General features: G+C 36.9%; 1 protein-coding gene across 1 annotated transcript; it reads right to left on the bottom strand.

Annotated features, from left to right (window-relative positions):
* Positions 1-28,446: 28,446 nt before the first annotated feature.
* LOC118491564 (protein FAR1-RELATED SEQUENCE 2-like) lies at positions 28,447-63,424 on the bottom strand. The gene is made up of 6 exons (XM_035989433.1): positions 63,152-63,424; positions 52,148-52,383; positions 32,304-32,562; positions 31,895-32,155; positions 31,409-31,495; positions 28,447-28,530 (listed from the first exon to the last, which is right to left on the bottom strand). The coding sequence occupies exons 1-6, from the start codon at positions 63,422-63,424 to the stop codon at positions 28,447-28,449; spliced, it is 1,200 nt and encodes a 399-aa protein (XP_035845326.1).
* Positions 63,425-72,089: the final 8,665 nt, after the last annotated feature.

Raw genomic sequence — 72,089 nt, 5'->3', positions numbered from 1 at the left:
CACATAAGTTTCACCCAAGTTTAAAGTATCAAGCAATCACGTATACAAGCATGTTATAGGAATGTTCATGTGTTTAAGCAAAATGTTCATGTGTAAGTTTGTTGATAGGTAAACATGTTACACCCCAAAAGTGGTAAAAGTAAAAAGGGGAAATACGAGTATACTCACGGTGTTTGCAAGCTTTCCTACTTGAATCCCGCGAGTGAGTTGGTGGATGGATTAGTTTGGAGCACCTAGTCCTTCTAGACGAGGAAACATAGGTGTGTGAGCTTGGCGTTTAACGGAAGATTATGAAATTGGAGTTTTAACATAACATAAAGTAGAATAAAGTATGCTACGAAAAGTAATCATCTTTAACTTAGTAACCCTTGTATGACACTATGTAACCAATATGGTTAGAATGTTTTCATGGGTAATATGCCCATTAGAATCATACTTGGTGTTTTAGGTCTTAGATGATATTCTACTACTTTAACATATAAACACAAGTTCAACATTAAAGGTTCGAATGAATGTATACATATATTTAGGTTAAGTATTATATGTTATTTAGTCTAATAATTCAAATAGGAGGTAGAGGATTAGAATCCTCATTTAGGCACCTCGAGTTATCATGGAAGTCACGTATGGGGTAGGAAGAACTAGCTTCCGATTAGGAACCCCTTGAATGTTCACCACTTCTCTTGAGGTTGTAAGCGTTGGGACATAGGTATGAGATGTGTTAGACACAAGTTGGATAAGTTTAAACAAGTTTTTGAAGAACATAAAACAAAACAGAAAGTTTTTGGATCATTTCAGGGCATTTCCAGGTCTGATTTCTCCAAAGAGAAGTCAAGGAATCGAAGCCCATGATTATCCAAGCAAGTAGGAAGAAGAATCGAGTGATTTCGTTAAGAAATGAGCAAGATATACTCACTTTAGTGCAAGAGTATGAATCTACCCGAATTCTGAGTTTGCAGGTGATTTTGAAAGTGAATTTGTGAGATGATTTGAGTTGTGAAAGTGTAAAATGGTGAGGAGAAGGGTTGTATTTATAGTGGAAGAGTTTGGAGGTGATTGGAGGTGATTAGAGGTGGCTAAATGGTGATTGGGGAGGGTTAGAAGATGGGATTTCGTGCCAAATTCGCGTACATAATCAGCTGTTGTGTTTTTCTGATCTAGGCATCCCCATGCGGCCCGCCTGAGATATCAGGAAAGTTGAAGCGGGCCGCCCAGGCCTTCTAATCCAGACATAAGTTTCAAAAAGTTACAATTTGGCCCCTAGAGTTGTGTATTTGATGATTTTTAGGGTTTTTACGGACCATTCTTGCCACAAATGCATATTTTAAGATAAACCCAAGTACGAGGAGTATAAACCAAGTATAATTATGTGTATAAGCGTCAAAGTCAAGTGTCGTTTCACGTTCAAACACGTTTTATGCATGAGTTTCATGTATTTACAAGTTTAGCACATAGTTTTCAAGAATCACGAATAAGTATCAATTGTTCCACGAAATTGAATGTATGAGCATATATAAAGTGTGTATAACATATTTGTAACAGAATACGAGTTTCATTAATGACCCAAGTCTCGGTTTTCGCAACGATTACAAAGAAAGAACGATTACAAGAATACAAAGTTTCCAAAAGTAGATATACGAACAAAACTTTCTATAAATGGAAAGTACAAAAGAGCCGGGCGTTACAGTCTCCCCTCCTTTAGGAAATTTCGTCACGAAATTTAGGAAGATTTAGGGAAAAGATAAGGATACTTCTCCTTCATATCGCTCTCGAGTTCCCAAGTAAATTCAGCGCCACGTTTTCCTTCCCATCGAACCTTGATGATAGGAATTCAACTGCGCCTCAATTGCTTGGCTCCTCGGTCCATGATTTCGACTGCTTTTTCCACAAAGTGAAGTGTTTCGTTGACTTGTAAGTCTTCGAGAGGGACGTGTAGTCCTTCGTCAGCTAGACACCTCTTCAAATTGGATACGTGGAAGACAGGGTGCACATTGTTGAGTTCTTCAGGCAGGTCCAGTTTATACGCAACCTTGCCAATCCTTTCGAGAATTTTGAAGGACCAACGTAGTGAGGTGCGAGTTTTCCTTTCTTGCCGAATCGAACTACACCCTTCCAAGGGGATACCTTGAGAAGCACGAGGTCACCTGTCTCGAATTCCAAAGGCTTGCGATGTTTGTCAGTGTAACTCTTTTGTCGGCTCCTGGCTTTCAATAAGTTGTCTCGAACCTGTAAAATCGTGTCCGTCGTCTCTTGTATAAGCTCGGGACCGGAGATTTGAGTTTCACCAATCTCGTGCCAACAAATAGGCGAACGGCACTTGCGACCATACAATGCTTCGAAAGGTGCCATTTGAATACTCGCGTGATAACTGTTATTGTACCAGAATTCGACCAAAGGCAAGTGTGTATCCCAGTTGCCACCAAAATCTATTACGCATGAACGAAGCATATCCTCTAAGGTTTGGATAGTGCGCTCGGTTTGACCGTCTGTCTGAGGATGGAAGGCAGTGCTAAGGTTAAGTTCAGTACCCATAGCAGATTGAAAGGTTTGCCAAAGGCGAGACGTAAAACGAGCATCACGATCGGAAATGATGTCGATGGGAATACCATGACGACAGATTATCTCCTTGGTATAGACTCTAGCCAATTTCTCGACTTTGAAATCTTCACGAATGGGGAGGAAGTGAGCTGACTTGGTCAATCGATCAACGATCACCCAAATACTGTCATATCCGGTAGAAGTGCATGGAAGCTTGGTGATGAAATCCATGACAATGCTCTCCCATTTCCAAATAGGAATTCTTGGTTGTTCGAGTAAGCCAGAGGGACGTTGATGTTCAGCTTTCACCTTTAAACACGTGAGACATTTCGAGACAAAAGTGGCTATATCCTTCTTCATTCCTGGCCACCAATAGGATGTACGCATATCATGATACATCCTTGTCGGCACCAGGGTGAATAGAATATTTCGTGTGATGTGCCTCCTTCATCAGGAACTTTCGAAGATTATCACGATTAGGAATCCAGACACGATTGAGATAGTATAAAATACCATCGGATTTGGACACGAGGCTTCCTTCCGCACCACATTGCATCTCGTTGTAGAGGTTACCCTCATTAACAGATGTGTATTGAGCCTTGCGTATGCGGTTCTGAAGATCGTGGACGAGCTGGAAACAACGGATGCTTTGGACATGAGTTTTACGACTAAGAGCGTCGGCTACTACGTTCGCTTTACCTGGATGGTATTTGATTTCGCAGTCGTAGTCATTTAGTAGTTCCACCCAACGACGTTGACGCATGTTCAGTTCTTTTTGGTCAAAGATATGTTGAAGGCTCTTATGGTGGGTGAAGACTACACACTTAGTACCATATAGGTAGTGTCGCCAAATCTTCAACGCAAAAACAACTGCGCCAAGTTCAAGGTCGTGAGTAGTATAGTTTTTCTCATGTATTTTGAGTTGTCTTGACGCATACGCGATGACCTTGTCCCGTTGCATAAGCACGCAACCAAGACCAAGTCGGGAAGCATCGCAATATACGACGAAATCGTTGTTTCCATCAGGAAGGGTGAGGATAGGAGCATTGCATAGCATGTCCTTGAGCGTTTGAAAAGACTCCTCTTGTTCGGGACCCCAAACAAAAGGTTTCTCTTTTTGAGTCAAGGAGGTCAACGGGACGGCGATTTTCGAGAAGTTGGAGATAAAACGACGATAATAACTAGCAAGACCAAGAAACGAACGAATTTCGGACGGAGATTTAGGTGCAATCCAATTCTTTACAGCTTCGATTTTACTGGGGTCAACGTGAATACCAAGTTCGTTGACAGTATGACCAAGGAATTGAACTTCTTTTAACCAAAATTCACACTTGGAGAATTTGGCGTACAGACGTTCAGCACGAAGAAGTTCGAGGATAAGACGCAAGTGTTGTTTATGGTCTTCTTGTGTCTTGGAGTAGATGAGAATATCGTCAATGAAAACGATCACGAAACGATCCAAATATGCTTTGCACACGCGGTTCATCAAGTCCATGAATACCGCAGGTGCGTTGGTCAACCCAAAGGGCATGACCACGAATTCGTAGTGACCATAACGTGTACGGAAGGCGGTTTTAGGCACATCTTCTTCGAGAACTCGAAGTTGATGATACCCAGAACGAAGATCGATTTTTGAAAAGCAGGTCGCGCCTTGCAACTGGTCGAAGAGATCATCGTTGCGCGGAAGAGGGTATCGGTTTTTTATGGTAAGTTTGTTGAGCTCACGATAGTCAATGCACATGCAGAATGACCCATCTTTCTTTTTGACAAATAGAACGGGAGCGCCCCAAGGAGAAGTACTAGGGCGTATAAAGCCTTTATCAAGAAGCTCTTGGCTTGAGAGCTCTTGCATCTCAGAGGGTGCTAAACGGTAAGGAGATTTAGCGACATGCGTTGCGCCAGGCACTAAATCGATTCGAAAGTCGACGGAACGAGCAGGAGGCGGACCAGGAAGATCGTCGGGAAATACATCCGGAAAGTCACGTACAACAGGAACGTCGCTTATGCTTGGGCCTTTGTCCCTCTTTTCCACAATGTGGGCGAGAAAGGCGAAGGTACCCTTGCGTAAGCATTTGTTTGCTTTGATACACGACATAAGCTTAAGGCCTTGAGAAGGCTTTTCACCATAGACATGTAGGGAGTCACCGTTTGGAAGAGGTAAGCGAATAAACTTCTCAGAACAGACAACTTCAGCACGAACTCGCCTAAGCCAGTCCATACCTACTATGACGTCGAAACTACCCATTTGCATAGGTATGAGATCAATTGAAAACGTATGATCGTTAAGGATTAAAGAACATTGGAGAGAACGGAATCAACAGCGACAGTTTTACCATTAGCGACTTCGACGGCGAAAGATTTTGGCAACTTAGAGCGTTTACGCTTGAGCAAGGACTCGAATTCTAACGATACAAAACTTTTATCGGCGCCAGTATTAAATAGGCATGAAGCATAAACATGGTTAACAAGAAACGTACCAGTAATGACGTCGTTCGCGTTTTGAGCCTGAGCAGTAGTGAGAAGAAACGCTCGACCTCGAGCGGGTTGTAGAGCCTATTGTTGCTGCTGTTGCTGGGGTTGTGGCTGTGGTTGTTGCTGTCGAGGCTGTTGCGGTTGGTATCGTTGAGGGCACAAGTTGGCCATATGGTTGGTATCACCACACGTGTAACATGCTCGCACAGGGGCGACTTGATTTGGAGCTAAAAGTCCTTGGTTTTGGTAGGCCTGTGGTGGGATGCGGCAGTATGGAGAAGTATGCCCATTTCGGCCACACTTGTTGCACTTTCGACAATGAGCGTTTGGAGGGTGATGATACTGGCATTTACCACACTTAGGTTGCGTTCCAGTATAAACCTTGCGTGGAGTCTCATTGTTGGTAAAAGCAGGCACGGTTTGTAGGGGTTGTGGGTTTGGCGGAGTGACGACCACACAATTTTGGCTTGAAGCCTTCCGCTTCTTGCCTTGGTTTTTCTTGGACGTTTGGGAGGGTACGGGCTCATCAGTAGTAGTGTCAATTGTAGCTTGGCGTGCACTCTTTGTTGAAACCTTGTCAAAGGTTCCATGAAGAACGCAGTTGTTGTTAAGTTCGGTGGCTATACGAAAAGCATCTTCAATGGTTTGGGGATTGGCAGAGGCAAGGTGGTTTGTCAGGGAAGGTGCAACATAACGAACGAATTTGGCTATGGTTTTGGGGACGGTTTCAACTTGTCCAGGACAGAGGACACTGAGCTGTTTAAAGCGCGTAATCAGGCCATACATGTCACTCCCCTTCTGAGTAAGGTTCCAAAATTCGTTCTCCAATTTTTGGAGTTCGTGAGGAGGACAGAAGTGGTCTTTCATAAGCTGTTTGAAATCATCCCAAGGCATAGCATGTGCAACCTCGTTTCCCCTCTTGTTGCGTTCAGTCGTCCACCATTCGAGTGCCTTTTCACGAAACACCCCAGTTGCATTCAAGGTTCTTAGTTCATCAGGGCAGCCACTTTGCAAGAAGGTAAGCTCGATGGCATCAAACCAGTTCATCATGGCGGTAGCGCCATTCTTGCCAGTAAACTCTAAGGGTTTACAAGCCATGAATTGCTTAAACTGGAGGGTCGGTTTGGGTTTGTCTGCCTTTGAGTCGACAGAGCCATGCGGTGAATCGGTGTGAATCTTGCTAAAGATGTCGGGTAGGACTTTAGCAAATTGCTTGGCCATGAATTTCATGCAATCTTTTTGAGACATGGCGGTGGAAGTCGAACCCTTCTTTGACTTGAGTTTCTTGGAAGCGCTAGTCGACATCTAGAAGATTAAAAGAGAAGGAAAGGATGAGACTTGATCATAAATTGAAAATAAGGTTTTCGCATGTAAAAGCAAGTAAGTGTTCATGTATCATGTAAAGTTCACATAAAGCATAAGTTTCCAACATGTATTCAACAAGTATAACACATATGATTGCGTAAAGGGTATAAATTTAGTTTGTTCACGAGAATTATCATTGTTTTTGATTGCGAAGACGTGCGAAATGAGGTTAAAAGTTTGAAATGAAGAACGTTCAAGTATAAAATCACATATAAATTGAGATACATAAAAGAGAGGCTCAATAAAACATAGGATTGTTTCGGGTAGAGAAACGTCGACAATTCCAAAGTGGGTCGAAAGTCCTTTCGAATTAGAGAAAACGTGCTTTGGCCTATAGGTAAGATACTCTCGTCGAGAAGCGATTAACGGTATCTTACCCTTCCAGTTACTACACGTCTCTAATCGATTGAAACAATCGGGACTTTGGCGAGATCGAAAATCGAGGAGTGGGACTTAATCGACAAGGTGCGGGTTTCACCCCTAACTTGAAGATTTCGTACCCTAATGTGGTTAGTACTTGTCGGGTCAAAATAAATTTCGACACTTTGACGAGGGTCCACTAGAGTTGAATTGGAAATTACCATTAAGTTGTAGATTTCACTCCTAGCTTAATGGTGAAATTTCGTGCAAAAATAGTTTAAGGTAGAATGAGAGTCGTTTACCAAATTGTGGGTTTCACACCTACTTTGGTAAGGTCGTCTCGTTTGTGTTGTAAGAATCTTCAAATAAACAAAAGTGTGTTTGTGTTAGCCTTAGGAAAGGCATGTAAATTTAACAACAAGAAGTGTAGCTAGGAAGCATGTAAGGTAGAGTACAAATGTTTTAAACAACAAATAAGAGACAAAGTTCCTAAAACTATAGACTAGGGCAAAAGCATAGCAATTTTCCTAATTCCCTATAGTTATGGCTCTGATACCAATCTGTCACACCCCAACCAATGACGGAAACATCGGGATGAGACGAAGTGTGAAGATTGCTCGAGACATCATAACACTATTTGTGACGATAATTAAATAATTCCCATTTCATTTCATAACTTCAAATTGTCAACATTACATAAACTCAAGTAACAACAAGTTCAAAAGAAATACATAATAACATAAGCAAAATTGATACGACATACTAAACCTAACGTCTATATGTGTATCTAGGCATCAACGCTACTTCTTTTCATAGCATCGTCATCATCAACCTGTAACATGTTTAAAATACAATTCAGTGCAAAAGCAAAGGCGAGTATACAAGTTTGGTACGTACATAACAAAAGATAAGTTTAAACAATTCCTCATAGCAAGCATGTGATTCAAGATAAACGATAAATATGGCATGTGTCTAACATATCAAACCAAGGAAACGCAACATGCTCATGACATTACCTCAAGTTTACGGGCGGGTTGTTAATCCTATAGCACTACATATGTCACGGTTTGGCTCGTACGAAGTTAATGATAAGTTCAACACATAATTTTCACCCAAGTTTAAAGTATCAAGCAATCACGTATACAAGCATGTTATAGGAATGTTCATGTGTTTAAGCAAAATGTTCATGTGTAAGTTTGTTGATAGGTAAACATGTTACACCCCAAAAGTGGTCAAAGTAAAAAGGGGAAATACGAGTATACTCACGGTGTTTGCAAGCTTTCCTACTTGAATCCCGCGAGTGAGTTGGTGGATGGATTAGTTTGGAGCACCTAGTCCTTCTACACGAGGAAACATAGGTGTGTGAGTTTGGCGTTTAACGGAAGATTAAAGTAGAATAAAGTATGCTACGAAAAGTAATCATCTTTAACTTAGTAACCCTTGTATGACACTATGTAACCAATATGGTTAGAATGTTTTCATGGGTAATATGCCCATTAGAATCATACTTGGTGTTTTAGGTCTTAGATGATATTCTACTACTTTAACATATAAACACAAGTTCAACATTAAAGGTTCGAATGAATGTATACATATATTTAGGTTAAGTATTATATGTTATTTAGTCCAATAATTCAAATAGGAGGTAGAGGATTAGAATCCTCATTTAGGCACCTCGAGTTATCATGGAAGTCATGTATGGGGTAGGAAGAACTAGCTTCCGTTTAGGAACCCCTTGAATGTTCACCACTTCTCTTTCTCTTGATGTAAAAACAACCAAGGAGGGTCACGAACTAGGATTAGTACAATAATATAAATAATCTAATCTATGAGAAATCATCAAATCATGGGAGGATTGCATGTAGGACAACCCAAGTTGTTCCATAATCACTCATTCATCAAGATCTAAGCTTGAAATGACTTGTGGGTTAAATACCCTATTAAAACAGAAAGTATTTGAGGTTTAATCTTCTGATTTCAAGTGTCTCAACCTTGTTTTTAAGCCTAACCAACCATAAGAGAGGTTGTAAGCGTTGGGACATAGGTATGAGATGTGTTAGACACAAGTTGGATAAGTTTAAACAAGTTTTTGAAGAACATAAAACAAAACAGAAAGTTTTTGGATCATTTCAGGGCATTTCCAGGTCTGATTTCTCCAAAGAGAAGTCAAGGAATCGAAGCCCATGATTATCCAAGCAAGTAGGAAGAAGAATCGAGTGATTTCGTTAAGAAATGAGCAAGATATACTCACTTTAGTGCAAGAGTATGAATCTACCCGAATTCTGAGTTTGCAAGTTATTTTGAAAGTGAATTTGTGAGATGATTTGAGTTGTGAAAGTGTAAAATGGTGAGGAGAAGGGTTGTATTTATAGTGGAAGAATTTGGAGGTGATTAGAGGTGGCTAAATGGTGATTGGGGAGGGTTAGAAGATGGGATTTCGTGCCAAATTCGCGTACATAATCAGCTGCTGTGTTTTTCTGATCTGGGCATCCCCATGCGGCCCGCCTGAGATATCAGGCAAGTTGAAGCGGGCCGCCCGGGCCTTCTAATCCAGACATAAGTTTCAAAAAGTTACAATTTGGCCCCTAGAGTTGTGTATTTGATGATTTTTGGGGTTTTTACGGACCATTCTTGCCACAAAAGCATATTTTAAGATAAACCCAAGTACGAGGAGTATAAACCAAGTATAATTATGTGTATAAGCGTCAAAGTCAAGTGTCGTTTCACGTTCAAACACGTTTTATGCATGAGTTTCATGTATTTACAAGTTTAGCACATAGTTTTCAAGAATCACGAATAAATATCAATTGTTCCACGAAATTGAATGTATGAGCATATATAAAGTGTGTATAGCATATTTGTAACAGAATACGAGTTTCATTAATGATCCAAGTCTCGGTTTTCGCAACGATTACAAAGAAAGAACGATTACAAGAATATAAAGTTTCCAAAAGTAGATATACGAACAAAACTTTCTATAAATGGAAAGTACAAAAGAGCCGGGCGTTACAGATAGAGTTGGAATGTGTAATATGTCTATACCAAATGAACCATCCAGGTACTAATTTTGTTTCAACTAGTATTTATGACCCGTGCTTTGCAGCGTGACCGTTAAGCTGACCAAAAAGTAAACGTAAAAATGATGAATAATATACGTTACGACGTGTTAAGTTGCAAAAACTTTACCAAAAAACTAAACCATTGAAAAAAAATAACTAAATTAGCTTTGGACCAACGAGTTTCGAGGGAGCAAACCATAAAAAATTGACGCAAAAAACGTTAAACCACACGCGTGCATTGCCGCATGTTAACTCGAAAAATTTAAAACTAATCGTAAAACGATGAATTTGTAAAAAAAATGTAAAGTACAAGGGAACAGTTGAAAGCGGAAAAGTGTTGGGGTTAAAAATAGAAAATATTTGTGACAAATATGTAAAAGCTAAAAACTATAGAGTTAAAAATGTAATAGTTGAAAACCATTGAGCTAAATGTGTAAAAGATAAAAAGTAAAAAGGTAAAAGAAAAAGAAGTAGTGTTTTTGTGAGGGGAGAAAATTGTGTAAATTTAAATTTGAGGTAAATATATTAAATTAAACACAAATTTATCCTATTTATCCTATTATCTATCTCTATTAATTCACATTCACAACATGTGAATGAATAGTGAAATTTGTCTTTTCCTTTTCTTTTTTTTTTCAAGTTAGATGTTAAATTTTCATGATATATTCAAGAAATACGTGTCAATCCTTCATACGACCATTACAATCTAAAGATTTTGCTTTACTCCTTACCGTTACAATCTAGAGATTTTGTTTAGAATCCTGATCTTGACCATATTGTATAACTTATTAATTCATAAAAGTCGGTGGAACAGTATACTTTTCGGTCGATTGGATTTAACCACAGTTTGATAACAGCTTAGTTTCACACACATCCACACCTCAGAAAAAGAGAGAGAGAGCGTTGGGAGAAATAGAGAAAGCCGACGAGGGGACGAAGGGAATCCAGTGAGTACTCCGGTGTGTGAGTGGAACCAATCCAAGCCTTAGAGTATTGCGCTCATCAATTGTCTGATCGTGCATCGGTGACGGGTGATCGTGGTGATATTCGAGGAAGCGTCGGGCTGATGCATCGGCAACTAGAGGGCCACCCAGCTAAAACCAATTATCCGGCGACTAGGGTTCTGGCACAACCCTGACTGTGCCGGAGATAGAAGTCGTTATGGTGAAAGAGTTTGATGTTGAGCCTGGCAGAAGCAGATTCCGGTGAAGCTCCGTTGAAACTGATCTTCATCCGCATGGCTCTTTTTCAGTTAGATCTGCCACACCAAAGGCCGCGAACATGATGTTCCAGTGACGATGTCTCGAGTTTAAACGGAATCCCGACCTCAGAAGTTGTTTCGGTGACAAAGGGTGTTCACTGGTGTCGTTAACCACATTAGTTTTTTGCTTTTGCTTTTGGGACACTTGATAACAACTCAAGTCCCACACACACAACCACACCTCAGTAATAACGAGAGCACTGGGAGAGAGAGATTAGACGAGAGGACGAAGGGCATCCGGTGAGGATCCAGTGAGTGTTGATTATATCATTAAACATGGGTCAAATATAAAAAACCTTATCATGTTTATTCAATCATGAATATGATATTAGACATCAAATCAGTAAAACTTACTTGTTGGAACAGAGATATGAGATAAGAATGTTGAATCCACGATTCCCGTAATGGTACCTTGTGTTGATGGATCACATTAGAGAGAATTGATCATGGTGTTCTTAAGGAGTTTTTCATATCTTTTTATCAATACCAATGATCAATATATAATGATCATAACTGATGGTAGGTTATGAAAACTCTATACATTCTCCTATTAAAAGGTACCTAAAGGGAAATCTTAATTGTCCCCTTAAAGTATTTAATATTTACAATTATTACCATCAAGTAATTGTAGGAGACTAGTTATGTCATATTGGTAACATTATTCAAATGATCCGTTAGGCCACATTAATGCGTAATTTCTAACATTCTCCCACTTGGCCAAGTGATCATTTGTGATAATCATAAGTAAGTTTGGCCAAATTAAAACATTAATTAATGTTTCAAATTGAAGTTGTAACAGAAAAATACAGTCATTGAGTTACTGTCAACTCAAGACCCCCATTAATCATATTACAACCCCAAATCAAAACATACGTAAGTTTAAGACCAAAATGAAAGAGGTAAGCCCTTTAAAAATTAATTTGTATAATTTTTGTCTATATGTCATTAGGTGCACATACGTATTTATACACAAACAAATTGTATAGTTGAGGAAAAATAATAACTAATCATTCATATGTACGATATGCTATTATCTAAGGCTTTTAGTAAAACCCGTCTTTATTATGAGCTCTTAAAAAGACTTTGGGTGTAGACCTTAGTTATCGGATCGACAAGCATATCATGAATGTAAATGTATTCGATACGAATATTTAGTTTCCTCTTCTTGTTCATAAACGAACAATAATTTTGTATCGAAGTTTAATGCAGCACCTCTCGAACTGTTACTGGTCGAGGAAATAAGGTAGCTGACTTTTCACAGTAAGTCTTCAATATAGTATTTATATGGAGTTAATAAGTTTATGAGTCAAGTGATAAAATTTCAACAACATTTAGTGACAATTGCGTTGTTAATTAACAACATATTATGTCATTATAATTTAGGTTGTTGTTAACAGTTTCGTATGACTCCTCCATGAGATAGATTTGTCCGCAGACATAAGGATTACCCCAAATTGACTTTTAGTTTCTTTTGAACATTATAAAATCAAGGTAAGGATAATCAACCTCTTCTTATAGTCTTTCTCGTTTCTTAAAGATATTGTAAGATGCTTCACAATAATCTAGAGTGGTCTAATGTTCATCACTGTGAGCAATATCTAATCGAGTATAGACTCCAACCTTCGTAAGGCTTCTAATTAATGAAGCATAAGGAAGTAATCTCATTTATCATTTTATCCTCTTAAGGAGAGCAATATTATTTGTTACACATGTAAGAGCCCGCTTTAGAGAAAAGCTTATGGGACGAAACTAATATCCCGTTGGGTCTATCTTGGTATATTTTGATATCTCTCACATAAGTGGTATCTCCGAGATTCATTATATCAATGTATGTAACATATACTTATCAAAAGAATATCATTTATATAAGGACAAGTTAACATTAATTGCTCCCACTCAACTTGAGGTAGTTACATAAATCCACTTAACTCTTGATGAAAAGAATTGCATTAATATTTCACCATATTTTGATGTTTGCTTCAACCCATATATGGAAGTTATTGACATACAAGGTAAGTGTTCTTGACCTTCAGTTTAGAACTTTCAGGTTGTTTTATGAACATGTACGTCGTTGTTTAAGGAAAGTTTGTTTTAATGTTCATATAATGTAGCTCTAAATGATTATAAGCCACTAAAACAACAATGATCCTCAAAGAAACATTTTGTAAGAAAGATGAGATTATTCTTGGATAAATAATTCTCTTCTGAGCTTAGCCTTTAACAATCAATCATACTTTTAGCGTCTTAACGTTTGCATTCAGATTTTGTTTAGTGATGAACACCCTTAGGTAATTCAACCAAATTCCAAACGTTAAAATCAAATTTGCTAATAACAATTCTTATTCTATTTAGAAAATTGATTGATGCTAATGGCTTAATTAGAGGAGGTAGTGTCACGACCCCCGTGCCCGGTTTTACCCGGTCCAGGAGCCCCTAATCATGTTTATTCAATCATGAATATGATATTAGACATCAAATCAGTAAAACTTACTTGTTGGAACAGAGATATGAGATAAGAATGTTGAATCCACAATTCCCGTAATGGTACATTGTGTTGATGGATCACATTAGAGAGAATTGATCATGGTGTTCTTAAGGAGTTTTTCATACATTTTTATCAATACCAATGATCAATATATAATGATCATAAGTGATGGTAGGTTATGAAAACTCTATACATTCTCCTATTAAAAGGTACCTAAAGGGAAATCTTAATTGTCCCCTTAATGCGTAATTTCTAACAGTGAGTGAGTGGTACCAATCTAAGACTTAGATTATGGCGGTGATCTTGATTTTCCGATCGTGCATCGGTGATGGTTCTGTCAGGACGATAGACGACGGCGAGCTTATTGGCCGGAAAAGGGAACTATGTCGGTACGTTTGACCATTTAGGACTTCCTCGTAAAAGCTCCCAACATCTCAAATATGTGGAACCGCCTCTCGTTTGATTGTATTCATCCAACTCTCTTGTTAAAATATTTCCATCGTTTTGTCCGCTTCCCCAATTGTCCCGGGTGCGTTGGAAGAACTCTTGAAAGTGATGACATTTAAAGTTGATATCAGTCCATTTGCTCGAAATAAAATCTTTGTCCTGATATTCGTCTTTGCCTATCGCTTTAAAGAAAGTTTCATGATTTTTTTGCCAAACAAATTGGTGATGTTTGATAATTTGCTAAAAAAATACAAAAAATATAATGTTATATTATTAAAAAATACAGAAAAAAAATAAAAACAAAAAAGATGGACCGAATTATGTAAAAAAAACTAATATACTTTTTAAAACCCTTACCAACATCGGGGTCCTCCGATATATCGAGCCACATCCGTGCTAACGCGTATTCCTCGTCTTTCATCCAAGCTAGGTAGGATCCTTTTCGACGAGGAGCGGTTGGATCATTCTTTTTGTGAGACCGTTTTTCACGTTTAGATCCCTCGACAACGGGCTCGAGTTGTGTCCCTGGTACCGTTTCTATCTCGGGATCGGTTTCTTAGGTAGACGGTTGCGAACCGCCCATGGTTCGAAAGGTTTGCGGAACTTGAAAGAACAGTTGCGAACCGCCCATGCCTAGTAGTTGCGCATATGCAAATACATTTGGATCCATGTCTTGAAGGTTGAAGTTCGGTTGCGGTTGCGTGGTGTTCATCCGATATGTATTGGGGTTACCGGGTCTTGACGGCACACCGAATGGGGGTCGGAAGGGATTCATGATTTAATAAAGAAAAGAGTAGACAAAGTTTTATAAAAAAGAGGTGAAAAGTAAAGAAAATGGGTGAATAGTGGAGAAATTTTTATAAAAAAAGGTGAATAGTGGGTGTTAGTAGAGGTAAAAAAGGTGAACAAAAAATATTAAATGTCTTTGACTGTTTGGTAACGGTCATATTTGAAAAATGCCCCAAGTTCCAGCGTTCTTTAATCCACGCTCCACCCTATTTTTTTGAAAACAATAACCCGGGGGCGGTTAGTTGGCGTTAAGGGGCGTTTTTTTGGGAAAAACGTCCCAAAACCCCCCACTACGGGTGGTCTTATGACTTATTAATTAGTCAAATATAATAATAAATGAGATAAAAGAAAAACTGTTTAATGCTTTACAATTGTATCATTTGTTCTTTTTATTTTCAATTCAATTTTCTTCTCAAATAAACATCTCCATATAATACATATTATAAAATTATCAAATAACTAATTCCTTAATTACTACTATTTAATTGTAATGATTGAGTTACATACTAAAAAATTAAAATGATTAATTCTTTAATTACTTAGTAATTAATTGTAATGATGATTATTTAGGAAAATGTTTAACAGTTAACACAAAAAGGAAGAAACAAAAACTATTTAATAGTAACTAACAGAATCTAATTGATAAAAGAGCAAATACTTGCTTAACAATAATTAACAAGAAAAAACAAGCGTAAAACGTTGAACCCCACACGTATGTTGCTGCATGTTGACTTCAAAATTTAGAACGAAAAGTAAAACGAAAATTTGCTAAAGATGAAAAGTATGGGGAGACCAAAGTTGAAAATAAAAAAGTATTGGGGTTAAAACAAAAATTTGAAAAGCTTTGGGTTAAATTTAAAATGTCAAAGGTGTTAAAATATAAAAGATAAAAACAATTTGATTGAAAGTGAAAAATGCAAAAACTTTTTTGAAAAGCTCACAATGCACATGTTACAAGTAGGTAAAGCAAAAACATGTTTCTAAAGCAAAAACGTAAAACGTAAAACGTAGAAAAGAATAACTATGTCGATCTAGGATTCACGCGTTGCGAGGAACTTGTCAAACGGAGAAAAATAGATGCGTTGTGACTTGCCTATTAAACGGGAAAAAATAGACCGAAAAAACATTGAACCCCACACGCATGTTGCTGCGTGTTGACTCGCAAAATTTAGAACGAAAAGTGAAACGAAAACTTGCGAAAGATGAAAAGTATGGGAAGACCAAATTGAAAATAAAAAAGTATTGGGGCTAAATTGAAAAGTTGAAAAGCTTTGGGTTAAATTTAAAAAAGCCAAAGGGGTTAAAATATAAAAGATAAAAACAATGGGATTAAAAGTAAAAAATGCAAAAACTTTTTTGAAAAGCTCCCAATGCATATGTTAGAAGTATTTTAAACAAAATCATCTTTCTTATTTATGGTTTGGAAATTGTAATCTCACCACATGCTGACAATAATCAAGTGTGTTATAACTTAACATAATTAACATAATAAATTATATTATAAAATGCTTCTTTGACAGAAAAAGGGGTTCAGACCAGTAAGGTAGAAACCCATTACGTTTACCATTTCTACATGAAATCCATTTAACAACCTGATTTCGATTAACAAATGGAAATGTTCGCAATAATTTAAAAAAAAGTTTCTTTTGTTACCTGCTTTGGGACTTGAACAGGTGTGAGATTGCGGAATGATTGGTTAAACAAAACAACAGTTGCGTGGGCAACGACGATGGTTTTCTGGCTTTCGGAGGGGGTTGCAGTATGACTACACGGAGTCATGGCGTTGAGAGGAGAGACGGGGGCCCCTCCACGCCCCAATACCGCCCCACATAAGGCGTTGAGAGACATTGCCCCTTTTGAGGTGGAGATCTCCACCGACATTGCCCCTTTATTTCTTTAAAACTTGATTTTTTTTTTAAAACCCCTCCACACCCCAGACCACACCCATGTCTTTTTTTTATGTGGAGGGCAAACCCCATAGATGGTACCTACACGGCAGGGTGGGGCCTTTGCCCATACCCTCATCACTCCTTGTAGTCTAAGAAGTCAGCGAGTGGCTGTCGAAACTTAGATCAAAGATAGAGTTAATATTATTGCACATCATTGTAACGTATCGTTTCAATTTCTCACATGATTGTCAATTAAAGATAGATCGGTTAATAAATTAATTCAATCCATTTAGAGTTTAAATTGGATCTTGACTTTCTATAGTTCCACGTTCATGAAGAAGAAACAACTCATCACAATCACCAATAATTTACAAGTTCTGTAACTCTCCTCAAGGATATTAATACAGTGCATACTAAACCTTGTGGTTTGATTTGATTTGATTTGTATTTAACTAGATCCGATGGTCTGATAAACAATAAATATTATTATTTTGTATTAATGTTTCATATGACTTTTTTAATATCTTTAAAAGTCGATAGTCCAACATAATAACCCGTATTTATTATGGTATTTATTGTTTTAGGTTTGTGAAATTTCTGGTATTATGCGCAACCCCTATTCCTTCGTGTTTCAACAGCGACCAGCTTGTTTATGTCAAATCTCTAAAGCTGAGGACAAGGGAAGGAGGACAAACGCGGCTAAACTCCTAGGCATATCATATCCAATTGTAGAGCAAGTTGTTTCTTCATTATTATTTTGTTATTAATGTTTCCTACGAATTTTTTTACGAGATTTATTTTGGTATATATTGTTTTAAATTTATAAAATTTCTGATTTTTGGCGCAAGTCCTATTCCTTCTTTTTTCAACGGTGACGAGCTTGGTCATGTAAAATCTCTAAAGCTGAGGACAAAGGAAGCAGGTCTTACGAGGCTAAACTCCTAGGCAAAGTATATCTTATTGCAGAGCAAGTCGTTTTTTTGTATCAAATGAATGCAACAAACATTTTACCTCTCATGTTGTTTGTTAAACGAAGTAGTTGTTTAGAAATCGAGATAGCTTATAGCAAAACTTTTTCCTCTATTCAAATAGCCGAACTCTTGTGTTTGACGTGGTAGGATCATATACAAACTCTATTTTGTTTAAAAACAGTGGGAACAATTCACAACCCGCCATATGTCATCTCTCCAATTTATATATAAAGGGCATTTTTGTATTTTATTATAGATTTGGTTTTTAAAAATTTCTAAAATCATGGAAGCACTTTTAAACGCATGTGCTATTTATACAAATTCATATATTGCTCGTATATGTGCTGGTTATACAAACTCATGTGTTGTTTATATAAATTATATGATGTTTATAATCGTCACCGTATTTGCTAGTATATGTGCTGATTATAATTATATACCTATGTGCGGATTATACAAATTCATGTGTTGCTTTATGTGCCGGTTATAAAACACTATTTTGTAATAAGAAAAATATCAACTTTTGAATATATATATATATATATATATATATATATATATATATATATATATATATATATATATATATATATATATATATATATATATATAGAAATGGGATCAGGAGAAAACACTCAAAAGTGTGAGAACGGTGAGAACGCATCCTGGCTCAACACGTGTCACGTGGCATAGAGAAGGGCGGAGGGGCTTTTTTGTCCTTTCATCTTCTGCTTTTCCAGATCTGCTTTTCCGAATATTGTTTGAATTTTGGGGGTTTAAGATTTTTGGCGTTAACCAAATTCAACAATTAATGGCGTTTAATGGTTTCATCATATTAACATTTTGGCATTTATGGCGTTTATTCAAATCGTATGCTATTGTAACCCAGGGGTCAGGAAATCTATTTGAATGGCGTTTTTCAAGGCGTTTTAAACATGTTGGCCCATTGTTCTATTATTTTTATAAACATTTTGGCGTTTGGGTTATCTTGGCGTTTTACAATGGTTGGATTATATTTCAGCCACAGTAAAAAAAATACAAGCGAAGAAAGTAAATTAAAAATCCTAATCGGATCTCTCTTCACAATATTCACTGTCATCAGTCTCTCTGTTCTTTAATACTACAGGAACTGACACAAAAAATATGGCGTTTTATGTAAAACTTAACAAACTCATCGGTTTGATTATTTTGCCTGCTCGTCTGTTGAAATTGTTTTTTTGTGGATGTTTGGGGACATAAATCTGTGACGTGTGGGTGGGTTTTTGGCTTTTTCTTCATGTTGATCTTCATCTTTATAATTATCCCACTCTTCAGTGTCATTGATCTCTTCTCCTCATCCAAGCCTTCTTCAAGAACAAAAAATACAAAATGCCATATGACTGGCATCAGTATCTTTTTTTTGAATTTTTGTCCATCTCATGCAGTAAAATCTTACTGAGTTACTCGCCTCCGCTAACAATTCATTCAGTGAAACTTGACGAATAACAGTACTGAATATCCAAGAAAGCATATTAGCCATCTTTGAATTTTTTTTGGTGTTTTACAGTGAGTGGTAATTAGTAGTATTGGCGTTTGTTTTTTTTGGTTTGATCAAATAGAAGTTGCTGAGACGTATCATTTTATAGGATCTCTTTTTGGCGCCTAAGTTAGGCGGTGCGTTATTATAATAAAGTATTCGTCTTTTCAGTTACTGTTTGTAATTATTGTTTTTGACAAGCTTTATCTCTGAAGTCTGTAACACGCCCCATCTTTCAAGTTTAGCGTTTTAGATTCTAATATGATAAAATTTCCCTATCTTCAGTTTTTCCGATTTGAAGTTACTGTTTCTAGTTACATTTTCAAGTTTGTTTTTTATTTATTATTATTTTTTTGGGTTTTTTATAATACTTTTTCAAACTAATTTTATTATAGTTTGGGAGTTTTGGGGGGCGTTTAACGGGATGATATCGTTTAAACAAGCATTTTGGCTGTTTTGGCGTTTTTACTATATATGGCGTTTTTATTAAATAACAATCAACTGAAAAGGAAAATAAAAAAAAAGAATACATAAAATTTTTTTTTTATAATACTTGTCCAAAGTAATTTTATGATGGTTTGATAAACGCCAAAGGTGTAAGACAATTGCCTTTTTGGCGTTTTTATTAGATACGGCGTTGTTTATTAAATAACAATCAATTGAAAAAGAAAATTAAACAAAATAAATATTGATCTTCCAAATCTTCACTGTCACCAGTCTGTTTCGACTTTCGTATGAAATCAGCCTCTTTTTCTATAATTTTTGTCCATCTCATGCAGCAAAATGTTATTGAGTTTACACCCTTTCAGCCAAAATGTTATCTTTTTTGGCGTTTTACCGAGAAAAATAACGCCACAAAATAAACCATCTTAAAACTGTAAATTTGATCATGCTAAAATCAATAAAGTGTTGTTGTATGGTGTTGGATAACATTGTTAATCCTCAGTTAAGAAAGATAACTGATAATGTTGTCCACACCATACAGCTACACTTTATTGACAACAATATATTTGATGTTTGGGTTTTCTGGCGTTTATCAGTCGAATGGTATATATTAAATATGGCGTTTGGGGTTTTTGTGTGTTTTTTTAATTGAATGTCTGAGTTGTTGTATATATAGGATTTTTTTGGCGGTTTTTTTTAGGCGAGATTTTACTATAATTAAGTTTGGCGTTTTATATCTAATGGCGTTTTTAGCAGAATGCTGTGTGATTTTTGTTTTGGCGTTTTATTTTCATGAGATGGCGTTTTGTTTGCAGTAGTCAAAAGACGATTTTACCCTTAATGAAGCGCGTCCACTAAAAAAATTGATATTATTTACGAAAATGCCACCGCACTAATCTAGTCCATAGATTGTTTTGATCGGACGATCCATAAGCGTTGTTAGTGCATTACGTCTATTGACTTCTTCTTGTATCATGTAATAGGATATGTTAGGTTAATCAGTGCACGAGGTTCGAGAATCGAAGTTTAGGTGTTAAGGTGCTGATTTCGCTCATAATGGAAATTGGTCATTTGGAGCGAAATCAGAAGGTTCTGATTTCGCCCCAAACTCACCTAGACCCTTTGGAGCGAAATTAAACTACTATATATAGTGCATTGTTTGTTTCATTTGGCACGATATCAGAATTGTGTAACGAAGTGCTGCCAGATTGTTCTCAGGTTGTAATCAGTGTTAAATCAATATAAGAGGCATTATAATTACAATGAGTGTCCGTTTCATTGATTCCGCCTTTGATTCGGATAAACAACTCTTCTTATCGACTCATTCGGGTCCAACAACGATCTTACAAGTGGTATCAGAGCACAGGAAGAAGAGTTTAGCTCGATTGCAATTATATTCTGACTTCTACACCTTCTTTTTCGAATTGGACAAGATTTCACGGACAAAATAGAATGAATTTTTCACCGAACATGTGAAATAGTATAATAACAAAACCTTGAAAGCTACAGGACAAAATTCAGCCTAAAAATGGACAAAATTGACCTCCGAAGTGATTTCGCTCGATTGGACAAGTTCTGATTTCGCTCGAGCAGTCAGATTTCGCTCTAAACTTAGTATCTAATTTCGCTCCAGATTGTCAATTTGCTGATTTCGCTCAAAATTCTGTGTTGATTTCGCTCCAGTTGGCTGGATAGTTGTGATTTCGCTCCAAAAATCATAACTGATTTCGCTTCAAATAGCAAAGAGTGCTATTCCGCTCCAAAATTAAAGCCTGATTTCGCTCGAAATATTAATCAAGTGATTTCGCTCGAAGTTATAAAAGTTGTTTTCGCTTCAAAGTGTCAACTTGTGATTTCGCTTGAAAAGTGAAATTTTCGTGTCAAGATCATTTCATGACAATCGACTGTCGGTTTATTTCAGATTATTTGATATTGTTTAACCTAATTGTGTTTGTTTGATTGTGAGTTCTCAGGTATTTCAAGAATTTCAAGACATGGCTAAGGTTGATCCTGATAGATTGTGGAAAGCAGATTATGCAAGATGGGAAATCGGAAAACTCAGTGAACCATTCAAAGAAGCCCAGAGAGCCAAAAGATGGAATGATGATTTGGAATGTTTCATGGATCCATGGGATAATCCAGTTGTTGACCCATCAAAAGTGGATTTTGAAGCTGTAATAAATTTGCTTCCAAGTCAAGGTACTTTCAACACAAGAAGGCTATCTGAAAAAGAATATTTGCTGGATTTGGAGAAAAAGATAAGAGAAGTTTGTGTAGCAAGTCTACCAAAGGTGGTAGAAATGAAGAAGAGAACAGAAGAAAAGGTGAAAAAGATGGTTGCAGATTTGACAAGGAAAGCTTTAGAGGAAGTCAAAGCTGAAGCAGCAAAAACTGAAAAAGGAAAAGAAGCTGTTACTGAAAAACAGCAGGTTTTTGAAGAAGTAATTTCAAAGAAAGAAGAATCTGTAAAGCCTGTATCTGTGAAATCTGAAACAGTGATTAAGAAAGAGATTGAAAAAGACACACCAGTCTTTGAGATTATTCAGAAGGAGAAGAAACAGGCTGAATATTCAAACTTTGAAAGCTGAAAAGAAAACTGATGATGAACAGACTTTGGAGTTGCGCATGAACTGCGAAAAATTGAGATCTGAAAATGACAAACTTTTAAAGAGTGTTGAGAGTTTGTCATTAGAAAACAAAAATTTTTAAAAATCAGAAAACGATTTGAAAAATCAGATAAATTTTAGAAAAAGAAAAATCAATTTTTGAAAAATATAATTTGGAAAAGCAAATTTCAATAAATTCTCATCTTGAGAATATCATTCGACTTGAAAAAGAAGCCGAATGTAATAGAAATAAAATTGATGATTTAGAAAACAAGTTGAAAAGTTTTGTGACTTTTGCACCATATGTGTGTCCAAAACCGATCAATGTTGTTCCAATAAGTGACAAGGTCACAAATTTTGACAAAGTCAAAATTGAGGATTGCGATGACAAAGCTGATGATGAAATAGAAAAAGAAGAAAAGAAAAATATTTTTAGATTTACAAGAAAAATTTCAAAATACTGTTTTGCAATCTACTGAAATAGGTGAATGCTCAAAGCAAAAACATGTTAAGAAGAATGCAGAACAGAAACAAAAAGATAAAAATTTGAAGAATTCTAAAAATGAAAATAAAAGCTCATCAGATAAGTCATCCAATTATTATAAAAAATCACAAAAATCTAAAAATGAAAACTCACAAAAAGTTGGTAATAAGTGGTGCATGTGTGACCACAGTGCTCAAAAGCTAAATCCAGCATTAAAGAGGAGAAATGACTATCACCAAGCCCAACAATGTTATGATCTGAAGGTTTGGACTGAAAGAAGTGGATGGTACGATAACAGAGTGTGCTACACTTGTGGTGTTAGAGGACACATTGCTGTTAACTGCCAGAATTGGAATTATGAAACAAGAAGATGTTATAATTGTCATATCTGAGGACATATTGCCAGAGATTGCTCAAGGAGATCGATGGGAAAATCGAGGGTTGACTCTCAGAGAATGGTGAAGAAACCAGTCAATGTTAAGCCCGAAGAACAGAAGGTTCTAGAAAAGAAAGTGACACTTTCACAGGGGCAAAAAGACAGACTCAGGAAAAAGAGGAAGAAAGCTCGAGAGTATTTGGAAAGGATTTTGTCCTCGGGTTCACCAGTTGGTACAAATAAGAGTTCTGATGAATCGATTCACTCAACTGCAAAGCCAAGCAAATTGAATTCTTTAGATGCAAATTTGAGGACAAACAAGAAGAAAAAGAAAGTTATTGGTGATGAATCTGGGTTATCAAAACCAGACAAGCCAAGTTCGGGCAATGAATCTGATTCCACAAAATCAGATAAGCCACAAGTTGAGAAAAAAAAAAGAAGAGACAGTTCCTTTAATGAATGATGAGGATTTTCCGCCATTACAAGCCGCAAACCTAAAATCAAAAGGTGTTGATTCTGGAAAAATGTTTAATAGCAATGTTAAACATATTTTTAGTAAGATGGCTGATGGTAAGGAAAAAGGAGTGAAAGAATTTTATGAAGAAAAGAGAAAAGCTCAAAATGCACCTAAGGCTGGTCAGGCTTGGGTGTCAAAATTTGTTGGTTGAATTCCTGACTTGCCGGAGTTCCCAGGTTGGTAAGTGTGGAACAGGTATCGGCATATATATTTGAGAAATTCACAGGTTGGTAACTATGATATTTCGAATTACAAAAGACTAATCAAGGACAATAAGTTGTACTTGATTTATCTTTCCGGCAAGTGATTAAAGGAAAACAATGTGATGAAAGAACCCTGAATTTGTGAAAAGACAAACAAAACTTATTTTCCGGAAACACCATTTTGATTAAAACAAACTTAAGTGTTTTGAAATCATAATGGGAAAATAGTTTGTTGTCAGGGGGAGTTCTGATTGATTACGCCGAAACCCTCACGGCTGAACAAACATGATTACTTTCACAAGATTGAAAAACGGTTTTCAAACTGTAAAAGATCAATGGGTTGTAAATCATGGGGGTAATTACTTCTTTTTGCGCAAATGATTCATAGTCAGCAGAAAATGGATGCTGAGACAAAGCTATTAGTATCGTGTTGTCAAATTTTTAATGATTTTACATTTTAGGGGGAGAAAAATTTGTCAGAAAATACAAAAACATTAGAAAATTTGAAAAATACAAAAACATGATAAAATTCAAAAATTTGAGTTTTGCGTAAAAAGAGGAAATGATAGTACATCAGTAGACAGTTACAGTATGCTAAAGAATTGTAATGATTAAATAGCGTTAGACAGTCTCACTGATGTTGTGTCGAAAGGTTTTCGTACATTTAGTAAACTTTTTCGGGATATAAACCTAAATTCAAACACTTGCTTATTTAGTGGGGAACACTACTTGGATATATAGGTAACCCCTGAAATCTCGTTTGAAAGGTCCCTTCTGCTGAATGGAAGTTCTGACCTAGTCCCCGAATAATACTTTTCGCATTGCTTGAAATATAGCACCACCCTCAGCATAAAAAACGATGAAACATTGCAAAATGCTAATTGTGTGCTGTTGTAACTAAAAGATCCTCTAAAGGGAACACACCAAAAAGTCGAAGTCGTCATCTCTCTGCGTATACGGAAGTATCGACCTGAGCTCTCACGGCCCTCGCATTTAACCCCTTACAGATATCATCTGTGGTATACTCACCTGTAAGACTGAATAATTGGGATTCTGGATACGGGAGTATATTCAAGAAGTGGGACACATGAATGAGTTTAAGTTCTTAAAACATCTAATTCTTATCCTGAATCAGTTGAAATTTGTATGAAAATTTAAGTGGATCAGTATATCGACAATCTAAGTGAATTGTTTAATTCTTAAAGTGAAATTAAGCTCAACGGTACTAGTGACTTGTCAAAAACTGATATGATCCTTTAACGCATACTCAAACAAAAATATTGTCTGTAAATATGTTTGTACATATTTTTTTTTTGCTTTATATTTTCAGAAAATACAAAAAGATTTTGATTTCTGCTTTATTTTCAACAACTGATATCTGAGATGCTGAGTTTCAAAATCTGAGTAAACTGATTGTGTTTCTGAAAATAAAACAAGTTCATTAATTTGAAACTTGATATTAAAAATCAAAAATTTCAAAAACAGTTTGTGATATCTCCAAGGTCATTAAGTTGGACTTGGATGATTAACTGTGGGGGATTTGGATGCTTATATTGTTATAGAGCTAGTTTCCGATACGATTCGATGAAACTGCCAAATTCATGAGATGTGATTTAGAAAGTTTGAATTGCCAGATTATGATTTCTGGAAATTGAATGTTTAAAATGTTGTTACTTAAAACTGAATGAGTGATTGCAGATAGTCCAGACTACGATCCCGAGAGCTGAGTCTAAGAGGGAGTCTGAAGACAAGCTTGAAGTTAGGAGGAGCTTGTAGCTGGAAAGCTGGGTGTCGATCCCTAAAAGCACGGAAGCTTGACGAAAGGGGGAGCCTTATAATGAAGCTGTTGATGATAAAGCCAGTGATGAGATTTTGGTTTAAAAGTCAAAGAAAGAAGCTGATCAAAGATTAATATTGAAGGATGGTTATGTTGTTACAATCTGAGTGAGAATGCAGAATGATCAAGACCGAAGAGGTGTCATGACAGAGACTAGACACTGAAGACTTCGTCAATATCCGAGGGGGAGTCTGTTAGTGCTTTACGTCTATTGACTTCGTCTTGTATCATGTGATAGGATAGGTTAGGATAATCAGTGCACGAGCTTCGAGAATCGAAGTTTAGGTGTTAAGGTGCTGATTTCGCTCATAATGGATATTGGTCATTTGGAGCGAAATCAGAAGGTTCTGATTTCGCCCAAACTCACCTAGACCCTTTGGAGCGAAATTAAACTACTATATATAGTGCATTGTTTGTTTCATTTGGCACGGAATCAGAATTGTGTAACGAAGTGCTGCCAGATTGTTCTCAGGTTGCAATCATTGTTAAATCAATACAAGAGGCATTATAATTACATTGAGTGTCCGATTCATTGATTCTGCCTTTGATTCGGATAAACAACTCTTCTGATCGACTCATTCAGGTCCAACAACGATCTTACAAGCGTTCTCACCGTTCTCACACTTTCTACCGTTTTCTCTAAATCCCGACCCTATATATATATATATATATATATATATATATAGGGAGCCGCTAGAATGAGAACCACCTCGAGTTGTAAGAACCGCGAGAACTACACCCCACGGAGCGCCGTTCGCCATGATTTTTTTTACAAGTAGATGTGTATATTATAAACACAGCCGTAAAAAATCATGGCGAACAGCGCTCCGTGGGGTGTAGTTTTTTACACCACAAGTTTGGTGAAAAAAAAAGAAAAAAGAAAAAAAATTAAAAAACACCAAACTTGAGGTGTAAAAAAGTACACCCCACGGAGCGCCGTTCGCCGTGATTTTTTACGGCCGTGTTTATAATGCACACATCTACTTGTAAAAAAAAATCGCGGCGAACGGCGCTCCGTGGGGTGTAGTTCTCGCGGTTCTTACAACTCGGGGCGGTTCTCATTCTAGCAGCCCCCTATATATATATATATAGGGTCGGGATTTAGAGAAAACGGTAGAAAGTGTGAGAATATATATATATATATATATATATATATATATATATATATATATATATATATATATATAGGGTCGGGATTTAGAGAAAATGGTAGAAAGTGTGAGAACGGTGAGAACGCTTATGGATCGTCCGATCAAAACAATCTATGGATATATATATATATATATATATACATAGTGGAGGGTTCAAATGAGAAGAATTTTTTTGTAAGAAGAAAAAAGAAGAAGTTTCAACCAATAAGAATGTTTCATTTTACTTCATTTAATATTTGCATTTAATTTTAATATAAGGGTATATTGGTAAACTTACATAAATCATTAATTTGTTTTCTCCCTTTAATAACTAACTAAATTAAATTTGTAACTCCTTTTCAAAATATATACTTTTTCCAAATTAAAAAAAAACAACTTATTTTAAATTGTAGAATAAAGTATTAGTTGTGTAGGATAAATTACGAGTTGTGTAAGATATATTTCGAGGTGTGTAGGATAAATTTTGACTGTGTAGGATAAAATTGTATAATGTGTAGAGTATATGTAGGAAAATTTTGACATGTGTAGGTTTTGTAGAATATATGTAGGATAATTAATGATTAGTTGACTAATTAATTAAAGAGAAAAAATTAATGATATGAGTTATAAATGAAATAGTCTTTTACTAATATGCCCTTTCTTCTTTTTCTTCTCACATTAAATTTCTTCTCAAATGAACCTTCCCCTACATACATATACATATATATATATATATACATATATATATATATATAGGGGACCGCTAAAATGAAAACCACCTCCAGTTGTAAGAACCGCGAGAACCAGTTCCTAACCATTAGATCTTCAAGATCAATGGATGAGATTAAAAGTAGTTAATATTAATATTAAATAGTTTTTGTCTTATTATGTCTTTAATATTTTAATCCAAAAGGGTAATTTAGTAAACTTACTTTTTTTGTCTTTTAGTCTTTATTATTTTTTTTGTTACTTTTTTGTTTTATTATATTACTTTTTATTTCTTAAACATAATTTTTTTATTAAAAACCATTTTTAAATTCAGAATTTTAACAAGACAATTTATTTTGCGGACCGGTTTCGCACGCCGTTTTTACGCCCGGCTTTTTAACGCGCCGTTTTTTCACGCCGTTTTTTACGCTCGCTTTTTCAAGCGGCGTTATTAAAAGCGCCGGTTTTTACATCCCATTTTAACGCGGCGTTAAGATTTTTACGTTTTGCGCTAAACTTTTTAAATTTTACGTTTTACGTAAAAAAATTTACTTTTTACGAAAAACTTTTAATGTTTTACGAAAAAAGTTTACGAAAAACTTTTTACGTTTTACGAAAAACTATTTACGTTCTACGAAAAACTTTTTACGTTTTACGTAAAAAGTTTACGTTTTACGTTAAAAAGTTTACGGTTTTAAGTTTTTTTTACAAAACTCTTTTACACAAAAACGAATGCACCCAGAAACGTGTGAATTTTTTAGATCAAATTTTCCGAAATTTGTTAACCTACACCAAGTAAAAACTTTGTTGCTTACAAAGTCAACACTCCATGTACACCCCTAAAAAAGTCTTACCCCCTAAATTCCCAAAAACAATTGTCCAACTTTTACATCAAAACTACACCAAAACAAATACAAAAATAAAAGTATCAAGCTGCAAACTAAACCCTAATCTTATACAACATTCAGTAAGCAAGAATTACGTAAAACTTAAACCAAATGTTCTGACCCAACAGCCCCTTCAGATCCAGCATCATCAGCCTGAATGTCAAGATGATTCAACTTGTGAGCAGCCTGAATATCAAGATGATTCAACAGATTGAGCAGAAGCTGGGGTGCCCTATGAACGGAACCAACGGTTGTTGGTGTTCGGTGGTGGATCTGGAAGGATCTAAAAGAATAATGGTGGTGGATCTGAAACAACACGCAAAGAGCCGGAGAATGGTGGATCTGGAAGGATCTAAAAGAAAACGAGGGTGTTCGAGACTTACCCGGAACCAGCGCCTGTTGGTGTTGAAACGGTCATTATAATTGTTCAAATCGGAGAATGGAGGCCAGAAATGGGTTTAGAAGGTCTGATTAAGGGGGTGTGCACCTTCGTTTCGCCGGACATGTCATCGTCGCCGCTGCCGTGGCGCCGCCCTATCTCCGTCGTCGCCGGACCACCGTCGCCTGTAGCCAACTGTTGCCTGCTCGCCGGAGGTCGGCCGGAGTCCGGCTGGTTCTTGTTGCCAGTGAGGAAGGTTCAAGAGAGAGAGGATTAGGTATGTGTGAGTGTGTTGGAGTTGGTGTGAAATGAAGAAAAGATGAGAGATTTAAAATTGAGAGATGAGATATGTGATCAAATAACATTAAATGAAGAGAGAGAAGAGAGAAGAGATTTGATATTTGGGGTAAATGACTAAAATACCCTTTTTTCTGATTGGTTAAGAGTGGTTCTCACGGTTCTTACAACTGGGGATGGTTTCTATTTTAGCGGCTCCCTATATATATATAGGGTTGAGTTCATTTCAGAACTCTAAATAACTATAGAACTTTCAGAACTCCTAATAAAAATCATTTTATATATAAGTTTTAGTATTTAGGATCTTTTTATCATCTATTATATGTATTTCTTTGATTACATACATGTTAAAAGTAGTTTACATATGTTTAATTGCCAAAAATATATATATGCGTCATAACTAATTACATATATGTAAAAAACTAGTTTACATATGTGTAATTATAAAATTACATATAAAAAATGATAAAATTACTCTTAACATGTATGTAGTTGTAAAAATACACATAATAAATGATAAAACTATCCTAAACATAAAAATATTTAAATAAAAAGATTGTTTATTAGGAGTTCTGTAAATATTTATGGTTCTGAAATGATCCTGGCCCTCTATTATATATATATATATATATATATATATATATATATATATATATATATATATAGGGGTAGGATTTAGGGAAAATGCCTAAAAGTGTGAAAACGGTGAGAACGCACCTCATCGTTGGATTAAAACAATCTATGCACTAGATTGGCGCGGTGTTGTTTCGTAAATACCATCAATTTTATTACGTTGACGCGTTTCATTAAGGGTAAAAAGGTCTTTGGACATCTCTATGCAAAACGTTAAACTCATGAATAAAACGCCATTAAATTCCCGCCTTAAACTACAAAGCACACATCATCCTCATCTAAACGCCATTGAATATAAAAGGCCAAACTTTGTGTTTAAACGATAAAGCTGAACAAACAGTAACTGAAACGACGGTAGCTTTATTACTAGCATTTATTATAATAAAATCCCGTGTAAAATACGCGCCAAAAACATCATATATAAACAACGTCTCAGACCTTCCATTGAACACCCCAAAAACAAATGCCATATTTTACTAAATACCATTCAATTTATAAATGCCAAAATATTCAAAAACTACAGATTCCAAATGACGTTTCTTTGAGATTCAGTTTTGTTCTCAGTAAAGTTTCACTCAATGTGATGGACAAAATTCTTAAGTGAGGATATTGTCCATCTCATTGAGCAAAATCTTATTGAGTTTATCCTCACCTTCCATTGTTCACACCAAAAAAACAAACTTCATTTTTACTAAATACCATTCTATTTATAAACCCCAAAATATTCAAAAACCACAAATTGCAAACGTCATTTCTAGGAGATTCAGTTTTGTTCTCAATAAAGTTTCACTGAATGGGGTGGACAACATTGTTGGACAACATTATCAACTGAGGATTAACAATGTTGTCCATCTCATTCCGCAAAATATTATTGAGTTTATCATCACCAAACTAGAGGTTTAAAGTATTTTTATTTAGTAAAAGGTATTTTTTTTGGCGTTTATGTGTGTATCCCATCTTATATTGTTTGTTATGTAACTTCTAAATCACATGTTATGCACAAGAAGTAAAAAAAAAGATGGAAAAAAGTAAAAAAAAATGCTATATAAGAAATATAAAACGCCAAATTCCAATGTTTGTGTGTTCTGAAAATATAAAAAATACAAAAAAGCCAAACTACTCTTCGATTGCTCTCGAAGACCATGTCGATTTTTTTTAATTACGGCCTTTTTGCATGTGGATGCGTAGTGTCCGTAACCTTTACAATTCTAACACTGTCTTTCTTTGGCCCTGGTTTTCGATTTTGTTTTTGTTTTTTCGATTGCTTCCTCCTGTTTGGATTTCAGGCGCTTCCGAGATACAGAAACTTTCGACTTATACCCAACATGGACTCTTATTGGATTCTTATCGTTTTTATATTGACCGGTTATCTCCATAAATCTATCTCTGGTACTTGGAGGAGGAGCAACAATCGGCATATCTTGAACCTTCTTCATATAAGATCGAACATGATCCTTGTATAAGGATAGCTCCTCCTTATTACTAGATGAACGATTCAAAGTATACTCCATTGCAAAACTAATTTCTCACATCATACTTTGCACATCGGGATCAAGCTCGGTCAAATATTCACGACTCATTGAGTGTTTGGAAGAGCAATTTAGGGAAACGCCATCTATTCAAAATGTATGGTTTTGGAAATTCTCTAATATCCAAACTTCTCAAAACATAAAATATATGTCTACATAGCAAACCAAACTACTCAAAACGCATGCATGAGCAACTGCAGGTGCAATCAGACTTACGGTACATTACCTGAAAAACGACAAAAACAATGTCTATATAAAACGCCATGCAGGGAATATTTGTATAAAAACGACCATCAAACAACAAACACCAAAACTGCATAGAAAAATAAATTAAATGTTTAAAAATATGATAAACGCCATATTCAGAAAACGCCAAACAAAAAAAACCAAAAACGCCATTGTTTACCTCGAATAAGAATGTACAAGGCTAATGGAAATCATTTATGTAAAACTTAACAAACCCATCGGGCTGATCTTCGTAACGTTGATTTATGCAACCCACAATCCCGATTAGCTCAGTTTGAACGTCACAAAAAATATTTTTTGTGTATATGTCAGCAGCTTGCCCCTTCAACACTAGGTAATTACTTTTCAACTGGGAGTGTTTGTATTGAGATTCATGATCATTTTTCTGGTGCGTGTGACGCTGTGCTTCTATTGTAGTTTTGTAATTAGTCATGGCCTCAACAAGAGTAGCTTTTTAATTGCACACTTGACCAAAATAATGGTTCTCACTCTCCGACCTCGAAGTCGTTCGCATAAGGCGCGACAACTCCTCCATTCTATAGTATGCAGGGATCCAAGATTCCCTGAGTGCAAAAATAACAGAGAGCCAGTCATTATCTGCTAAATTGAATTCTCCAATAACCTCTTCCCATCCTGATTCAAACTCTTTGGGTGTAAGAATATCCGTCCACACAACACCACAAATACGTTCTTTGAAATTGGTGGAATTGCATAGCCGAACACCAACCTTTGTATAACAAGAAAACGACATGCAAAAAACATATATATTAGACACAAACAAACTTACATAAAAAACAGCAACGAAGCACAAAACGCCATATATTTTAAAATGCCATATATCATAAAACGCCAAACAAAAAAATAAGAAAATCAACCTTCATAAAAAGTTTATGCATCACGTGCCACATGCATAACCGATGCATCGTTTCAACAAATACAACAGAAATAGCCTTCTTCATTGCTAGATCTTGGTCAGTCACAACAACTTTTGGTTGAGAACCAATAGCTATTAGAAAAACTCTCAACAACCATATATACGTATCACCAGTTTCTAACGCCAATAATGCAGCGCCAAATGTAACATTGTAGTGGCAATTGTCTATACCAGTGAACGGTGCATACACCATAGAGTATCTACATATGAAAACGCCATTGAGAAAATGAAACAATAAGAAAATGCCAATGCATGTAAACAGTGAAAAATGGAACTGCATGTAAACAGTGAAAACGCTAAAAGAACAGAAAAAATAGAACTATAAATATTACTTGTTGGAACGATACGTGGGGTCAAACGAAATCACACCACCAAACACGTGGTAATTACGTTTGCCTAGATCGTCACACCAAAAAAAGTCCCTTCAAATGATTCTCTTCGTCTCTGAAGTAATCGTACGAGAAATTAGTGTAACAACTCTCACTAAAATCAATAATTAGGATGGTAATTATCTATTAAGGAAACCCTAATTAAGACACCCAAGTAATTCTGCACAAACTCTAAAAATTTCAGAACAATCGAAATCAGGATCAGGGCCCCTAAAACTCAGGGGGTAAACCCTAGTTGACGATTATCCTTATAACTCGTTGTCAAAATTTAAAATTAAGGAGACGTCGACTCAGCAAGCCTAGTCCCACGCGTGGCAACCCTATGACCCTTAGGTGTCCCTTACGGACCGTAAGGGATTAGGCTTACGGTCCGTAAGCATGTCAAATTTCGTGTATAAATAGCCGACATTGGGACTTGAATTCTGGCCTTTAAACGACGTAAATTCTCCTTTCGTAGACAGAGTTATAGCAGAAACAATCCACAAACACACACGAATCACTAATTAGTATAGCGGGGTGCTGCTACGATGCCGGGTATTAACTCGATCGCTGTTCAATTCTTTTCTTTTCGTCAGCTCTTATTTTTGTAAATAATAGCTCGGGATTTTACCCTCTGAATCCCTAAACTCTGCTCGTTATTAGGGTAGTAACTCTAATCACTGGTACGATACTTTATCCGATCGATTGAAACTATCCGACAGGATGTTTAAGTACTATCCTTTGTCATTAGTCGTGATTCCAACAGGATGTTTGAGTACCACCCGAACTCGGAGAATACTCTGTCATTCGTTGTGAATCCGATGGATGTTTAAGTGATTGCACTTTGTCATTCGTTGTGAGGGTTTTATCTCGTGATTATCGTTAAAAGTTGAATTGAGTTAATACACTAATACGAGTTCCATTGTATCTAGAAATTAGAACTCGTAAGCAAGGAATTGCTAGAATACTTAATAGCTAAATAAACATAATAGTTAAATAAACTTAGCAGTTAAGTTAGCTGAGTAAATTAATTAATCTGTTAAGTAAGATTAATTAACCAGTTAATCAAGATTAATTAAGCTAAGCAAGATTAATTAAGCTAAGTAAGATTTATTTATCACCTAAATAGATAAACATGAAAAATAGATTTATATGGGGTAGATATTATCTAAAGGAAAGTGTTATCTAGGGAAAACTTATCTAGGGAAATTCTATATAAGGTAAAGCTTATCCTCTTACCTATAAATAGAAAGCTTAGGATTCATTTTCCTTTGCTCATTTCTTCTATTCTTCTCTCTATACGTTGGTGTTTCAACCAATAATCACCGAAGCGATGTTCTGTCCGATCGATTCAGGAACCAACTAACGAATGCCAAAGTGCTGTACTTTGTGAATTTCGGTAAACGGAATCCAAAGTACTATACTTTGTGAGTTCATTAAATGGATACCAAAGTACTGTCTGAATAAGACTATACTTTGTGAAATTCGTTAAGGTTCGAATCTCGTGACTACCGTTAAGGTTTGATTTGGGTTTTACACAAATACGTATTCCATTCTGTTAAACTATATATTTAACTACCAAAAATACTTCCCACTACACACTCACAATCAAACAAACTATTAAATCATCAGAAGATCCAGAATAATAAAGTGCATGCTTAATTATCGGAAGAAGTAGAATCAAGAAGCTTGTTAACTCAATCTTGCATGCTTATAAAGTGAGTCATTCCTCTTTTATAAACTCTTTTCTCACAGTTTGTGAGTCAACTGTTTTACAAAACTCCAAGTTATTTTCCAAAGTTATAATTACAGGGATTAAGTCTATGTGATCACCAAATTACAGCTGGTATGTGGGGTTTTGTATACATTACTTATTTCCCGTCACACTTGGACAAACGGGTGGCCAAGGGGTGATCTGACCACAGTCACAGACACCATTGGACAAATGGGCTAGCCAATGGATGGTCGAGTGACAAATACTGTGGGTAGTTGGTTTGATATCAGAAACATTGTAATTCCCCTTAATACTGTAGATTATAACAAATGTGTCGTTTTCAGCAAAATGAATGATTCACTCAGTATTTCCCGCTGACAAAACCTTTTTAAAACACGTTTCAGGTAATTACAGTAGATTGGCGTAAGGATTGGATCCGGCACTGAAAGGACTTCAAGGAGTGGCTTATTTTATTAATTAAATCAAATTAAGAAATATTGTTTTTATTAAAAGCTACCTTTGTAAAACATGGAATTTATTCCATCTATTTAAATAAAATCCGGTGTTTCTAAACTCTGATATTTTTCCTAACTCACGGTCCTGATGTAATTTCCGCTGCAATGTTTTTCAAAATAATCACCAGTACCACTGGACTGCTCACGGCACCGATTCCGGCCAGGATGGGGTCGGGGGTCGTGACAGTAAAGGTGGTATCAGAGCTAAGCCACTGCTTTAAGCCTATAAGTGTTGTGATAACAATACTTAAGCTTAAATAAAAGAGTTAGGAGATTGCTATTAACTGGTAGCACATCTGATAGCATTTAGACTTGAACATAAGAAAAGATGCCTTAGTATAAACTAAGCCACTTGTTTAGAGCAAGTAGGTGTTATAATAATAATACCTAAGCGGAAAGTTAGAAACTTAATATTATCTGATAACACTCTGAATGATATTTAGACTCGAACTTAAGAATTTTGTCTTAATATAAGCTTCAAGATAAAATTACTTATATAAGTATAAATAAGTATAATTGGTATTCAATAAGAATAACGACTAGCAGGCAATAGCATTTAATTGCTATTTATTCTTGTTTATTGGTATTACTTGGTCAAGAATAAAGATATATTATGGAAATATAAATTTCCTTGATTCTGGATAAAAGCCCTAATAAAAAGAGGCACTTTTTGAAAAGATACTGTTTATGGGAAATAGGAAATTTTCTCCGACAAAACTGGGTATAGAGTAGCAGACTCTCCAGCTTGTCCGGATATACTGAAATTACCGCTCCGGCGCGAAGCGAATAAGACGGGATAAATGGTATGTCAAACCAGTAACAAGATTTCCCTAAATAGTATCATGACCAAATATCTGACTGGTTTTTTTTGGAAATATGAATATATTATATACATTTAACCCTATGAAAGGTATGTATATTACAGCATGTGAAAGATATGATTATATAGATATATATATATATAAGAAATTCCAAAAAAAAAAACGTAACGATTGATAATTAAGAATAAAACACAAGCATATGTGTCAATAATAATTCTAGATTTCTTTATCAGAAATCTCTTGCATATATCTTTAATTTCCATGTCAAACATTCTTTCGTTTGATCATCTACCTCGTAACTCGTGCAACAAAATAATACTGGAAACCCATTAAGTTGGGACACCATCAAAAATATATAAGAATTACCAATGCGTTATCATAAATTATTAACGCCATAAATTATGAACGCAAATAAGAAGCATATAAAGTTGTGCTAATGCACAAGAAAACACATGAAACTTAAATTATACGTCCACAGACGTCGAAGTTTATCACACACAACTTCCAAGGCAAGACCTTTGAAAAATATAAATTAGGCACAATGATACCAATACTAATTCCGTCAGTAAAAGAACTCCTAATCAAAAAGCGGCACTTTGCCATCTGATCTTACAAACGATCAAAATATCGCTGAGGTACGTTGGAATAATATTTCACAACCATCGGTATACAGTCAAATCATTGGCACTACAAAAGAAGTCATCTACCTTTGCAAATCACCTATTTCATTTCATTTCATTCGACATTCTTTGGTAATGTCACTTAACAAAGGTTATCACACGAAATTCCAGATAAAGTTCTTATATTTCTTTCGGTACAATTCTGACTTCTGCCTATAAATAAGTTGACTTTCGTGTTTCTACTTCTTTTAATGGTCATCATACCATAAAGATTTCTTTCATAGTAGCAAATATTAATCTATTTCATTTCTTGGTAAATCTATACCGTACACATGCACTGTTTGTTGTACATGTGGTTCATTTGAGTTACGAAAACCATAGGAAGGCTTCATTCCAATTTATTGTTTTATCAAAAGTTCAAATCTCATTTTGCTATACTTGATCTTTGCATTGTAAACCGCGTTTTACAAAGCGATAACTCTTTAATATCGAATCAATGAATTTTTTGAAAAACTCGATTTTCTTTTGAAGGGTATACATGGTTTCTGTTATAATCATGTCCGTACTTCCTTATTAAAACTCGTTTTATCCAAACCCAGTTAACTTGCTCGCAATACGTATTCAATTCGAAGTCCCATATGATGGATTGAAACCATCATATTCAAAATAGTCCCAACCAGCACTTCAATTCTCTTGAACCATAACATGCTTGTTTAGTCCTCGAAATTCATCAAAATCATTTCTTTGATCACGATCACTTTGTGATGGCATTTTCACAAATTTGAAGATTGCGCTAATCTAGGATCTAATTATTTATTTATTTATATTGAATCTGTTTTGTTAATTTATTTTATAAAAGCAATCTTAACACAATTGTGTGCTAAGATAATGATCCACCATTTCATGTCCTAATTCCGTAGTCCTTACAACCTCAATCGAGCCTTTCGTGATATTTCTTACCTTATCATCATTGATCGAAAAACATTATATAAACTTAATTGATTATATATAGAAACTTACAATATAGTATTCCTGTATTAAAATTTTTTTTGATAAAACCATTAAGGTAAAAGAATTTATATTTTTACGTATAAAATTTTGTTTGAAGTATATTCTCATTTAAGTTTATGCATTTATTATTGGCAATTAATATTAGTTTTATTAGTAGTAATAAGATATTAAATAGTAATAGTGTTAGTATTATTTTTAGATACTAGAGTTATTATCAGGAGCATGTATTGAATAGCCTAGCCTTAGTTAGGCATGGACTGGCCACCTATGCTTAAACAAGGCAGCACTAACCAATATCCAACCATGATAATAACTATTTAATGTATATAAATTAAGTCATCATACTTATTTAGTAAATTTCAATTATATATAAAAAAATATATTTTTATATTATAGAAATATATATATATATTTTGTACTGTAAAGAGAAGACATATTTTCATAAAACAATCAAAGGGACAAATAAAATTATCTAAATAATTGTCTAAATATTCATGAACAAGACATATTATAAATAAATGTTCATCTTGATTAAATATTTCACAACTATTAAATACTTATAGAAATATTCTTTTATAATATATACATATTAAAATATCAAAAGTCATTTATGCAAGCCAATATTTAAGTATGCTTGATATTAAAATAAACATTTATTATTCTACTTTTATGATTTAAAATACCCTAATCTTATAGTTAAACATACTTGATTTTAAAAATAATAATCATGAGTTCTACGATATTGGATAAACCTATTTATAAAACATATATCATTATTTTGTCAAAATTTACCACGGATTTGATATTTTAAACCTATCTATATTTATTTATTATTCTACTTTATGATAACATAAAAGAAAAAGTATTTAATAAATCAAAATATCACCTATTTTTAATCAAACATTTTGATTAAAATCATCTGAATACAATTATGTATTAAGACAAAAATACACTATTGTCTTTTCGTGTATTCTTACAAATCACCCATCTCAGCACATTGATTTTCTCAACATAATTCAATATTTGACAAAACATTTTCATGTTTTCATTTCATTTTGAACCGGTCAATCTTAAGTCTTCCTTAGGTACCAATCAAAGTAAGTTTTCTTCTGACAAAGAATTTTACTAATTCCAAAAAGTTCTTCACACTCATTCTAAAAATCTATACATCATACATCTTTTGGCTTAAACATGATCACCTTGGAAACTATATCATTTCATCGGAATGTCTCATCTTTTGAAATATCCAGATTCGCTTCCTTGAAACTCTCAAATTCAAAAACGGTGAATTTATTCGGTCATCATAATTATTGAATTCTTTCAATCATTACAAACACTTTGTAGCATCCAAATAGATTTGTAGCCTGTACTAAACCCTATTCATACGTCATTCGTTTGATTTGTCATATTCTTGGTACAATTATGTACTCAGATTACGATACACTAAATTCTATTGTCCAGTACCATTTAGGTAAACGATATTGATTTTCGGATAAACATTAACAAATCATTTTCCATATTTCCATTCACAAATAGATAATTATCAATTCGGAATCTCCCACAGTTGATCAAAGTAAGTTCATTGAATCCAATTGTTTCTATAAATCATTTTTATTTTTAAATTTTCATACCCCTCAAAATATCTTTTGATTCCATTCCACAATACATTATTTCTCTTAAGAAGAAACATAAAGAAAATATCATAGTCCAAATCTCGAGGACGAGATTTTTATTAAGGTGGGGAGGATGTAACAACTCTCACTAAAATCAATAATTAGGATGGTAATTATCTATTAAGGAAACCCTAATTAAGACACCCAAGTAATTCTGCACAAACTCTAAAAATTTCAGAACAATCGAAATCAGGATCAGGGCCCCTAAAACTCAGGGGGGTAAACCCTAGTTGACGATTATCCTTATAACTCGTTGTCAAAATTTAAAATTAAGGAGACGTCGACTCAGCAAGCCTAGTCCCACGCGTGGCAACCCTATGACCCTTAGGTGTCCCTTACGGACCGTAAGGGATTAGGCTTACGGTCCGTAAGCATGTCAAATTTCGTGTATAAATAGCCGACATTGGGACTTGAATTCTAGCCTTTAAATGACATAAATTCTCCTTTCGTAGACTGAGTTATAGCAGAAACAATCCACAAACACACACGAATCACTAATTAGTATAGCGGGGTGCTGCTACGATGCCGGGTATTAACTCGATCGCTGTTCAATTCTTTTCTTTTCGTCAGCTCTTATTTTTGTAAATAATAGCTCGGGATTTTACCCTCTGAATCCCTAAACTCTGCTCGTTATTAGGGTAGTAACTCTAATCACTGGTACGATACTTTATCATATCGATTGAAACTATCCGACAGGATGTTTAAGTACTATCCTTTGTCATTAGTCGTGATTCCGACAGGATGTTTGAGTACCACCCGAACTCGGAGAATACTCTGTCATTCGTTGTGAATCCGATGGATGTTTAAGTGATTGCACTTTGTCATTCGTTGTGAGGGTTTTACCTCGTGATTATCGTTAAAAGTTGAATTGAGTTAATACACTAATACGAGTTCCATTGTATCTAGAAATTAGAACTCGTAAGCAAGGAATTGCTAGAATACTTAATAGCTAAATAAACATAATAGTTAAATAAACTTAGCAGTTAAGTTAGCTGAGTAAATTAATTAATCTGTTAAGTAAGATTAATTAACCAGTTAATCAAGATTAATTAAGCTAAGCAAGATTAATTAAGCTAAGTAAGATTTATTTATCACCTAAATAGATAAACATGAAAAATAGATTTATATGGGGTAGATATTATCTAAAGGAAAGTGTTATCTAGGGAAAACTTATCTAGGGAAATTCTGTATAAGGTAAAGCTTATCCTCTTACCTATAAATAGAAAGCTTAGGATTCATTTTCCTTTGCTCATTTCTTCTATTCTTCTCTCTATACGTTGGTGTTTCAACCAATAATCACCGAAGCGATGTTCTGTCCGATCGATTCAGGAACCAACTAACGAATGCCAAAGTGCTGTACTTTGTGAATTTCGGTAAACGGAATCTAAAGTACTATACTTTGTGATGTAACAACTGTCACTAAAATCCATAATTAGGATGGTAATTAACTATTAAGGAAACCCTAATTAAGAAACCCAAGTAATTCTGCACTAACCCTAAAATTTCCAGAACAATCAAAATCAGGATCAGGGCCCCTAAAACTCGGGGGGGGTAAACCCTAGCCAACGATTATCTTAATAACTATCTGTCAAAATCGAATTTTAAGAAACTGTCGACTCATCCAGCCTACATGCACGAAGGGCTACCCTATGAAGTAGGGTGACCCCTCGCGTAGCGCGACGCCCATGGGGGTACCCCTCGCGCTACGCGACGGGGGTCAAATTTCGTATATAAATAGGGGTGTCTGGGACTTGAATTTGAAAGTTGAAACGACGTAAAACGTCAAAATACACGCTGAGTTATCAGCTATATACTACACAAAGACACACAGATCTCGAATCGCTGCCGCAATCAGGGTAATAACTCAATCGCTATTACGATTCATTCTCCGAGATCAATATATCTAAAGAATGTCTAAGTGCCGCCCACTTTGGGTTATGCTTTGTCGTTTGTCGATAATTCGATAAATGAGTTGAAGCATTATACTTTGTCGTTTGTCGATAATTCGATAAATGAGTTGAAGTATTATACTTTGTCGTTTGTCATTTTGATAAACGAGTTGAAGTATTGCACTTTGTCATTCATTGTGAGAATTTGATCTCGTAAGTTATCGTAACTGCTGTATTGATCACTAACCCTGTTTTGTGTGCATTATTGTTAAAATTAGGTTAACAGGGCTAAAATCTTATTCTATCCGTAATAAATCTGCAATGTGAGTTATTCTTCTTTTATAAACTCTTTTCTCACAGTTTGTGAGCTGTTAACTGTTTACAATACTCAAACTTATTTTCAGAATTATAACTTACAGTGATTAAGTTTATGTAATCACCAAATTACAGCCGGTATGTGGGGTATTGTATACATTACTTGATAATCGTCACCATTGGGGCAGCCATTGGGTGATATGACCATAATCACAGACACCATTGGACGTATGGGCCAATGGGTCGAGTGGTAAAGTACTGTGGGTAGATTGGTTGATATCAGAAACATTGTAAAAGATCTTACCACTGTAAATTATAATAAATGTGTCATTTTCAGTAACTAGAATAATTCACTCAGTATTTCCCCGCTGACAACATCTTTTTCAAACATGTTTCAGGTGATCTGCTGTAATTCAGGAAAAATGCAGGGGAAGTATTTCAAGCTTAAGATAGTGGCTCAATATAAAATAAAGAATTATGTTTTATTAATAAAATCTTGTTATTGTAAATTATCGGGGTTTTATCCCGAATTGTGAAATAAAAATAAATCGGGAAAAGTTTTAACTTAGCCGATCCTGTGAATAAATTTTCCGCTGCTGAACTCACAATAAATAAAGTACCGCAGGATTTCTGTCTAGCGGCTCCTGAAGCGGGTAAAACCGGGTCGGGGGCCGTGACAGAAATAAGGTGGTATCAGAGCCACTAAGTTAAGCTAATTAAGTATTTAAACGATACTTAATTTTTCCTGATTACTATTATTATGATTACGTGTTTATGTGCTATTAACTAATTATTTGTTAGTTACAGTATGGGTAAACAAAAGTTGCAAGATATCTATCTTAAATTAGATAGATCAATTTATGAAGAAGGAAGTTCGTCCAAAACTAAATTTTCAAAGCTCCCTACAATTCCTGAAGAAGGAATATTTGTGCAAAAAGCGAATTATGAAAATCCGCTTTCTCCTAGAAAAAGGAATATGATTATTAAGAAAAGTAAGGAGCAAATCAGAGAAAAGAAAATTAAAAAGGAAACCCAGGATTTAATCGATAAATCATCTTGGGAAGATAAACTCGATGAAAAATGGGCAAATTTATATATGCTAGCCACTGTGGCAGAACATGCAAATCTCTAGATGCCCTAAAATTAGCAAGCAGCACTTCCCAATAAGTAAATAAATAAAATTTAGTAAAATAAATCTGAGTATGTTCCCCTGTATTTTGTACAAATAGTGTGAAATAAAACTTCCATGTTTATTTGTTAAACTTTGTTCCAAAGTTTTAACTTGATATTTTGTGCATTTTGCATATATGCTACACAGCATGAACGAGATATCTGAAGCTTTTCAGAACCTCAATCTGTACCCAGTGAATATAGAAGTTTCTCATGAATTTACGGGATATATTGCTGATGTGGACCAACCTATAAAATCTCCTACTCCACCAGTAACCAAACCAAAAAGAAGGCCAAAGAAAAATTATGTGTGGGGAAGCCGTATACGTAAGAAAAAGTCAGTTACAAAACCTCCTAGAGCTAGTAAACCTCTAGAAAAAGGAAAGGCGATTATAATCCAGGAAAACCCTAATCCGCAAGAACAGGAAACTGAAGCCAATGACGAATCTAGGCAAATGGAGGAACAGTTTGATCAGTATTCTCAAGAAATAGAAATAGAAATAGGGCAAGGTTCTAGACCAACTCAGGTAGAATTCGGAGAGAGCTCTAATCAAAATAAGAAAATTACCTTTCAGGATCAGATAGATATTTTACTGGAAAAATGTGAGACTATGCAACCTGCTAGTCCGGGTATTTTTACCTATCCTATCGAAAACCCAATCCCTATGAATTTTGCACCAACCATCACTGAACCAATAATCCATAACCAACCTGTAGAAATGGAAGAATGGTGGACCAACGATTGGCAATTTCAAAATATTGTCAATAACGCTTACTCATTTCTTCCACAGTTCGACCCAGAACCCCTACCTAATCCACCAATGAGCAATGAAAACCTGGCTGAACTTCGCCATTTCGGTGAGGAGTTGATGGATGCAGGGAATAGAATTAGGGAGATAGGGGGACAGATTGCCTGGAAGTATGACGAGAGGGAACTTCGTTTTTAGGACGATAAGTAGGAGGATGGTGAAACTATCTTTGTATAATAGTAAAAGTAAATAGCGAAACCAGTTGTAACATAACAAATAAAACCTTGTAAAATATCGGTGTGTATTAATGCATACTATACTGATATGAAATAGAATCGAGAAATCGATAATTTTGGCTTTATGTGCTTTAATTGTTTGAATTATTAATATAAATTGCTAATTGCTAATTACTTATAATAAATTTTCATCAGATGGCAAATAATAATAACGAACCAGTAAATGAAGTTAATCAATCAGAGCAACACCCAGAAGATCAATATATGACCAAACAAGATATTGAAAATATGGTTGCCCAAGGAATAGCCAATGCAATTCCAATGTTCGTTGCTGCTATGAAAAATCCAAACGATCCACAACATATTGTTCCTAGTAAACATACCATCGAAGATAATTTCAGTAACAGTATAAACGGGGGCAATGATCATATAAATCATGACAATGAATCTCAGCACACGCCGCGCCCTAAGAAGCGAAAAGCTGCAACGCCTGGTTGCACTTTTAAAGAATTTCTTGCTTGTAAACCCGCTGAATTTGCAGGCAACGAAGGAGCAACTGCAACACTGCGATGGTTAGAGAAAACCGAAGCAGTAATTGCAATAAGTAAATGTGCTGAAGAAGACCAAGTCATGTATGCCTCAAATCTGTTTAAGGAAGGAGCACTAGAATGGTGGAACACAGTGCTGCAAGCAAAAGGAAGACGAGTGGCTTATGCTATGACTTGGGAAGAATTTAAGAATCTTGTTGAAAGAAAATTCTGTCCTGAGTATGAGAAGGAACAAATGGCAAATAAGTTCCTAAATCATCGAATGACCGGGGTAGATTGTCGTGGTTATACTTCGACATTCTTCGAATATGCGAGAGTGGTACCTAACTTGGCTTCGCCAGAACCGGTACTCATTTCTCGATATATTTGGGGATTAATTAGCGAAATTCGTAATATCGTTAAAGCTGCGAGACCTCGCACTATTGACGATGCAGTAGAATTAGCTAATACCCTAACCGACGAACTGATACGCACAAGAGATGAAGATAGGAAGAAAGAATTGGCTCAGAAGATTACCCAAGGATTTAGAATGGGTAATAGTAGCAATTTCAAGAAGAAAGGAGCGAGACAATCTTCAATCCCGCCATTTTGCAGAAATTGCAGAAGGAAGCATTTTGGAAAATGCAATGCAATTTGTAACTTCTGCAAATCTGTGGGCCATAGTGAAGAAAACTGTAAGAAGAAAACTGTAACCTGTTTTCACTGTGGGGAAATAGGACATTACAAAACTGAATGTCCTAAACTGAACAAAATCACGGATAACAAAGGCAAACCCGTTGAAGGAACTGTTAAGAAAAATGCCAGAGCTTTCCAGCTAACTACTCAAGAAGCCGAGCTCATTCCGGATGTAATAGCCGGTACGTTTTTAGTTCACAACGTCTATGCAAAAGTATTATTTGACTCTGGTGCAAACCAAAGTTTTATAAATACTTCCTTCTGTCAAGCTCTTAAGTTACCATTAACTACCGTTAGGCAGATTTTTACAGTCGAAACTGCAGATGGGAATTCAGTTAAAATCAATCAGGTTTTGCAAAAAGTAGAAATAGAACTTTCAGGTCATAAGTTTGTTGCAAACCTATTACCTATGAAATTAGCTGAGTTTGATGTTGTGTTAGGAATGGATTGGTTAATAGCCAACCATGCTCAAATCATATGTGATAGAAATTCTATAGAAATTCAAGCACCTACTGGAGAGGTAGTTAAGATTTCAGGAGATAAACCTCGGAAGCCATTAAAGTTCATATCAGTAATGAAAGTTGCTAATTATGAACGAAACCAAGGAATAGTATATATGATTTCCGTAATCATTTGTACTAAAGGCAAAGAACTCAAGGAAATTCCTGTAGTCTCAGAATACCCAGATGTATTTCCAGAAGATTTACCTGGATTGCCACCAGATAGAGAGGTAGAATTTAGGATTCATCTAATTCTAGGAACTACACCGATAGCCAAGGCACCTTATCGATTAGCTCCTACCGAAATGCTAGAATTAAAGAAGCAATTAGATGAATTACTAAGCAAAGGATTTATACAACCTAGTTCATCCCCTTGGGGTGCACCAGTGTTGTTTGTGAAAAAGAAAGATGGATCAATGAGAATGTGTATTGACTATAGAGAGTTGAATAAGGTCACAATTAAGAATCGGTACCCATTACCTAGGATTGACGATCTTTTCGATCAATTACAAGGAGCTAGGTATTTCTCTAAGATAGACTTAAGATCCGGATATCATCAATTGAAGGTACAAGAGGAAGACATACCTAAAACTGCTTTCAGAACTAGGTATGGTCATTATGAGTTTACAGTCATGCCCTTCGGATTAACCAATGCCCCAGCTGCATTCATGGACATGATGAACCGAATCTGTAAACCATATTTGGATAAATTTGTGATCGTATTTATTGACGATATACTCATTTATTCCAAAAGTCAAGTCGAGCATTGTCAGCACTTGCATGCACTCTTAACTTTGTTAAGAAAAGAAAAATTGTACGCTAAATTCTCAAAGTGTGAATTTTGGTTACAAGAAGTGCAATTCTTAGGCCATATGGTGAATCATGAAGGTATTCACGTAGATCCTGCTAAGATCGAAGCAATTACCAACTGGAAGGTTCCACAAACTGCAATGGAAATTAGAAGTTTTATAGGTTTAGCCGGTTATTATAGACGGTTTATTAAGGATTTTTCCAAGATAGCCGTACCATTAACTAAGCTGACCTGTAAAGCCACTAAGTTTGAATGGGGACCAAAACAAGAAGAAGCTTTTAGAATCTTAAAGCAGAAATTAACCAATGCGCCAATCTTAGCCTTACCAGAAGGAACAGAAGATTTTGAAATATATTGTGATGCTTCAAAATTAGGATATGGATGCGTGTTGATGCAACGCAAGAAGGTAATTGCGTATGCCTCCAGACAATTGAAAAAGCACGAAGAAAACTATACGACTCATGATTTAGAACTAGGAGCCATAGTTTTTGCCCTTAAGATTTGGAGACATTATCTGTATGGAAGTAAGTTTACTGTTTATACGGATCATAAGAGTTTAAGGTATATATTCGGGCAAAAAAGAGTTAAACATGAGACAAAGAAGATGGATGGAAGTTCTGAGTGATTATGACTGTGATATTCAATATCACGAAGGAAAGGCCAACGTAGTAGCAGATGCCTTAAGTCGTAAGTTCCATGAAAAGCAAAAGCGAGTCCGTGCTCTTAGAATAAATCTACAAGTAGATTTAAGGGAACAAGTGAAGGAAATTCAGAAAACGGCAATCAAGGACGAGGCCGAAGGAATGAAAGGTTACCTAAAAGAATTGGAACAAGGAAATGATGGAATTTGGAAATTTCACAAAAGCAGAATTTGGGTACCTAAACAAGGAAATTTAAGATCAAAAATTTTAGAAGAAGCTCATAAATCTAGGTATACTGTACACCCAGGAAACAACAAAATGTACCAAGATTTAAGAAAGAATTTCTGGTGGATAGGAATGAAAAAGGATATAGCTGAATACGTATCTAAGTGTTTAACCTGTTCACAAGTTAAAGCCGAACACCAGAAACCCTCAGGTTTACTACAACAGTTAGAAATGCCTGTATGGAAATGGGAACTTATAACAATGGACTTTGTTACTAAGTTACCCAGAACCAGAAAAGGTAATGATGCGATTTGGGTAATCGTGGATCGATTAACCAAATCAGCTCATTTTCTACCAATAAAAGAAACCTTTAGCATGGAAAGATTAGCCAAGCTGTATGTGGATGAAATAGTATCCTTACATGGAGTCCCGCTCTCCATTGTATCAGATAGAGATAGTCGTTTCACTTCCCGATTTTGGACAAGTTTCCAAGAATCAATGGGAACCCGACACAACCTGAGTACTGCATATCATCCACAGACCGACGGACAAAGTGAAAGGACAATCCAAACTCTGGAAGACATGCTCCGAGCATGTGTAATTGACTTTGGAGGTAATTGGGATAACCATTTACCATTAATTGAATACTCCTATAATAATAGTTATCATTCAAGTATAGAAGCCGCTCCATTCGAGGCACTATATGGACGCAAGTGCAGAACACCCGTATATTGGGCAGAAATAGGAGAAAGTCAATTATCAGGTCCAGAAATCGTGTAAGAAACCACAGACAAGATAACCCGAATCAAGGAAAGATTGAAAACAGCCAGAGATCGCCAGAAGAGCTATGCCGACAATCGTCGCAAACCACTTGAATTCCAAATAGGAGACAAAGTATCTCCTTGGAAAGGTGTTGTAAGATTCGGTAAGAAAGGGAAACTGAGTCCCCGATATGTTGGACCATTTCCAGTGATTCAACGAATCGGACCAGTTGCTTATCGCTTACAACTACCAGAAGAACTAGCTGGAGTACATGATGTATTTCATGTATCCAATCTCAAGAAATGTTTATCAGACGAATCCCTGGTAGTACCTCTTCAAGATGTAGAGGTAAACGAAAAATTAAAGTTTATAGAGAAACCACTACAGATCGAAGATAGAAAAGTCAAGTTTCTCAAACACAAACGACTGGTGTTGGTCAAAGTCAAATGGAATTCAAAAAGAGGACCAGAATACACTTGGGAGCTGGAATCGGAAATGAAGCGCAAATATCCTCATTTATTCCAATAAATCTCGAGGACGAGATTTTTCTTAAGGTGGGGAGAATGTAACAACTGTCACTAAAATCCATAATTAGGATGGTAATTAGCTATTAAGGAAACCCTAATTAAGAAACCCAAGTAATTCTGCACTAACCCTAAAATTTCCAGAACAATCAGAATCAGGATCAGGGCCCCTAAAACTCAGGGGGGGATAAACCCTAGCCAACGATTATCTTAATAACTATCTGTCAAAATCGAATTTTAAGAAACTGTCGACTCATCCAGCCTACATGCACGAAGGGCTACCCTATGAAGTAGGGTGACCCCTCGCGTAGCGCGACGCCCATGGGGGTACCCCTCGCGCTACGCGACGGGGGTCAAATTTCGTATATAAATAGGGGTGTCTGGGACTTGAATTTGAAAGTTGAAACGACGTAAAACGTCAAAATACACGCTGAGTTATCAGCTATATACTACACAAACACACACAGATCTCGAATCGCTGCCGCAATCAGGGTAATAACTCAATCGCTATTACGATTCATTCTCCGAGATCAATATATCCAAAGAATGTCTAAGTGCCGCCCACTTTGGGTTATGCTTTGTCGTTTGTCGATAATTCGATAAATGAGTTGAAGCATTATACTTTGTCGTTTGTCAATAATTCGATAAATGAGTTGAAGGATTATACTTTGTCGTTTGTCATTTTGATAAACGAGTTGAAGTATTGCACTTTGTCATTCATTGTGAGAATTTGATCTCGTAAGTTATCGTAACTGCTGTATTGATCACTAACCCTGTTTTGTGTGCATTATTGTTAAAATTAGGTTAACAGGGCTAAAATCTTATTCTATCCGTAATTAATCTGCAATGTGAGTTATTCTTCTTTTATAAACTCTTTTCTCACAGTTTGTGAGCTGTTAACTGTTTACAATACTCAAACTTATTTTCAGAATTATAACTTACAGTGATTAAGTTTATGTAATCACCAAATTACAGCCGGTATGTGGGGTATTGTATACATTACTTGATAGTCGTCACCATTGGGGCAGCCATTGGGTGATATGACCATAATCACAGACACCATTGGACGTATGGGCCAATGGGTCGAGTGGTAAAGTACTGTGGGTAGATTGGTTGATATCAGAAACATTGTAAAAGATCTTACCACTGTAAATTATAATAAATGTGTCATTTTCAGTAACTAGAATAATTCACTCAGTATTTCCCCGCTGACAACATCTTTTTCAAACATGTTTCAGGTGATCTGCTGTAATTCAGGAAAAATGCAGGGGAAGCATTTCAAGCTTAAGATAGTGGCTCAATATAAAATAAAGAATTATGTTTTATTAATAAAATCTTGTTATTGTAAATTATCGGGGTTTTATCCCGAATTGTGAAATAAAAATAAATCGGGAAAAGTTTTAACTTAGCCGATCCTGTGAATAAATTTTCCGCTGCTGAACTCACAATAAATAAAGTACCGCAGGATTTCTGTCTAGCGGCTCCTGAAGCGGGTAAAACCGGGTCGGGGGCCGTGACAGAAATAAGGTGGTATCAGAGCCACTAAGTTAAGCTAATTAAGTATTTAAACGATACTTAATTTTTCCTGATTACTATTATTATGATTACGTGTTTATGTGCTTTTAACTAATTATTTGTTAGTTACAGTATGGGTAAACAAAAGTTGCAAGATATCTATCTTAAATTAGATAGATCAATTTATGAAGAAGGAAGTTCGTCCAAAACTAAATTTTCAAAGCTCCCTACAATTCCTAAAGAAGGAATATTTGTGCAAAAAGCGAATTATGAAAATCCGCTTTCTCCTAGAAAAAGGAATATGATTATTAAGGAAAGTAAGGAGCAAATCATAGAAAAGAAAATTAAAAAGGAAACCAAGGATTTAATCGATAAATCATCTTGGGAAGATAAACTCGATGAAAAATGGGCAAATTTATATATGCTAGCCACTGTGGCAGAACATGCAAATCTCTAGATGCCCTAAAATTAGCAAGCAGCACTTCCCAATAAGTAAATAAATAAAATTTAGTAAAATAAATCTGAGTATGTTCCCCTATATTTTGTACAAATAGTGTGAAATAAAACTTCCATGTTTATTTGTTAAACTTTGTTCCAAAGTTTTAACTTGATATTTTGTGCATTTTGCATATATGCTACACAGCATGAACGAGATATCTGAAGCTTTTCAGAACCTCAATCTGTACCCAGTGAATATAGAAGTTTCTCATGAATTTACGGGATATATTGCTGATGTGGACCAACCTATAAAATCTCCTACTCCACCAGTAACCAAACCAAAAAGAAGGCCAAAGAAAAATTATGTGTGGGGAAGCCGTATACGTAAGAAAAAGTCAGTTACAAAACCTCCTAGAGCTAGTAAACCTCTAGAAAAAGGAAAGGCGATTATAATCCAGGAAAACCCTAATCCGCAAGAACAGGAAACTGAAGCCAATGACGAATCTAGGCAAATGGAGGAACAGTTTGATCAGTATTCTCAAGAAATAGAAATAGAAATAGGGCAAGGTTCTAGACCAACTCAGGTAGAATTCGGAGAGAGCTCTAATCAAAATAAGAAAATTACCTTTCAGGATCAGATAGATATTTTACTGGAAAAATGTGAGACTATGCAACCTGCTAGTCCGGGTATTTTTACCTATCCTATCGAAAACCCAATCCCTATGAATTTTGCACCAACCATCACTGAACCAATAATCCATAACCAACCTGTAGAAATGGAAGAATGGTGGACCAACGATTGGCAATTTCAAAATATTGTCAATAACGCTTACTCATTTCTCCCGAATTGTGAAATAAAAATAAATCGGGAAAAGTTTTAACTTAGCCGATCCTGTGAATAAATTTTCCGCTGCTAAACTCACAATAAATAAAGTACCGCAGGATTTCTGTCTAGCGGCTCCTGAAGCGGGTAAAACTGGGTCGGGGGCCGTGACATGTGAGTTCATTAAATGGATACCAAAGTACTGTCTGAATAAGACTATACTTTGTGAAATTCGTTAAGGTTCGAATCTCGTGACTACCGTTAAGGTTTGATTTGGGTTTTACACAAATACGTATTCCATTCTGTTAAACTATATATTTAACTACCAAAAATACTTCCCACTACACACTCACAATCAAACAAACTATTAAATCATCAGAAGATACAGAATAATAAAGTGCATGCTTAATTATCGGAAGAAGTAGAATCAAGAAGCTTGTTAACTCAATCTTGCATGCTTATAAAGTGAGTCATTCCTCTTTTATAAACTCTTTTCTCACAGTTTGTGAGTCAACTGTTTTACAAAACTCCAAGTTATTTTCCAAAGTTATAATTACAGGGATTAAGTCTATGTAATCACCAAATTACAGCCGGTATGTGGGGTTTTGTATACATTACTTATTTCCCGTCACACTTGGACAAACGGGTGGCCAAGGGGTGATCTGACCACAGTCACAGACACCATTGGACAAATGGGCTAGCCAATGGATGGTCGAGTGACAAATACTGTGGGTAGTTGGTTTGATATCAGAAACATTGTAATTCCCCTTAATACTGTAGATTATAACAAATGTGTCGTTTTCAGCAAAATGAATGATTCACTCAGTATTTCCCGCTGACAAAACCTTTTTAAAACACGTTTCAGGTAATTACAGTAGATTGGCGTAAGGATTGGATCCGGCACTGAAAGGACTTCAAGGAGTGGCTTATTTTATTAATTAAATCAAATTAAGAAATATTGTTTTTATTAAAAGCTACCTTTGTAAAACATGGAATTTATTCCATCTATTTAAATAAAATCCGGTGTTTCTAAACTCTGATATTTTTCCTAACTCACGGTCCTGATGTAATTTCCGCTGCAATGTTTTTCAAAATAATCACCGGTACCACTGGACTGCTCACGGCACCGATTCCGGCCAGGATGGGGTCGGGGGTCGTGACAATTAGGCTGGGACTATTTTTTCATCCAAATGTCTCACAACCATCTCAGCGTCGTATTCCCCTATAAACAAGTTAATTTGCCTCTTGTAGTTCTTAAATTCAACTTTACTGGCACCCACATCTTCAAAACCGCCAAAACAAGTCTTCATAACATTAAACGCCTTAACCGGACCCAAATTCAACTTAGACATGTTGTGTATAACATGCTTTTGGAGCTGAGTGAGGTGTCGTTCAGTTGGAAGAAAATGCTTATCAGGACATTCAACAAGATCATGGTTGTGCTCCTCAACAAACTTATAAACCTTCCATGATCCAGCCTAAAAAATTACACATAATAGTGCACCACAATCAGTCCTTTTTGAAAAGTTGGATCGCATAATTTGTTCCTTTTGATTGGGGTCCAACGTATCAACCTTCTTGTCTTTATATACCCTAGCTCTCGTACACATGTAATATTTAATATGTCTTTCACCTTTGGCGTTAATCTTTCCAGTCCTTTTCTTGACAGAAAAACCACAAGCCTTGGCATACGTAACATACATTGAATAACAATCATCGAGGCTTGTGAATATCATGTCCATTTTGGGATTTATCCCTTCACTAACGTCAGGAATAATAAATGGTAAACCGGTTTTGGGGCAAAACCTTTCATTCGAGGAAACACCTTTGTCTGAGAAAACACAGTGACAAACAATTTCAGACAAACACCATAAAAATAGAAATTGTCTCCTTATAGCATTATCGATGAAAACGCCATTACTTGAATAATAAACAAGACATAATAAACATATAATTGAAAATGCCATAATAAAAACACCATTAGTTGATTAATTAACAAATATGATGAATTAACAATATTAATGAAATGTGATAATCAAAATGACATGAGTTGAATAATTAACAATATGAAAAATTAACAAATATAACATGATAATGAAAACGCCATAGTTAATAAAACTGATGTTTACAAATTAACAATAGTAAGAACTGATGTTTACAAATATTACTCAATAATATTCAAAACTAATCAGGTGTAAAACACCAATGATCATAAACCATAAGTATATATTAGATCTCAAACGACAATTAACATTAATAATGAAAACTCCAATTAGCAGTTCTTACTAAATGTTAAACAACCAATGAAAACGCCAAAAATTAGATACATGAAGAACGCCATTGAAACATACAACGCATTGTGAAATATTAATTTGAAAAAAAACGACAATGAAACAAGCATAAAGAACAAAACGCAATATCTGTTGTATATGTGTTGCATGATTTGTTGCAACAAATATGAAAACGTCATCAAATATTACTTTCTCGAACAGAATACATGTTAGACACCATAGATCTGGAAAGCTTGGAAAGGAGGTAACTACTAATAGGAATTTTTTGGAGTTTTATTGGAAACCGATTTATAACGCGAAGTATGGAGGGAAACATGCACAATGACAATCGTACCCCTGCATATCATTTAGTGCCCCCTGCCATGTGTTGGGCTAGGTTCCGTTTTCGCCACTTTCACACTTTCAGCCGATTTCTCCTGATCTCGTTTCTATGTATATGTATATGTATATAGCAATATTATATTCATATTAAAGATAAAAAATGCTTAATTTTATAGTTTTTTTAATAAAATATAAAGTATGTAAAAGTTATTTTAATTTAAAAAACAAGGTGGAAAATTCCTAAAATTATGGGAGTAACTAATGGAAAATGAGAAAATGACTAAAACACCATTGAATCTTATTAAATAATATAGTAATAGTTAATAATGATGTGTAATTAATCTTAGACCTTAATTCAATTAATCAACGCTCAAGGCACGTTCTTATTGTTTTTAGATAAGATAAGGTTTGTATAGGATCTTAACTCTGCGTTTAACTATATAAGTTTACATATATAAAAATATATTGCATGCCATGATCGCTAGTTGTAATTATATTCTATAGATAGTGATAAAGTCTATGTGAAGAGGGAAATCGTGTTACCAATTGATGGAATATGAGTTTACTTCAAATGAAAGTATTTTAACTGTTGAATCAAACTCAAGCTGGCGTCACACGAAAACACAAACACCTTGAACAACTTGTTCAACTCCTTTTATAAATCAAAGGAGAATTACAATGAACAAAAAATAATTAACCTAAGACCTTATTATAGCTAACCTACTTGGAGAACAATAAAAAACCTTAAGACCCTTATTATAGCTAACCTACTTGGAGACACTAAGCATTTAAACTTGGATACATAATCCTTCAAAACTTCCAATTTGAATAAAACTCCATAAGTATAACTATTTATCCTTAGAATTTAGATCTCATCCAAACCACCCCTTTAAGATCAACTGTATCGCCATTTGTTGTTTTAGCTTCTATCACTCCCTCTCAACATCAACTTTCATGCAAATTCCTTTGCAGAAATCAACAAGCTTTGGTCCTCGCAAACTTGTAGAAAACATATTAGCTGTTTAATCTTGGGTATTGACATACTCTAGATTTACTTCTTTCTGCAACACTTTCTCTCGCACAAAATGGTAATGAACCTCAGTGTGTTTTGTTCTTGCATGTAAGGTTTGGGTTCTCCACCAACTTGATTGATGACATGTTATTAAGAAACAGAGTTACCTCATCGCTTTCTAACTATTAATTCAGGTCTTTCATCAATAATAATAGCTACATTAAATCTTTGGTAACTAAAGCAGTTGCTCGATACTCTGCTTTAGTAGCAGAAAATGATATCATAGGTTGTCGTTTGCTACACCAAATGATAGCACTACCCTCCAATTTAGAAACATACCCGGCCGTGGACCTCTTCGTATCCAAATATCCAACATATTCAGCATCGTTATACCCGACAAGTTCCAGCTTTGAGTGTTTTCTTGAAGTTAACACAATATTTCAAAGTTGTTTTCATGTACCTTAGAACTCGTCTCGCAACTTCCATTTATGGTTTTAATGATGTTTTCATTTACCAGCTCAAGACGCCTACAAAAATGGCTAGACCTGGCCTTGTCAGAGTAAGACTGATTAGACTACGTACCAGTTTTTTGGTACATGATGGCCTCTTCTAACTCCCTTCCTTTATCCATACATAACTTCATAACTGTATCTAAAGGAGTATTCAATGATTTGCAATCTAGCATACCAAAGTTAACTACCAAGTCATAACAATATCCTTTCTAATGAAAAACAGCTCATTATCCCTAAGATCAACTTCCAAGCCAAGAATTTCTTAATCTTCGGAGATCTTTCTTACTAAACTGAGTGCATAGGTTCTCTTTCAACTATCTGATAGCTTATTCACAAACTTCGGTTATTATTAAACCGTCCACATACACAGGTACAATCACAACTTTAGTTCGCATCGGCTTCAAAATTAAACTAGAATTAGTTGATGCGATATTAAACCCATTATGCTTTAAGAACTCACTTATCTTCTTGAATGCGCCCTAGGGTACTACTTAGACCCATATAGAGCTCTCTTCATTCGACACACGTACTCTGGAATATATGTGCTTTCAAATCCCCTTGACTACTCCATGTAAATTACATTATCCAAGTCTCCATACAAAAGAGTGATACTAGCGTTAGTTTGCCAAAGATTCTAAGACTTACAAACCGCATTGGCAAGAATAACTCATACAATGTTTAACTTAAACACTGGACTAAAGGTTTCATCATAGTCTATTCTGACTTGCTGAGAGAAACCACGAGCTACAAGTCTTGTTTTAAAGCAATCTCAGAATTTCTCTTAAGTTAAACACCGATTTATTAGAAACAACCTTCACACTTGTTGGTTTTAGAACAGTTCCCAAGTCTCATTTCTATGTAGGGGTTCTATTTTAGACTTCATGGCTCAAATCCATTTAACCTTTTTAGTAGCTTCTTCAAAGGTTTTGGTATCTACTTCATCGTCATCAATTATTTCCACATTAGCTGCATACTTAGGGTTTTGCCTTCTTTCACCAGTCGACATTCTCAACCCAGTTGGTTCTTCATGAGTTTTGGTTTGCCATGGGTTTTTATTTGAGTCATGACCCGGACTTGTGTAACACCCCGAAAATTTCGTCCAACTATGTGACGACACATGTCCAATTCTCCAACTAATCCCGATTACGTGGAGGGAGAAACCTCCAGCTAATCCCGACTGTGTGGAAGGAGGAAGGACCTACACTGTACGTTCACTGAAACGTGTCCTAAATCTCCGACTGATCCCAACTCTGGGGAGGAGAATGACTATTATTGTGCGTTAACTAAAACGTGTCCTAGATATCAAACTAATCCCCACTCCGTGGAAGGACAGGGACTAATATAGCAGTTATCAATAACTTGTTAAACCCAAGGGGTCATTTGTGCAAATTTTGTAATTTTGAAGTCCTTAAGGACTGTAAGGCATTTAAAATATTGTGAGCCAAGAGGTCTTATGAACCGTAAGATGCTTAGGCATATGGTCCGTAAGCTAGAGTAATGGGCAAGTAAATTAGGTCCTTACGGACTGTGAGGGCATGAGGCTTATGGTCCATAAGGGACCTGCAGACAGCAAACAACTGGCAGTTTTTTCAGCTGTTTTGCCACCTTGTGGAAATTATTGCCACCTCTCCTTCTCTTTTTACACGTAGTAGAACACTTGGCACCTACTAAGGACCTTTGGGGACACTTGGCACTCCATCACAACTCTCCTTTGGCTATAAATAGTAACCATGCTTCACCATTCTTCCTCACACCATTCACTTCTACTCTAAAACTCTTCTTGGAGCTCTCCTCTGGACAAGAGGACTCCCTCCATAGTGCATTATGCTCTAACACTTCCAAGTAAGTGTTTCCACTTGTTCCATTTCATTTTTAATAGTTATTTTTGAGCTTAAAGTCAAACAGTTGACTTTTTGTTTGACTTTAGCTTCTGGCCAATTTGGTCAAGGTAAAGTTCAATCCGAACTTTCCTACGTGATCATGATAATGAGGGTATGATCCCTCTATGATCATCCCCTCGGATTATTACGTTTACTAGTTGAATTGATAAGTCGAGCATGCTACGTAAAAGTCGAATTTTCGACTAAACTTTTTAAATGGTATAAATGGTTTCTATAACTTATAACTAAATTATTTTGACACATATAAAACTTTTACAACTTATATAAACTAATATTAGTATGCCTAACTCGTCCAATTCAGTTTAGAACCTCATTCTATGTCAAAAGTTAAGTAGTTTGACTTTTGATTCTGACTCGTTTGGTCAACGTTAAGATCTGTTTTAAACTTGTTTTGAGACATATTGTTGTTGAGTATAACTCTCTGAAGTTTTACCACTTGGTCATTGTGTTTGATGAGTTAAATGACAAGTCTTGGAAATATTATTCAAAATGATCACAATACCCTTTTGTGGTCAAAATAGCTAATAAAATGATTTTAATCTAAACCAAGTTATAATCTGACTTTGGAACAGAATAAAAATCAAATAAAGATATATTTTTAATACTTAGACTTGTCATAAGCTTATCCGACCTTCTGAACCTGCCTTTACGTGCATAACTAGTTATGCGAACTTAGTTCGCATAAACTAGGCATAACGGGGAAAAACCTTTCAAAACCTTTCTAAATCAGAATGTTGGTCTAATAAACCTTTATCCAATTACGCTTGGATAGGTATAAACCACATTCTAAACAGTCTACGCTTAATCTAGTGAACCGATATTATTCTTAAGTAACGGGTGGTGTCTAAGGAACTAACCTATGACCCGTATACATTCTAATAGATAACTGAATCTGTTCACTCCGGACTATAGAACTCCAAGATATTTGGACAAGAGTTTTAATACTTTGACTTTTCGGATTTTACTATATTAAAACCATTATCGGTTGGAAGCTAGCAAAAAAGGTAAATACTCTAACTTATTTTGTTTTAAAACTTGGGGTACGGAAAATACGCCACTTGGAGCGGGTATTACATGAATGAGCCACCTATGATAGCTCATAAATTTAAGAACTCGGTTTAATCTGTTTTATTTGACAACTGAAATAATTGGGGGTTATTGTTACCGTGTCCGGGCGTCCCGACTCATGAACTTTTATGTCTATACAGAATAACGTGCCGCGGTAGGCATACTGATTGTAAGACACGTTATTCAACTTTGGTGTGTATCTTAATCATTATAGCACTGAAAATGACCAATTTTGATCTATGGTTCCCATTGTATGACAAATATGTAAATCTAGTGACAAGCGAAAATCCCAAGAAATATTAAATGATTACCTATGGGTTTTCTCTATGTATTAAATCATTTTTGAAAAACTATTTTCAAAATGAGTCAGTTAATTGTATTTACCAGCGAAAGCCGACGTATTTTCAAAAGTTTGAACTAAAGGTAACGAACCTTGATATTAGATTGGGAATCCGGGTCGTCTATGATAAAGGCTATGGAATTTGCAACTCCTAGCTTAAGGCCTATGATGTCTAAGCTCTCTTTTATCTCGATCCCGCCTGTGAGCTTGTATCTGAACACTTGAATAACTTTTTATTTGTAAATTTAGACTTCTAAATAAATGAATATTTTTACTCCAAATACTTCCGTTGCATATTGTTAAATTGTGATACTGTTACCCAATCGTCATGCTTAAACCATCCGGGTCCACCGGAAATCAGGGTGTGACAACTTGAACTTAGAGTTGGTCCGGGTTCAACTTCTTTAATTAACTCGGTTAGGTCATTGAAACCCAAGGCTAAGATAGTTGTTTTGAGATCTTCCGTAACTATTCAAAACATGGCAACACTTCTTTTCACTAGACCACCATGATGAGTTTTTGTCAAACACATGTCTTGAAAGATAAGTCTTCCCAATTGTTGGATCACAACATTGTCATCCTTTTTTCTCTTCGTTATACCCCATGAGACCTAGTCGGTTCTTCCACAATAGGCTTTTTGCGTTTTGTTAGTTCATTCAACATATGTTGTCTCAACAAAAATCATATACATGGTGCTGTTCTTTTTCCCTTGCAGCCCTGGTTTTGACTTTGTCTCAAACTTGTCAGACACTCAAACATCAATAGAACCAAATAATACATACTTTCATGATATCGTAACTGTAATACTGAGAATACGTTATTCTTCATTCCCAGAACATGAAAACATCTTTCGTGATAATTTTATTCTTATTAACTGATTTTGAGAACTTTACATCGCCTACTTATGTTATGTGATGCCTAGAGTTAACAACTATCACCATGATGTACTGCAAAGTACATATGTTTATAGTGTATATTTTGGTCAGTTTTCAGTTGTTTTGAGTCTAGTTTAGGTTATAATTTCGATACTGCTGACGTTAAGCTTTGATTTCAGGTCCCGTAGCTTAAAGTGATGAAAAACGAGTAAAAACGAGCAGTTTAGAAGAAAACCGGAATTTGTACGCGCGTCGGAGAAGCTGGAAATCGAAGTTGAATAAAAAAATAATAAAATCAAGACAAGGAGGCGCCGCGCGACGCCACTCCCCCCCCCCCTCTCGTGTCATGCGAGGCCTTGGATTTCTTGGAAAAGTTGTTCCCAGCTAGGGTTTTGTAGAGGATTCCCAAGAAACTTAACATATAACTCTAATTACGAATTAAGAAACCCTAGGCGACTTTGGAGAGTGGATTTTGAGTCTTTCAAGGTGATTTAGCTTGCGGGAATCATTCGGTTGAAGCTGGAAGCGTGGAAGTGAAGATTGTTCGGGTTTTATCTCCCGGTGTTCTTTAATTTCGTGTTTTCAATATTTTCCGATGAATTCTTGTTTTAAACTTGCTTTGTTTATTTTGAACATCATGTTTCTTGGCTAAACCCTAGATACTACCTAGACAAAATGATAGTTTGATTGACGTTTGGATCTTTTAACGGTTTTTATTGCTTGATTATGGATTGATTTCTGAAAGCAAGGAGTTCTAGTATTTCTGATTTGGTGCGTGTGCGTATTTACTTTTGGTTGTTGATTATTTACTGTTTCACATAGATTTTGGTGAATGTCTTTCGCATAATAAATTTGTGTTGATTATTTGCATCCTTGCGGGTTCGGGTGATCTTTGGGTAAATCGGCAGATAGCCTTAGAAACAGTAATTAAAATACAATTAGAAGTAAATATTCTGCTTAACTTGTCGCTGAGAGGCTCGAGTTAGTTATTAGGTCTCGGTGCAATATATAGCTAAGATAGATTTTGAGAGAAGTCGGTTTTAGTTCCCTAATTGCATTTGTGTCTAGTAAACCAAGTCAGAACCTAGAATTGCCTTAGATTGTCGCGCTGAGAGGTAGATAGTCGCATTAGGGCACTTTTAGAGTCGTTAGAGGACTGAGAGGAAGTCTAACAGTCGGTATACACAACAGCCTTGTAGGGTTTCCTAGGTTTCTTCCTGAGAAGGGTCGGGAAGTCTTAGCATTGAAATACCTTAAGGTTTAGTATTTTACGATCCCGGCTCCATACAACAATAATACCGTTAGAAGTCCATTCATAGTTAAACTATATTCAAGTCTAGGTAGTCGTTAATCTTATCTGAATCAAACCCTAGTCTTCGTTCGTGTCTTAGTTTAAATTTCATTTTAATTGCAATTTTAGGATTTTAGTAAAAACCCCCCTTAAAACACAACAATTGTTTAGTCGTGTCAGTGTCTAGTCTAAATAGAGTCGTTAACGTAATTCATTAGAGTCCTTGTGGGTTCGACATCCGGACTTACTTTTCTGTGCTAGAGTCGATCGGTTCACTTGCCGGTGAGTGGTTTAGTCAGGTTAGAGAGTCTAGACTTTTATTACTTGAGTCTTAGTTTAGGGTAATTTTAGTTTATTTAGTTGAACTACTTTTTCCACATCAAGTTTTTGGCGTCGTTGCCGGGGATTCTTGGCAATTGCGTTAACTGCTTTGTTTGGATTTCAACTGATATCGTTACGTGCTTTTCGTGTGTTTGTGAGTCGTAGGAGTCCAAGTAATTTTAATGTCTTTTTCGTATTTTTCGTAGAGTCTTTTGTTGGAGTTGGCTTACTTGTTCGTTCTTGGTTTTGCAGTTCATGCCCCACACACGTTCGCAGGGACCAGTGAAGCCGCCAATTTACAAGTCTTCCTTCTCCACACCAAATCCTCAGGTTCGAAAACCCTAACTTCATCTTCAGCCCTTTCTGACTCTACACTACACTCTAAACCACCGAACTATGACTTCACCCCGAAGTCATCACCCCATAATTCCCCACCACCCTCCCGTCACCCTAGTCCACCACTAGTTCACCAAATGGCCGAAAACCAAACCGTCCACCAGCGTTCCACCGCGGGTTTTACCGCAAACACACCCATCACCCTTCCTGAAATCACCAATGATAAGTCTTGGCAAATTCCTTCATACATCATGACTGCCATTAACAACTCTTGTCAGTTTCATGGTCGTGATGATGAGGACGCGCCAGCACATATCAATCGCCTAACGCGTCTGTGTAGCACTTTCGGCATTGAAGGTGTTAATCTTGATGCCCGCTATCTCCAAGTCTTCCCCTTTTCACTTGCTGGCCGCGCAGCCACATGGCTCGACTCGCAGCCAGCAGGTACTTACACTACTTGGGCTGGACTTAGAGATGCATTCCTTGCTAAGTATTTTCCACCTGCGAAGGCCTCTCGCCTTCGAGATCAGATCTATTCCTTCAGAATGGAGCCTGACGAACCTTATCACTTAGCATGGGAGAGGTTTCAAACATTGCTCTCACGTTGCTCCCAACATGGATTGTCGGATTGGGCCTTAGTAGAAAAATTTTACAATGGTCTTACCCCTGAGTGCAAAGCCCGATTCGACACATCTGCAGGAGGCCACCTAATGGGAAAGAAAACTGTGGCTGACTGCAATGACCTCTTTGAGAGCTTCGCTCATGCTGATATAGATCATAGTGCTGCCGGCAGGAATTCCAATCCTGTGATTACTTCCTCATCTTCTCGAGGAGTGAACCAAGTCGTTTCAGACTCAAAGGTAGTATCTCAGCTTGATTATATCACCAAAGAGTTGCTAGAAATTAAGAAGAAGGTAGATAGATGCGAAGTTTGTAGAGGTGGACATGACACCATAGAATGCCCAACACATACCCTAGAACAGGTCGAGTATATAGCAGGTCAAAATAGGGGTCCAACTAACCCGCTCAACAATAGTAACCCTAGTTGGCGTGCTAACACTTATCGCTCATTAGGAAATCCCCTTGGTTTTTCATCAGGTCAATATCAAAGCAGGGGGCCAGGTTTTTATTCTAGTGGGGGGTCGGGTCAAACAGGTCCATTTTCTAGTTCAGGTTCAGGTGGGCAGTTCAGAGGTGAGGGGTCAGGCCAATAGGTTCAACCTAAGAATGAGGGGTCAAATGGTAGTTTGTCTAGGATAGAGGACCTTCTTTCCCAATTATTGGTTAAGGATCAGGCTACCCAACATACTTTAGAGGACCACGCTACGCTCCTAAAGAATAATCATTCATGTTTCTTAGACCTTCAAAGGCAAGTTGGGGACATTGCACGCCAGTTGCAAGAACGACCTCCCGGTCAATTCTCGGGCAACACAAAGCCCAACCTATCTGGCTCTTTGAAGGTAATTTTGACCCGTAGTGGTAGGACCTTGGGAGAGGTAGTTAGACCCGAGAGTGTTGAGATAGAAGATGAGGACCCAGTAGATGAGGAGATTGAAATGGAGGCGCCCGGTAAAGTGCAACCTAGGTTCATCCCAGCAAGTACCGCACACACCGGGGGGCCTTCAAGTGAGAAAAGTGTAGGTAAAAAGCCCATTCAAGTTGTTCCATCACCCAATGTTGATATTTCCCGTGCTTCGTTTCCTTCCCGCCTTAAAAATCAAACTTATTCCAAAGAGTACGGGAAATTTTTAGAAATCTTTAAGCAACTTAGAATCAACCTCCCTTTTATAGAAGCCCTTCAATCAATGCCGAAATATGCAAAATTTTTAAACGATCTTCTAAAACGAAAGGATAGGTTAGGATAGGTTTCAAACATCCCCCTTAGTGGAGGGTGTTCCGCTGTAGTGTTGAACAAGGTCCTGAAAAATTTGACGGATCCGGGCCTTTTTACCATCCCGTGCTTGTTTGGGAGTGATACCGAGTGTAGGGCCCTAGCCAATCTAGGAGCGAGTATAAACTTAATGCCATATTCCTTGTATGAGAGGTTAGGTCTAGGAGAGTTGTCCCCTACACGCATGTCTTTGTCTCTAGCCGATAGATCCGTTAAGTATCCACGTGGCATTATCGAAAACCTTCTAGTCAAAGTGGATAAATTCGTCTTTCCCGTAGACTTTGTTGTTCTTGATATGGAAGCCGACGAGAAGGTTCCTATCATTCTAGGATGCCCGTTCTTGTGTACCGCCAAGGCCATCATTGATGTCTTTGACGGGAAAATCACACTTTAAGTCGGTGAGGAGAGAGTTACTTTCGAGATAGCACGCTCCATGGAACACCCTAGTGGTTCCGATGATCTTAGTAGTCCTTGTCACTCGGTCTATTTCATAGAATCGTTTTTATCTTGTGTCGACCATTGCTTTGACTATATTAGTGGAGCCGACTTAGTTGAGAGTAGGATAGATGAGGTAGTTGAGAAGGTAGAGGAGGTTGTAAGTGAGAGTAAGGGAGTAGAAGAGGACGAGTGGGTCCCCGAAGTGCTAGAATTGAGTGAGATCAAAATTGAGAGTGAGAGTACACCTATAGAGAAACCCGCCCCATTAGAACTCAAAGTCCTCCCGTCCCACTTAGAGTACGCTTTCTTAGGTGAGGGTTCCGAGCTTCCCATCATTATTTCATCTAAGTTAGAGGAGGGAGAGAAGGGTAGGGTGTTAGAGGCGTTGAGAGAAAATAGGGAAGCCATTGCATGGCGTCTTTCGGATATCAAGGGCATAAACCCCGCCTATTGTACCCACCGAATACTCATGGAAGATGACTATAAGCCGGTGGTGCAACCTCAACGGCGGCTCAATCCGAACATGCAAGAGGTTGTTAAGAAAGAAGTGCTTAAGCTGTTAGATGCCGGGGTGATCTACCCTATTTCCGATTCACCAGGGGTTAGCCCGACCCAAGTCGTCCCAAAGAAGGGTGGGATGACGGTGATCATGAACGAAAAGAACGAGTTAATCCCTTCCCGTACCGTTACCGGTTGGCGTGTGTGCATAGACTATCGAAAGTTAAACGACGCCACCCGGAAAGACCACTTCCCCTTACCATACATTGACCAAATGTTGGAGCGTCTAGCGGGTCAACAATTCTATTGTTTTCTCAATGGATTTTCGGGTTATTTTCAGATCCCCATCGCTCCGGAGGATCAAGATAAAACGACGTTCACATGCCCTTACGGCACTTATGCGTATCGCCGCATGCCTTTCATGTTATGCAACGCTCCGGCTACTTTCCAAAGATGCATGGTTGCTATATTCCAAGACATGCTTGAGACTTCCATGGAGGTTTTCATGGATAACTTCTCGGTTTATGGCACCACTTTTGAACAATGTCTTTTAAATCTTGATAGGATGCTTAAGAGGTGCATAGAGACAAATCTTATGTTGAATTGGGAGAAGTGTCACTTTATAGTGACGGAGGGGATAGTTTTAGGACACAAGGTGTCGAGAGAGGGTATAGAGGTGGATAGGGCCAAGATAGATACCATAAGTAGATTGCCTCCACCTACTAGTGTCAAGTCCGTTAGGAGCTTCCTAGGTCATGCGGGTTTTTATAGGCGTTTCATAAAGGATTTTTCCAAAATCACACGCCCGATGACTAGACTTTTAGAGAAAGATATACCTTTCGTCTTCGACGATGAGTGCATCAAAGCGTTTGACTTCTTGAAGGAAAAACTCGTGAGTGCCCCGATACTTGTTTCGCCCGATTGGAGCTTACCTTTTGAGCTCATGTGTGATGCAAGCGATTATGTTGTAGGTGCGGTCCTAGGTCAAAGAGTCGATAAACACTTTCATCCAATCTACTACGCGAGCAAAACTCTAAATGATGCTTAAGAGAACTATACCACCACGGAAAAGGAACCCTTAGCCGTAGTGTTTGCGTTTGATAAGTTTCGCTCATATCTCGTGCTTTCCAAAACCACCGTGTTCACCGACCACGCCGCTTTGCGATTTCTATTCCAAAAGAAAGACGCGAAGCCGCGTCTCATTAGATAGATTCTTTTGCTCTCCGAGTTCGATATAGAAATTAAGGATAAAAAGGGAGCGGAAAACGTGGCCGCCGATCATTTGTCACGTTTAGAGGATCCAAAGAGAGAAGAGGTGCGTGAGGATTCCATAGGAGACACTTTTCCCCACGAAACCATAGATTTTGTTAGTGCCGAGGTAGAGGGTTTGCCATGGTTCTCGGATTTGGCAAACTATTTAGCGACCGGAGATCTTGTGAGGGGTATGTCCTACCAACAAAAGAAAAAGCTTCTTAGGGAGGCGAGGAAGTATATTTGGGACGACCCGTACCTATTTAGGATAGGTGGAGATAGAGTGCTTAGGAGATGCGTTTCAAAGGATGATGGTTTAGACATCCTTAGACATGTGCACGAGGGGTTAACGAGAGGCCATCACGGAGCGAATGTGACGGCACAAAAGGTATTTGATAGTGGGTTCTATTGGCCAACGGTAGTGAAGGATGCCATAGAGTTTGATAGGACATGTGATCGTTGCCAACGTACCGGCAACATCTCATCCAAGGATGAAATGCCCCAAAATCCCGTCCAAGTCTTGGAAATCTTTGACGTGTGGGGCATTGACTTCATGGGACCTTTTCCATCTTCAAGTAGAAATAGGCACATCCTCGTGGCCATTGATTACGTTTCAAAGTGGGTCGAAGCTCAAGCTTTGCCCACTAATGATGCCCGAGTGGTGGTGAGATTCCTTAAAAAGTTATTCACGCGTTTCGGAGTCCCTAAAGCTATCATAAGTGACCGTGGTACGCATTTTTGCAATTCCGCCATGGAAAAGGAACTTGCACGCTACGGTGTCACTCACCGTCTTTCTACCGCATACCACCCGCAAACTAGTGGCCAAGTAGAGAATGCTAACCGAGGGGTGAAGAGAATCCTAGAGAAAACGGTAGGAAAAAGTAGAAAGGATTGGTCGGAAAAGCTTGACGAGGCTTTGTGGGCTTTCCGAACTGCCTATAAGACACCGTTAGGAACAACACCCTTTATGATTGTGTATGGCAAAGCTTGCCATCTTCCGGTAGAGTTAGAGCATAGAGCTTTGTGGGCATTGAAAACCGTTAATCTTGAGCTTACCGAGGCCACTAGAAGGAGATTTTTCCAGATTCATGAGTTGGAAGCCTTGAGGGATGCCGCCTATGAACGATCTTGGAGTATCAAGGAAAAAACTAAGGCGTTGCATGATAGGAGGTTGCGAGGCTTGAAAGAGTTTAAGGTAGGTGATAAAGTGCTCCTATTCAATTCGAGGTTAAAGTTGATAGCAGGGAAATTGAAATCAAGATGGAGTGGACCGTATTTGGTGAAAGAAGTGTTTCCGTACGGCACGGTTGAATTATACGACGAAGTCGACAAAGGAGTATGGAAGGTAAGCGGTCATAGATTGAAACATTACGTGGGAGGTCCCGTTGATACCACCGAAGAGGAAGAAATTCCTCTAGAGGACCCACCTACCTTCACCAACCAGTGAGTGTGAAAAGCTTCGTGTGTAGAGTATGTACCGTTTGTAAATTTCTTAATTTTTTCGTATTTCTCGTAGTTTTTCGGTGTTTGTTTTGTTTCGTTGAGAATTTTGCAGGTTTCATCACCGCTACGGAACGGAAAAAGCATGAGAAAAGAGGTCCCAGGTATGTTTCTTGGACACTTAGAAAAAATTTTGTGGGTTTTGGATGGTTTGGGAAAAGTTGGAAATTTTTCGAAGGCATGAACCAAGAAATTTTACGAAACTCTCTGTGAAAAACGGCCCTTGGCGTGACGCCAAGGGCCTTAGCGTCGCGCGAAGCCAAACAGTTCAAAAAGAATTAAAATCGACCCCGCCGCGTAACGCAAGGCCCCTCCCCTGACCCCTGGCGTCACGCGACGCCATGATGAACTGGATAAAATCGTTTTCAATTGAACCTGTTACTGAAATGCTTCCCTTTTCACATCTACAAACCCTAAGTCGCGAAACTCACATTCCCCACAATCTTAACCATCAATTTCACCCGAATTCGCGCTCCATTCTCGCGTTTTTGGACAAATTCATGCACCACAAGTTCAAGGCTTCAATTTTCTTGCTAAATCCGAATCCAAGGTATGATTTCTGTGATTTCTCGCTAGTAGGTAACTTTATTGCTTAGTTGTAGTGTCGGGTCAGTCATGTTTTAGATCTAGGGTTTGTGTAGATTGATAAAGTTATGATTTTTGAGCTTTTAGTCATGTTAGTGGTATGCGGGTGGTTATGTTTGGGATGTTTACATACAATGGGGTTTGCGGATGGTTCGGGTTGGTTTGCTTGAGGTTGTTTGAGACTTGTGGGGTATGTTTGGACAACTAGACAACATGTTTGAGCTTTACGGGTTTGTTTGGCTATAACTAATGAATTTTTGCTAAAAAAATAGGTTTTTGAACTGATTTTTGCAAATGTGATTAGTTTTCTAAACGGATTTTGTTGCCACAAACGTTGCGTTAAGGTTTAAAAAGTCAAACTCTCACGTGTTTCACCTCAAGTGTGGGGATATTTTGGCACTTATGCTTAATTGAGGACAATTAAAGTGCCGGGAGGAGATAATGTACATTGAGTGTTAAGTCGTTCGAGTCATTGAGTCTAGTAGTTTCTTTGGAGTAGTATTTCGAGTTTAGTGTCGGGTTTACTTATATGCATGTACAAGTTCACAACATTTTGCCCGTACTCAATCTCCATTCGGGTAGAATGATGTGTAACTTAAGCTTTTGTAAACGGTAACCCATGTTTTCGAAATTAGCCGCGAATGAAATGCTATACGGCTATTTCATTATTAAAAAAAAATTAAAAAATTAAAAACACCAAAAATAGCTTGTGATTACTAACAGTCTGCATTGTTTTTCTTGTCAAATCTTTCTTGTTTTGCAGAACATGTCGGGTGAAGGTTCATTGTGAAACCCAAGAAAAAGGAAGATCAAGTATTGCAGGAATGATAGGAGAGTGTATTCCCGAATTGAGAGGTTGGTCGATCACCCGGTTTTGGATTTTGAAGAGGATACCGAAGAGAGGGTAAAGCTCAAGAAATATGTGGTAACTCAAACATTGGAGCATCGTACTATTGATTGGGAGTGGTTACAAGGTATGGGAGCGAGTGAGCGTGTGGCAGAATTATTGGGGCCGAGGCTGAGAGCGGCAATGGATTATTGTGATGGGCCGCAGTATACTGAACTTACACTTGAATTCCATTGTACCTTTCGTCATAAAGAGGGTACTTTTGCTGAAAAAGACGCGGTTTCGTTCTCATTGGGCAGGAATCTGTATGAAATGAGTATTGCTCAGTTTGGATTGGCTTTGGGTTTTTACACGTCAGAGGAGGTGCAAACCGATGAATTTGTGAATGGGTTAAGGGGTGTGTACAAGCACCCTCGGCCGAAGTGCTTGGATTCGGCGGATTTGGAAAGATTTTGGGATACAATTGCGACTCAGCCGTTCGCCCAAACGAACCTTATCACATCGGTTCGTGATCCGATATATAGGTATATTCTGAAGTCTTTGGCGACTACGATTGTGGCTAGGAAGTCGGGCGAGAATAAAGCAAATTGGTTGGAGATTTTCGCGTTGATGTGTATGGTTGAAAAGCGGAATTGGAACTTGGCAAGTTTCTTTGCATGGTCGTGCAATAGACCTCGTCGGGGAGGAAAACGGGCTGCTATGGATCTTGGGCCTTACATAGCTAGATTGGCAGGGAATATTCGGGCCCTCACAAAATATAAGCTTGAGCAGATGCATGAGGGTATGCCAACGGTTCATTGGGATGTTGCGAATCTACAGTCAGCGGGTATTCTCACACATTCAGACCCGCCGGAGTGGAACTTCGCACATGGCGCTCCTCCGCCACGACAGCCAGCACCTCGATAGAGGCGTGCAGTTCCAGCACCACAGAAGCCAGTTAGACAGCCGAGACCCGACCCGTTCACTCCTGAGGCTGCTTTTGACTACATGCAGCAGAGGTTTGCTCAGATTGAAGATAGGATGCGGGTTGACCACCAGTGGACGATGCAGAGCCACCACCGACAGGACGACATGCTCAGGTACATGATGTCGGGTATGTCACTAGATGCTCAGATACCTCCACCCTTTGCAGGATTATTACCTCCACCAGTTTATGGAGGCGAGCAGCAGACCCCATATGTTTATGGTCAGTATCCGGGGTATGACCAGTGGGGGGGGGGGCAAAGTGGTTATGCGTATAGTGGTCAGTTCGGGTGGCAGCAGGCTGGAGGTTCGGGGACCCAGCAGATGGAGGAAGATTCAGAGGACGAGTGATGTAGTAGACTGCAGCAGCATATATATCCTTACACGTTTTATTTTATTTATGCTGTTTCTGTAGTTCGATGTGGTTGTATCCGTAGGACATATATTTTATTTTTCATTTGAACTCTGGATGATGGTATGTTGAACACGTGGTACTCGTATGTTTGGTATGGTACTTATGTTTTAGGTTGATGACGTGGAGCCGCTTTCCGTTCGTGTGTGAGAGAGTTTGGTATTGTTTGCTGAGCACGTTCGGTATTGGAGGGCTTATGTGGAAACGACTGGCACTTTGACAGTCTCACATATTCAGTTAAGTCGTTTTCCTTTTAGTTGTTGTTGTATATTTTTTTTTATTTAATTCGTTGGTAGTTTTTATTTTTAGGTAGTTGTCGAGTCGTATTTTCGTTCTTGCATTAGGGACAATGCAATCTCTAAGTGTGGGGATGGGATACATGTAAATAATCGAGTCTTTATTATTAAAAAAATACAAAAAAATAAAAAATTGAAAAAATCCAAAAAAATTGAAAAAAATAAGAAAATGTCTTTCGAATAAAAAAAAAGAAGTTTGCATTTTTTAACGGAAAATGATAGAAAAGACAAATTTTTGCTCGGGTTCGAATAATAATAATATGAGAGTTAAATAAATCGAGCTTGCGTCTAGTTAGGGATATGTGGATAGGCCCGGGTTTGGTTTTAAGTCCCTTTGAATTAATATACCTTAATTGTCGGTCCGCTAGCGGGTTTTCGCCTAGGAGATATGGGAAACTAAAACCGCCAATAATAGTATAAGGGGTACTGTTATAAGTTAAAACCGTTAGAGTTTGTGATCATGAAAAAAAATAGAATAAAAAGTGAGCTAGAAACTAAATGAAAGTAATGCATTCCTATGTAGTTTGGGTTGGGGATAGCGACTCTACAGCTGAATTACCGCTAGGGTGTGTGAAATTGACTGTGCTGAAAAGAAATAATAAATAAATAAGTACCGAAACCTAAGTAATCTGTGGTTGGGGATAGCGACTCTACAGCCGGATTGCCTCTTGGTTAGGGAAAGCATCGTCTAGACTCACGAATAAAAAAAAGCAAAAAAAAATGGAAAATAAAAAAAAATTGATTGTAAACTCTATTGGTTTTGATATAAAACGGTTGGGAATTGGTCAAGTGAACGTTCTTTTAGTCCTATAAGCTTGAGGCGGGAGTAGGTGGACTGTTGATTCTAGTGTGAGACCCTAGGTGGATTGACCGCACTTAAATTAAAATCACATGATAAGGGCTTAGGATTCGGTTCGGGTTTAAAGGGATAAGTATATTCGCAATCGCAGCTAACGCAAGCTTTGGTTTTAATTAAGTATATTATGTTGTCGGTCCGAGTGATTATTTGTCTATGATTCCGTTGCATAATTCTTTTTCGAGGACGAAAAAAGAGTAAGTGTGGGGATGTTTGATGTACTGCAAAGTATATATGTTTATAGTGTATATTTTGGTCAGTTTTCAGTTGTTTTAAGTCTAGTTTAGGTTAGAATTTCGATACTGCTGACGTTAAGCTTTGATTTCAGGTCCCGTAGCTTAAAGTGATGAAAAACGAGTAAAAACGAGCAGTTTAGAAGAAAACCGGGATTTGTACGCGTGTCGGAGAAGCTGGAAATCGAAGTTGAATAAAAAATAATAAAATCAAGACAAGGAGGCGCCACGCGACGCCACCCCCCCCCCCCCCCCGCGTCACGCGAGGCCTTGGATTTCCTGGAAAAGTTGTTCCCAGCTAGGATTTTGTAGAGGATTCCCAAGAAACTTAACATACAACTCTAATTACGAATTAAGAAACCCTAGGCGACTTTGGAGAGGGGATTTTGAGTCTTTCAAGGTGATTTAGCTCACGGGAATCATTCGGTTGAAGCTTGAAGCGTGGAAGTGAAGATTGATCGGGTTTTATCTCCGGTGTTCTTTAATTTCGTGTTTTCAATATTTTCCGATGAATTCTTGTTTTGAGCTTGCTTTGTTTATTTTGAACATCATGTTTCTTGGCTAAACCCTAGATACTACCTAGACAAGATGATAGTTTGATTGACGTTTGGATCTTTTAACGGTTTTTATTGCTTGATTATGGATTGATTTCTGAAAGTAAAGAGTTCTAGTATTTCTGATTTGGTGCGTGTGCGTATTTACTTTTGGTTGTTGATTATTTACTGTTTCACATAGATTTTGGTGAATGTCTTTCGCATAATAAATTTGTGTTGATTATTTGCATCCTTGCAGGTTCGGGTGATCTTTGGGTAAATCGGCCGATAGCCTTAGAAACAGTAATTAAATACAATTAGAAGTAAATATTCTGCTTAGCTTGTCGCTGAGAGGCACGAGTTAGTTATTAGGTCTCGGTGCAATATATAGCTAAGATAGATTTTGAGAGAAGTCGGTTTTAGTTCCCTAATTACATTTGTGTCTAGTAAACCAAGTCAGAACCTAGAATTGCCTTAGATAGTGGCGCTGAGAGGTAGATAGTCGTATTAGGGCACTTTTAGAGTCGTTAGAGGACTGAGAGGAAGTCTAACAGTCGGTATACACAACGGCCTTGTAGGGTTTCCTAGGTTTCTTCCTGAGAAGGGTCGGGAA

This window comes from Helianthus annuus, chromosome 4 (assembly GCF_002127325.2).
Source record: "Helianthus annuus cultivar XRQ/B chromosome 4, HanXRQr2.0-SUNRISE, whole genome shotgun sequence".
Lineage (NCBI taxonomy): Eukaryota > Viridiplantae > Streptophyta > Magnoliopsida > Asterales > Asteraceae > Helianthus > Helianthus annuus.
Note: the sequence above shows the minus strand (reverse complement) of the source record. Positions and strands in the feature narration are given on the sequence as shown.

Bases quoted from the DNA above. Each gene is read 5' to 3' on its own strand.
- LOC118491564 (XM_035989433.1), bottom strand. From the start codon at position 63,424: ATGGCCTTGGCGGTACACAAGAACGGGCATCCTAGAATGATAGGAACC. The intron at 32,563-52,147 runs GCAAATTAACTT...TTTCATATGTAG, and splicing joins GAATTTAAGAACTACAAGAG to ATACTCTATGGTGTATGCAC. The intron at 31,496-31,894 runs GTGTGCAATTAA...TTTTCTATGCAG, and splicing joins AGAACCATTATTTTGGTCAA to TTTTGGTGTTTGTTGTTTGA.